Source organism: Microcaecilia unicolor, chromosome 3 (assembly GCF_901765095.1).
Source record: "Microcaecilia unicolor chromosome 3, aMicUni1.1, whole genome shotgun sequence".
NCBI lineage: Eukaryota > Metazoa > Chordata > Amphibia > Gymnophiona > Siphonopidae > Microcaecilia > Microcaecilia unicolor.
The window spans coordinates 222996707-223068795 of record NC_044033.1 but is presented as its reverse complement, the minus strand read 5'-3'; the positions used below and the strand labels follow the sequence as shown (position 1 = coordinate 223068795).

The 72089-nt window shown below is 43.0% G+C and overlaps 1 protein-coding gene across 1 annotated transcript; it reads right to left on the bottom strand.

The window, feature by feature from the left end:
* Positions 1-28472: 28472 nt before the first annotated feature.
* LOC115464400 (vomeronasal type-2 receptor 26-like) lies at positions 28473-48074 on the bottom strand. The gene is made up of 5 exons (XM_030194783.1): positions 47949-48074; positions 45174-45953; positions 39353-39580; positions 34612-34738; positions 28473-29371 (listed from the first exon to the last, which is right to left on the bottom strand). The coding sequence occupies exons 1-5, from the start codon at positions 48072-48074 to the stop codon at positions 28473-28475; spliced, it is 2160 nt and encodes a 719-aa protein (XP_030050643.1).
* Positions 48075-72089: the final 24015 nt, after the last annotated feature.

The following is a 72089-nucleotide window of genomic DNA, read 5'->3' as shown; positions in this document are numbered from 1 at the left end:
CCATAATTTAACAAAATAAAAACATCTGTGATTGAAACAAAGACGTTTGGTCTAGACCTGTTTTCATAACGAATAAGGCAAAAAAAAAGTACCCTATATGACCACTGGAGGAAATCAGGAGTGACCCCCCTAGTAGTCACAGACCCCATCCCACCCCCTCAAAAAATGTGAATAAAAATATGACTTACCAGCCTCTATGACAGCTGCAGATGTTAAAGTCAGGTCTATTAGAGCAGCATGCAGGTCCCTGGAATAGTATAGTTGTCAGTGCAATACATAGTGGGGTGCCCAGGTCCCTATCTCTCTCTACCTGTCACAATTGTGGTGGAAACTGTGACCCCTCCCAATATCACCAAAACCCTACTGTACCCACATATAGGTGCCCCCTTCATCCATAAGGGCTATTGTATTGGTGTACAATGGGGAACAGTGGGCTTTGGGTGAGTTTTGGAGGTGACAAGATAGGGGAGCAAAAGTGAGATGTGTACGTGGGAGCATTTTTATGAGCTGCACAGAAGTTCCCTCTAGGGTGCCCCATTGCTCTCCTGGGATGTCTGGGGGACCAGTCTGCTTAAAATGCTGGCTCCTCCTACATCCCAATGGCACAAATCTCTATATTTTGTACCTATTAGGTTTGGGTTTTTTTTTTTAACGGACCAAAAAAAACCAAAATATCCAAATCACAAAACCTTGTTCAAAACAGGATTAGAAAAGAAAAAATAAATGTTTTTCTTTTTTTTAAATGACCTTCTTTCCTATCCAGATTTTGGATGTTTTGTACGAAACAACCAAAATTGGATTTAGACGTCATATCGAAAATGTAATTTGTAAGTCTATGTGCTCTGTAAATACACCTCTATATATGTGTATATCATCAGGACCAGATGGTATTGGCCAAAGTTCTGAAAGAATTCAAATATATTAGTAGCAATCTATTTATTAAAACAGTTGCAATATCTAATGGCTGGAAGTTAGCCAATATAACCCCAAATTGTAAAAAAAAAAGACTCCAAGGGTGAGTTAGAAAGAGGCCAATCCCTTAGGGAGAGGCCGATCATAACTGAGCTGAGGGCAAGCGAGGGTTAATGCAGGAGGAAGGTTAAGAAGGGGAAGGGAGGGAGGAGGGGGAGGGGAGGCTATGGAGCAAGAAAAAGTTAAGGGGAAGGGGGAGGAGGGGAATAGGGGGATATAAGGGTGGGGGGCACAAGCAAGGTGTGTCATTGCCAGAGAAGAAGGGTTGGTGAGTGGAGCTGAAACATACCTGGCTACAATTTGAGGCAGACTCGCTGTTCTTCTCATAGCAGGCAGTGCTCCATTTTCTTGGCAGAGGTTGTGTGGTGGCTTGGTGTAATTTGTCTATGCAGGTGATTGGAGAGTTGTGGTTTATATTTTTTAAAAAAGCGATACCGGTTCGAGAGCCCGCAGCCTGAGGGGTAGGGGCGATGGCGCGCTGGGATACGATGTCGGGATGTGGGGGTTAGCGCTGCAACTCCGTGTTTGCTTTTTCCTCGGGGGCTGGGTGCTATCGCCACTGTAGGCTATGATGCGAAGCCAGGACGTACAGCGCAATTTTGAGGCCGTCGGGTCAGGTGCATCTGACAGGAGGGTAGCGAGGGATAGGAGCCCGCAGGGGACAGAGGCCTATACGGGATCCGGCATGTGAAGGGCATTCACACCGGGGAGCACACTAGCACGTGCTTGGTAGGGGGACGGGGCATGTGTGGCTGTCCCTCCGTCGGCGTTTTAAACCTTTCGCTGGTGCCGCAACGATGTCATGGGACTTTGGGTCTAAGTGAGTCGACCACTGGGATGGCACGCGGGGTAGCACTGGACATTGAGTTGGTTGCCTAGGGCGCTGTAGCGGGCCGTGGGGCTTCGTGCCAATTTTTCCCGACGAGTGGAAAGCTGTGTGCGCCTTTTTTCATTGCATCGGTGGGTGCGGTGGAGAGTGAGGGGCGGAGCCGATGACGCAGGTATGAATCCGGCACTGATGTTTTGCTGTCGTGGAATTTTCTTTAATGTTAATGGCAGGCTGCAATGCTGTGGTTGGCCTGCAGATGGCATTATTGCCTCACAGATGATTTCTCTGTGAGGCACAGGGAGAATTTTTCTTTGGAGTTAGGATTTGCTGGCATTTGATAGGAGATAGAAGGGTTTCTTCAGGCTACTATTTAATACTACTCCTATTAACAAGTTATAGTGCTACCCTACACGCGCAGTGGTATATAGTAGATGTGTGGTGTGTTTTTATGGGCATTTCATTCGGTGGGGTATTGCTGGGGGGGGGGGGTTTGAATATTGGAACTGCATATTTGCAATTTTTTCACTATTTATGCTGGTACTCATTGTTCTTTCTGTATTGTTTCGCAGGTGTGCCCTCGCGGCGTGGAGCAAAGCAATGTGCCCGGGTTCAATCTGGGGCAGTACCGAAGACTTCGAGGGCTACTTGCAGCTCTAAGCAGCCCCGGGCCACTGGAGGCCGGATGCCACCAGCATTGGAGACGGGCCACCTGGCGTCGGAGATGGGTGCTCTTATGACGGAGCTCCACAAGCAGATTGAGCAGCATGGGTTGGCATCTGTGACTCAGCAACTTCAGACTATGGGAGCGGGGGCTGCGGCCGCTCCTGTATCTGTGGCTCAGCAGGGGCAGCCCGGAAGTGCAGCGCCGTCCGCAGTACCAGCAGCGGTTCCCACGGGGCTAGCCAGTAAGTCCCCTGATCCTACTCCTTCACATGTTATGCAGGGCTCGCCAATGGAGGAAGTGATTAGGAGGGTATTAGCTGAGTATGAGGCGCGGCCCAAGCCCAGTGTACCCCCCCCCCCCCCCGGTTGTTCGGGAGGCTGCTTCCAAAGGCCGGCTGTCCTCGACCTTGGAGGACTCCACCTTAATGGTGGTTCCTCAGGGGGCGACGGCGGTAGCTGCCTCAGTTACTAGGGAAGGTGTAGTTAACCCGCGTAGTGATGTGGTGTGTGAAGTGTTTACATTGTCTAGATGTGTATCTAAGACCATGAAGGAGAAGATTTGGAAGCGGGAATACATTGATATATTTTCCCTCCTTTTACGGAAGACAGAAGATGACAGTAGCACGCCGCAAGACAAGCTGACTATGCTGTTTGCAGGACATAGGAAACCACAGATATTCCGGTCCCTTACGAATTGGGTATCCGTGTTTCATATATTTATGTCAGTTGTGGTGGAGCAGGATCCTTCACTGAGCCCGTTCTTGATACAATATATGGATTCCAATAATGAAAGCTCACCGCCGTTTTGGCGGGTGGGCTTGGCTCAATTATGACATCAGGTTCCGCAAGAGCATAGCCGATGACCCTACTATTTCTTGGCAGCATAGGGTGGTGGACCTATGGCTGGAAGAGATGGTGGCGAATAGGCCTTTTTCTCAAGAGAGAGGGTTTAGTTTTTGGGACACCACGGGACATAGACCAGGGCAGTCCTTTCTACAGTCCGGGCAGCCATTTCTCCAGTCAGGGCAGTCCTTTCCCCAGACAGGGGCTGGGCGGAAGCAGCCCAATTGGCAAGGGGGCAAAGGGGTTTGTAGACGGTTCAATGGGGGTCAGTGTACATGGCACCCCTGTAAATTCCGCCACGCCTGTGCTACCTGTGGCGGTGGACATGCAGCCCAGCAGTGTAGATTGGCAAAAGACAGACGAGGCCAGTCTTTCCCGTCGGCTCAGTTGGCTGACGGAGCTGGCGCCGTCTCCCATTAGGCTTGAAGCGATGTCGCCTTGGCTGGCGCGGTACCCGAATAGGGTGAACGTGGCTGCGATTGTGAGGGGTTTTCAGTGTGGGTATTCCATTCCTTTTAGAGGGCCTTTGCTTCAATCTTTTGTTTGTCCTCGGAACTCCAAATCCATTGACACTTACCATCAGGTTGCGTTGGAAAAAATAGGAAAGGAACTGTGCCTAGGTAGGGTAGTGGGCCCTTTTGCTTCATCTCCTTTTCCTGCAATGATTATTTCCCCCATCGGAATCATTTCAAAGAAGGATCCGGGCAAATTCCAGCTTATTCTTAACAGGGGCGTAGCCAGACAACAGATTTTGGGTGGGCCTAGGCAAGAATTGAGTGGGCACCAAGTGTTCTTCCCCCCCCCCCCCCCAAAAAAAAAAAAAAAAAAATTCTCAGCTGGTGGGAAAATGCTTCTTTCCACCTTGGCAGCAGGCATGCACTGAAAACTGAGCATGCGCAGGTGCCGGTGTCGTGGAGACTAGCATCTTTGTTACCATCAGGGGAAAATCTTCAGCTGGCGGAGCTTGGGATTCCCACCAGTTACCACTAAACATGTGCTACTGTTGGGTGGGCCTGAGCCATAAATGGGTGTGCCCTGGCCCACCCAAGGCTACCTGTAGCTACACCAGTGATTCACAACCTTTCTTACCCTTTGGGAAGGTCGGTGAATGACTTTATTGACCTGGAGGGCTGTTCGATGCAGTACACTTCCTTGGATCAGGCCATCCGGATCATTAGAGATCATGACCCGGGGGCATATCTGGTTAAGGCTGACATTGAGTCGGCCTTTCGATTGCTGCCCATTTGCCCGGATTCTTTTCATCTCTTGGGTTTTAGTTTCGATGCTCTATTTTCTGCGCTTACTTCGAGCAGTTCAGCACATTTGTGCATTGGGTGGTTGAGCAGGTTGCCCCCCAGTGGGGCCCTTGTCCATTACCTGGATGATTTTTTATGTGTTGGATGAGATGCTCGGCATTGTGCACTGATGTTGCTGATTTTTTCAGAGGTGGCGGGACAATTTGGCATTCCATTGGTAGCTGACAAAACTGTGGGTCCTGCCCGGGTGTTGACATTTTTGGGAATTGAGCTGCATGTACAGAGTCAACATTCTAGGCTTCCCGAGGAGAAGATCGTGAAATTGTTGGCGGCTGTCTGGCAAGTGCGGCAGCTTCGCAAGGCCACACTGAAACTATTTCAGGAACTACTGGGGCTTTTATGTTATGCTACTCGGGTTATTCCCATGGGCTGTGTTTTTGCCCGAAAATTGGCAATGGCAACTAAAGGGGTGTTGCAGGCACATTATCATATCCGGGTCACTAGGGAAATTAAGGCTGACCTGGGGGTATGGGAGACTTTCCTGACACGTTTCAATGGCATTTCTTTTTGGCATGATGCCCCTACGACAGCGTCTGCGCTGCATTTGTTTACGGATGCTGGGGGAGGGGAAGGTTTTGGTATATATTTTCGGGGAGCTTGGTGTGCAGCTCGCTGGCCTCAGCTATGGGTGGAGTCAGGTACTATGAAGGACATTACCTTCTTAGAGCTTTTCCCCATTATGGCGACCTTTCACATCTGGGGTAAGGCTTTAGCGAATCAGACTGTAGTATTCCATTCGGACAACATGGCAGTAGTTGAGGCTCTCAACAGACTGTCTGCTCATACTGTACGCACCGTTAACTTGCTTAGGGAAATTGTCTTGCAGTGCTTGTGTTTGAATGTGGTAGTTAGGGCTCAGCATGTGCCGGGCAGAGAAAATGTTTTAGCTGACGCTTTGTCGCGTTTTCAGTTCTCAGATTTCAGAGCTCGCGCTCCGATGGCCGACCCCAGAATGACCTCAGTCCCGGACAGCGTGTGGCGCTTTGGCCCGTAGCGGTGTGGGACCTGCTGCTCCAGTCTCTTTCTGAGTCTACGCGGAGAAGATATCTGGCTGCAATCACCTCTTTCCTCAACACCATGCGGGAACTAGGCATTGGGGAGGTCTTTAGTGTTGATGCCATTGTTCAGTTTGTACTTTTCTCCAGGGCGCAAGGGATTGGTAAAACCCGGGTCACAGTTACATTGGCTAGTATCAGTTTCTTTTCCAAGGCCTTGGGTGTGGGGAATCCGACCTGACAGTTTGTGGCTACTAGACTCTTACGGGGATGGAGCAGGGAAGAGAGCCAGAAGGTAGATTGGAGGCAACCCATTACACGGGGTGAGCTGCTTCTGTTGTTCGGTGCAGCAGCGCACGTATGTAGTAGCCCCTACGAAGTGTGCCTCTTTTGTTCTGCCTTTTCCTTGGCTTTTTATGGGGTGTTGAGAGTAAGTGAGCTGGTAGCTAAGTCAGCGTTGCCCCCCCCCCCCCCTAGTAATGGGTCTGCTGCTGTGGGATGTCACCTTGTACGGATCATCTCTACAGTTAGTAATTCGAAAATCCAAGACGGATCAGATGTCAAGGGGGTTACGTTTCTCTTTGCAACAGCAGGGGGATGATAGTACATGCCTGGGATCATTTCTAGAAAACAGAACCTGAACATAGATGACTGGAGGGCTACTGGTAGTCGCCAGCTCTCCTTTATAGAAAACTAGTATAAGTGGGAATTTACCTATTTGTGCACATACATCAGTGACAGAGCTGGGAGATATGCACTATAAGTTATCCCCCTAATTCTGTAAAAAGTGCTAAAAATCATTCATCCATCCAATTTCGACACACATTTTACTGAAATAGTGATCCAATTAACGCGGATAATTGGCATGCTAACAAGCAATTAGTAGTGCTAATTGGTTTTAATTAAATGTTCATGCCTAAATTTAACATGTGATGCTAAAATGGAGGTATGGAAATAGGAGGGTCATAGATAGTTCTGGGGCGTTCCAAAAATGTACACGTAAAATATATAATAAGGGTTACGTATTCCTAAAGTTGGTGTAAAAGGCCAAGCCTAAAAATAGATATGATTCCCGGCTATAAGCACTAATTCTATTAACCATACCTAACCTTAGATACAGCTTATAGAATACCCATCATATATTGAATCTATCCTTGTGTATAAATATGAGTCCTGCCTGTGACCCACCCAGACTCCACTCATGTGCTACCTTTAAACAATGCAGTATTAAAAATATTCATATAGTTATAGAACAGTGAATAACCAGAATATTGGTATTTATGTATGAACATACGACTGAATATGCCAATATGCTAATCACTTACATGCATATTTATTACCTAAATCTTGGCGCTTTGTTTATAGAATTGTCCAGCATAGGGATAAGTATTATTACTGCCCTGGCTCAGTCCTTCTCTCGCCCCCAGGTTATGTAGATGTCATGAGGCCGATCAGTCAAAAATTCAACACCTACTATCTGTATGCTGCATTGAAATTATACGGACAGAGAATTTATGTGGTTGCCTGCTGTTGGAAATCACATAAATCCTTCTGAAAATTGATCTACAAGTCATTAATTGTAGTCTTTAGTGGAGGAGTAGCCTAGTGGTTAGGGTGGTGGACTTTGGTTCTTAGGAACTGAGTTCAATTCCCAGCACAGGCAGCTCCTTGTGACTCTGGGCAAGTCACTTAACCCTCCATTGCCTGCCGCATTGAGCCTGTCATGAGTGGGAAAGCGCAGGGTACAAATGAAAAAAAAAATATGTAGATCCTTCCATCTCATAACAGGTTCTGAATCGCTTGTTTGCTCTTTCCGAAAATACTAGGACTAGGGGGCGCACAATGAAGCTACAAAGTAGTAAATTTAAAATGAATCGGAGAAAATTTTTCTTCACTCAGTGTGTAATTGAACTCTGGAATTCGTTCCCAGAGATTGTAGTAAAAGCAGTTAGCTTAGTGGCATTTAAAAAAGGTTTGGATGACTTCCTAAAGGAAAATTCCATATATAATTATTAAAATGGACTTGAGGAAAATCCACTGCTTTTTTCTAGGATAAGAAGCATAAAATGCATTCTACTTTTTTGGGATCTTGCCAGTTAGTTGTGACCTGGACTTGCCACGGTTAGAAATAGGAAGCTGGGATTGATGGACCTTCAGTTGTCCCAGTATGGCAATACTTATGCACTTATGAAATGTTACTCTCTATATAGTTCAAAATAGATGTCTTTTACTTTCTCTCTCTTCAGCAAGTAAATACCCCGCTCAATGGCTACATGGATACGATTGCAGGAAGTTATCAATGTGGGCTACCATTAAGATGGGTAGTTTTACTGCTAACTCCTGTTGTTTGAGCAATTGTCCCATTTTATACAACAGAAACAAATAACCTGGCTTAACAGTAAAATAACCTGTCTTAATTTGAGCCCCTATTGATACCATTTACTTAAATTCCACAAAGTAAAAGCAAAAAAGAAAAGTGTTACATGTCTAGTGGTATCAAAATGCATGAATGAAGGTAGAGGTATGAAAAGCCACAAGGAATATGATGAATATAAAAGATGTGAAGAAGAGTATGGGATGATGAATTCAGCCAAATAGGGAGGGATACAGGTGTAGGCAGCTCTATGGGCCAGAGTCAAGAGTTTGAAAAATGACTGGAAAACAGAGATAGCCACAGAGGAGTGGTGAGATGTGAACATACCTATCTGTATGAAAAAGAAGTTAGATGATGGTATTTTGTACTGATTGAATGAGTAACTGTGGGAAGATGACATTCTCAGTGTTATAGTAACCCAGCTGAGATATGATGTGAGCATGCAGGAACATAATCTGAGATTCCTGGTCAAGGTAAGATCTGATTTATCTAAACTGCTGCAATGCTCATGAGCAGATATAAATAACATGAGAGATCTGAGCTTCAAGAGAGGATTAAGAAATAAGTTGAAAAGAAGGGGTAACCCCAAGGGACACCACAGGTGAGAGGGAGGGGTGAACAGAGTAGAATGGGCACAGACCGAGAAGAACGATCACTAAGAAAAGAGTTGAACCATTTTAATATCCTGCCAGAGAGCTCATAATTCACAAGATGGCAGAGAAGAAGCTTGTAATCCATGAGATCAAAAGCCAATGATAAATCTAAAGAGATGAGGCATATAATTTGACCCTTATCAAGGACAGAGTAAATTTCACTCAAGAACCAGTCAGAATTGACTCCATGATATGGTCTGCACAAAAGACAAATAGGCATGGATGGAAAATATTTGTGGCTTCAGCATGGCATAGGAGTTGGTAGAAAACTTCTCAATCAGTTTAGAAGGCCTATAATTTGCTGGAATTGAAAGGTCAAGTGAAGGTTTCTTCAAAAGGGGATTAACCAGGACACTGATGGAACCAAATTAATTTTCATGATTCAAAAGCAAATGAAAGAGGAAATCAAACTGACAATTTTCTGTGTACAGATCTGTACAAGGTACCTAAGAAACAAGGTTAGATGCCACTGAATATCAGCGGATTTCCCATTACAAGAGATGTAAAGGGCCAAGAGCCATTTTATGACTATTTAAATCACTTTGATTACTGACCTCTTAGATTTTTATGGGGTTGACAAAATTTGCTTATATGACATTTTCAAGGTCACTAGTTTTGCACATTTCATACCTTGAGCTTAGTAAAAATTCAAATGAGCAGTTTTTCCTCTGTCTACCTGGACAGTGTGAAGTTGACATTCAGCAGGGTGGTCTCTGGATAAAGATAAGCAAATGACTGACCCATTTGCCTTGATGAAGAGTAGCCTAGTGGTTAATTCAGGTCTCAGAACCTGGGAAACTGGGTTTAATTCCCACTGCAGCTCCTTGTAAATCTGGGCAAGTCACTTAACCCTCTGTTGTCCCAGGTACAAAGTGAGGACCTGTATATAATAGTCAACCATTTTGATAGTAACCAGAGAAAAGCAGTATTTCAAGTCCCATCACCTCTCCCTTTCCACTTGTTTCAATCACACTATCTATATGTAGTCCTAAACGTAAATGGATTTTATCTGTATATATTAGGACAGCTATTTATTATCCTACTACAATAGCTACATTTGTTCTAAAGAGGATGAATATCGCTACTGTCCAGTTGAATTTAAGCTAAGCCATGGGAAGAATTCTGTTGTCATATCCTTTTGTACATATACTCAGAGAAGATATCTTGATATCTGACCAAATTTACCAGTTTGCTAGCCCCAAATTAAAAAAACAAAAAGACTAATGGGGTTAAACCAGACATTAGCTGCTTAAATCATTTTGAATATCTCCTTCTGTGTGTTTTAGGAAAAGGCAATTAATTTTCTGACAGACCCTGATTTATAACTGTAAACCCTCAGATCATGATTAAATTCCTAGCATCCCATTGAATACTGATAGACAAATGTAAAATCCCAATAAGGACTCCCTTATCTAAAGATACTTCATTAAGCTACAAATCAAATTTGCAATTTGAAGTCAGAGTCCATCCTAAACATATGAATGATGAGATGAAAACGGTAATGGAATTCAAACGTGTTTGGGATAAACACATAGGAATCTTGTTTAGAAGGAATGGATCCATGGAATCTTAGCGGAGATTAGGTGGTGACGCGCTGGTAATTGGGAAGCAAAACCAGTGATGGGCAGACTTCTACGGTCTATGCCCTGATCGTGACTGAATAGATAAGGATGGGCTGGAGTGTAAATTTTAAGGGGTTTCAACGTTAGCTTCAGAACTTAGTACAAGTAGTTCTGCTGGGTAGACATCTACAGTCTGTGCCCTGATACAGCAAGGACAAATCAAACTCAGGTATAAAATATGACATACCATGTAAAATGAGTTTATCTTGTTGGGCAGACTGGATGGACCGTACAGATCTTTATCTGCCGTTATTTACTATGTTACTATCCAGCTTATAATTGAAACTTTTCGCTGGTGATCTTCCATCACAAATCGGGAGATCGCCGGCGATTTCGCAAAAGCGGCAAAAAGGGTATAATCGAAAGCTGGCTTTTTAACAGCATCACCGCTTTCCCTTCGCATCGCCGACGAAAGTTCAAGGGGGCGTGTCGCCGGCGAAGCGAAGGCGGGACATGGGCGGGCATGGGCGTGGCTACCAGATGGCTGGCTTTCGCGGATAATGGAAAAATAAAACCCGGCGATAATCAGCATTTCGCCTGGTTTACTTGGTCCTTTTATTTTCAAAACCAAGCCTCAAAAAGATGCCCCAACTGACCAGATGACCACCAGAGGGAATAGGGAATGACCTCCCGGTACTCCCCCAGTGGTCACCAACCCCTCCCACACAAAAAAAAATAAAAACAAACACCTTTTTTGCCAGCCTGTATGCCAGCCTCAAATGTCATACCCAGCACCCTGACAGCAGTATGCAGGGCCCTAGAACAGTGTTTGGTGGGTGCAGTGCACTTCAGGCAGGCGGACCCAGGGCCATCCCCCCCTACCTGTTACACTTGTGGTGGTAAATGTGAGACCTCCAAACCCCTCCAAAACCCACTGTACCCACATGTAGGTGCCCCCCTTCATCCCTAAGTGTGGTGTATAGTTGTGGGGAGTGGGTTTTGGGGAGGATTTGGGGAGCTCAGCACAAAAGGTAAGGGAGCTATGTACCTGGGATCAATTTGTGAAGTCCACTGCAGTGCCCCCTAGGGTGCTCGGTTGGTGTCCTGGCATGTGAGAGGGACCAGTGCACTACAAATGCTGGCTCCTCCCACAACCAAGTGCCTTGGATTTGGCCGGGTTTGAGATCGCCAGCAGTTTTTTCCATTATCGTGAGAAAACACACCCGGCGATCTCAAACCCGGCCAAATCCAAGGCATTTCGCTGGGCCCAACCGTATTATAAAAAAAAAGATGGCCGGCCATCTTTTTCGAAAATACGGTTCCGGCCAGCTGTTGCACCGCCGCCAGAATAGATCGCCGGCGACGTTCGATTATTCCCCTCCATGTCACCATGTAAATTAAGCCACTCTGCTACTTACACATACATATATATCCATGTGGGAAAAGCTGTATAGGACAGTGGTTTTGAGATTATTAAATTGCTTATTGTAACAATTCCCCCAATCATGAAGTCTCCATCCTTGTGGTATCCTGGTTTTATGTGTCCATATTTCATTGGTGTATACTGGCATTCAGTGGTCTTCCATTGGATGTAGCAAGGTATCAAAATCAAGACCAGAGTTGCTGCCATCTTTCAGGTTGAATAGCAGCTTTTCTTATGAAACAAACTCCTGCTTGCCCTTCTCTGCAGTTGTGGTATGAGGGAGGAAGTTTCAGAGGTCTTGGATATTAAGACAAAATATACAGCAAAAAAAATGTTCTACTCAATGTGGAAACTTAAAAGAATCAAACCTTTCTTCCCAAGGGAAGTATTCTGCAGCCTGGTACAATCAATGGTGCTAAGCCATCTAGACTACTGCAATGCCATTTATGCTGGATGTAAAGAACAATCATTAAGAAGCTTCAAACCGCTCAAAATACAGCAGCCAGACTCATATTTGGGAAAGCGAAATACGAAAACGCCAAACCCCTAAGAGAGAAACTACACTGGCTCCCACTAAAAGAATGAATTGCGTTCAAAGTTTGCACCCTGGTCCACAAAATCGTTCACAGGGAAGCCCCGACCCATATGTCAGACCTTATAGACTTGCCTATCAGGAATGCGAAGAGATCAGCAAGCACATTCCTCAATCTCCATTACCCTAACTGGAAAGGACTAAAATATAAATCTATATACGCGACCAGGGAAGGGAGAGAGAATAAATGCTGGACATGGATGGAGGGGAGGGAAGAGTGAGGAAGGAGATGAGGGAAAAGGAAGAGAGGAGAAAATTGCACATGGATGAAGAAAATAGGCAGAAGCTGGATCCACTGGACAGTCAAGTCTACGGAGGACTCAGAGCAAGAAATGAAGAAGAAAGGCGGAAAGTAAAGAAATAAATGGAAAGGAAGCCCTGGAAATGGAGTAAAGAGGACAGATAGCAGCAGAATCAGATACTGGGCCAGTATGATCAGAAAAACAGTCACCAGACAGCAAAGGTAGAAAAAAATCATTTTATTTTCATTATAATGATTGGAACATGCCCACTTTGAGAATCAGGTGCTCAACAATAAAAGTTTATATTTATTTACTTATTTATGGCATTTTATCCCACATTAAACATGAATTAGATTGGAACCTGGGATCATTTAATGTTTTTTTTTTCCTGGAGAGAGTAATGCATTGCCTCCCCCACCCCCCAGGCTCTCTCCCCGGTTATGTCCCAGCCTGGCCCGCCCTCTTCTCCCCCTCCCTTCGCATCCATGCCCCCCCCCTTTGCATCCATGCTGTCGTTTCTCCCCTGCCCTCCCGCTCCCATTGTTCAACTGCCCACCCTCTTCTCTCCCCCCAACATCCCTTTTCTTTTTTTTTTCTTTTTAAATTTACCTCTGTGGCGGTTCCGGCAGCGCAGCGTCAGGGAAGGAGGCGGCGCTCCCGACGTCTAGCCTTCCCTTCGCTGTGTTCCGCCTTCTTCTGACGTCATCCATGATGTCAGAAGAAGGCGGAACACAGCGAAGGGAAGGCTAGAGACGTCGGGAGCGCCGCCTCCTTCCCTGACGCTGCGCTGCCGGAACCGCCACCACGGAGGTAAATTTAAAAAGAAAAAAAAAGAAAAGGGATGTTGCGGGAGGGCAAGCGAGGTGAGCATGGTGCGGCGGCGCCCCCCAGAGGGAAGCGCCCCCCTGCCATGTTTACCTCGCTTACCGGGTTAGCACGGCCCTGATGGTGCTGCTAATTTGCCTTGATCGCTGTCAGTAGCGACACTGCAGCGCAGCAGCGATTAAGGCAGGCTGCCTCGATCTTCCCAGTGATGCCTCCCGCCCTCTTCTGATGCAACTTCCTGTTCCGCGCAGGCGGGAGGCATCACTGGGAAGATCGAGGCAGCCTGCCTTAATCGCTGCAGTGTCGCTACCCTTCAGCGATCAAGCTTTTCTTTCTTCTCGCGCAGGATGCTGGTGTGAAACAGCCAAGGGCAGGAAGCAGCCTTCCACTCCGTTCCTCCTCGTCTGAGAATAAGAAGGTAGATGGGAGGGGGGGGGGGGGGGGGGGGAAGAGAGTGAGAATTGACAGAATGGAAGAAAGTGGGAGATATATTGGAGACCCAAGAGAGAGCAATACTGGAAGGCATTCAGGCCCCAGAGTAGGAGTGCAGGAGGAAGGAAAGACAGAGGAAGGTCAGGGAAACCGATGAGATGCAGGGCATGGAGAAAGCATAGGGAAAAGGACACACAGGGGCAATGCTGGACACAATGAGGTAGGGTAGGGTGGGGAGGGACAAACAGGATGAAATGCAGGAAAGAGCAACACAGAGAGACACAGGGGGAAGATGCTGAATGTAATGGGAGGACAGAGACACATAAGAGGGCAGATAGGACAGGGACACACAGAATGGAGATGCTGGACGGGACCAGTAGGGACACAGATGGAAGATCAATGGTGGACAAGACAGAAGAAATGTCAAACAGACAGGGGATACTGCAAAAACAGGAAAAACAGAAAATAGACACTGGACCAGCCTGACTACAAAAATAAAATGCGCAGACAACAAGGTAGAAAGAAGAATTTTATTCTGAATTTATTAATTGAAATATCAGCTTTTGGAACTGTGCATCTGTGATATTTTGCATGTAAGTTTCAATTTTTCTAGTATTGCTACATGCCGAGTCTGACTTCTTGTGGTAACTTTCCAGTTTTGCCCTCATATCTGTTGTGTCATGTGTTTTTCATGCGTGATCAAGATGCAGTATTCTGCTAGTGTGTAGTATTTGCTGGCCTTTTGTTTTGTTTTTTTGTTTCACTAGGTTGTGTACTGGTGTTTTAGAGCCCGGTGTAATTACAGTTCTGCCTTTCCACGCATAAGGTTGTGCTCCTCCTGTCTTTGGAATTAGTGCTGTTATGGTTTGGTAAGGTTATGAGTGTGTTTTTGCACGTTTGTGTATAGTGTTTTGCAGTGGAGAGATTGTGTGTTGGCCTTACTGAGGTGGCACCAAAACATCAGAAAGGGTTTTAGAGCCTAAATCATGACACACTACCTCTTGAAGGATCTACATATGGTCGTTAACAAAAGGAGCTCATTGTGAACACTTTCCACCCTAAAAGGGTGTTTTGTGGCTCTACATGAGAATTGTGGTATTATGATCCCTTGTTTCATATTGTTGACGGTCTGCATTTTCCATATGGGTGGTATATTGGTGTATTAGGGTATGCCTAGTGTTATGGTACAGTAAGGTTCTGAGTGTGTTTTTGCACAAATTTGTGCATAGTGTTTTACAGTTGAGCGATTGTGGTTAGTATATGCTTTGAGCAACCACTTTATTTTTTTATATATGATACATATCTAATATCTAAATTTAATAAAAGGTATTAATTGTGACTTTTATTTTTATTTTTTTTTTCTATTTGTTGTCAATTGTGGATATAAGCTCCGCCCCTGGCTCCACCCATAACCCTGCCCCCTTTAGCCTCCCCAAACAGTTGGGCCACCGACCGCCTATGATGCATAAGTTGATTTGCATTTGTTAGGTTACGGTCGATTGTAACGCTGAGGAGTTTCAGGCTTTCTGAGATGGGGTGTTTATATTTATGGGGTTGTTCACATTGTTTTGGGATGAGAGGATGAGACAGTGTGTTTTATCTGTATTGAGTTTTGAAATGCATTTGCCCATGAGTCCATGATGTTCAAGCCGAGCTTAATTTTGTTGGCGATTTCTGTCGTATCATGATTGTAAGGAATGTATATTGTGACATCGTCCGCATAGATGAAAGGGTTAAGACCTTGGTCAGATAAGGACTTGACTAGTGGGGGTCATCATTAGGTTGAAGAAGATCGGTTATAGTGGTGATCCTATAGTGGTGATCCTTGAGGTACTCCATAGTCTGCTTTCCACGGTGATGATATGTTTGAATTTGATTTCACTTGATATGTTCTAGTGGTTAGGAAACCCTTGCTCCAACTGAATATATTTCCTCTGATCCCGAAATAGTCTAGGAGTCTTAGTAGTATATTATGGTTTACCATGTCGAATGCACTGGACATGTCGACTTGGAGGAGGAGTATGCTTTTACTTGTTGCTATTTGATTACCGGTGGGATAGATGCTACTGGTTAGTAGTTGGTGATTTTGTTTGTATTTCTCTTGGTGTCTTTTGGTATTGGGGTGAGTAGGATGTTGCCATTTTCCTTGGGGAAGAGACCTTGTTGACGCATGTAGTTTAGGTGGGATGTGAGGTCAGGTATGAAGCGGTCAGGGGTGGATTTTATTAGGTAGCTGGGGCAGGTATCCAATTTACAGTGGGGTGTAGCCATACTGGGTCAGATCAATGGTCCATCTAGCCCAGTATCCTGTTTTCCAAACTGTGGTCAAGCCAGTTGCATGTGAGTTCTTAAATTCTAATTTTTAAAACATTAATGACACCATCAACGCATGGTCATTAATGCAAAAATTAGAAAAAGGCCATTTTTATGACTGTGGTAAAAGTGCAAAAGTACATAAATATTGCCATACTTGGACAGACCATCAAGCCCAGCTCATGTTTCCAACAGTGGCCAAGCAAGGTCACAAATACCTGGCAGAAACCCAAATCATGGCAGCACTCAATACTACAAATCCCAGGGCAAGCAGTTGCGTGTGAGTTCTTAAATCCTAAACACTGCACACTAATGACAACATTAATGCATGATCATTAATGCAAAAATTAGAAATTGGCCATTTTTATGGCTGTGGTAAAAATGTCCTTAGCATGCAGGAAAAATCCATGCAAGAGCATGTTAACGCCACTTTCAGGCTTATTTTCGAAAGAGAAGGGCACCCATCTTTTGACACAAATCGTGAGATGGGCATCCTTCTCTAAGGGTCGCCCAAATTGGCATAATTGAAAGCTGATTTTGGGCATCCCCAACTGCTTCCCGTCGTGGGGATGACCAAAGTTCCCGGGGGCGTATCAGCACGTAGCGAAGGTGGGACTGGGGCGTGCCTAACAGATGGGCATCCTCGAGCGATAATGGGAAAAAGAAGGGTGTCCCTAACGAGAATTTGTCCGACTTTACTTGGTCCATTTTTTCTTACGACCAAGCCTCAAAAGGGTGTCCGAACTAACCAGATGACCACTGGAGGGAATCAGGGATGACCTCCCCTGACTCCCCCAGTAGTGACTAACCCCCTCCCACCCTGAAAAAAACAACTTCAAAACTTTTTTTACCAGCCTCAAATATCATACTCAAGTCCATCGCAGTAGTATGCAGGTCCCTGTGGGGGGGGGGGGGGGGGGGGGAGTTGTGTGTGTGTCAGCGGAGGCATAGCGAAGGCCTGGACGTCCTTCTTTCAAACATTTTGGATGTCCTGAACTGCCCCCCCCCCCCCCCCACCACTGGGACAGCCAAATTTCAAGGGAGTGGAGTGGAGGAGTGGCCTAGTGGTTAGAGCACTGGCCTTACAATCCAGAGGTGGCCAGTCCAAATCCTACTGCTGCTACTTGTGATCTAAAGTCCAAATAAATAAATAAAGGGGGTGTCAGAGGCATAGCAAAGGTATGGATGTCCTTCTCACAGAAACATCCACATTTTGGACGTCCTCAACTGCCCATCACAGGGACAGAGGCATAGCTAAGGTGCCTAACACTGGGACGACCTTCACACATACTCAAAAAAAAAAAAAAAAACCAAGACGTCCCTGACGAGCACATGACTGTTTTCACCTGGACTTGAGTTTTTTAAAGTTGTAGACGGCTATTATACACGCAGCATGTCTGTGTGTATGAAGCCATCTTTGGCATGCGCAGAGCAGCCACGCATAACACTTGGCTGCCCTGCATTGGCTTCCCCTCCTTAGGAAGGAAATCGTGTGCAAATGAGCTAACAGTGAGCAGCTCATTTGCATGCGATTTCCTTCATGCATGCTCGTTCCTTTCCGAATCACTAAGGGATCGGTAAGGGAAGGGCTTTTTCCGTTCAGTTAGTGCATCATTTAGTCCACTGTAGTGCCCCCTAGGGTGCCTGGTTGGTGTCCTGGAATGTCAGGGGGACCAGTGCACTACGAATGCTGGCTCCTCCCATGACCAAATGAGTTGGATTTGGTCATTTTTGATATGGGTGTCCTCGGTTTCCATTATCGCCGAAAACCGGGGACGGCCATCTCTAAGGTTGACCTAAATGTTGAGATTTGGGTGTCCTTGACCGTATTATCGAAAGGAAAGATGGCTGCCCATCTTGTTTCAATAATACGGGTTGCCCTGCCCCTTCGCGGGGACGTCCTGCGAGGACGCCCACAGGAAAACTTGGGCGCCCCATTCGATTATGCCCCTCTTTGTAATGCAGCTTAGTAAAGGGCCCCTTGGTAAGCCAAACGTAGGCACTGAAAAGAAGACTTAAATGCAATTAGCCACACTGCCTCCTCCCAATGGTCTTTTTAATTCAAACTGATGCATCACAGGTTCACCATCCTTCACTCTTTCCTAATGGATTATACAGTAAAAGAAAACAGATTAGTCCCTTTACCTGTGGATAGTGGTACATCCTGAACATATTGGACATCTGTCTTGATTCCTCTGATTGAAGACCTTCAATGATAGCGGCCAATGTGCCAGATGTTTTGCAGCGATAATTAGGAACCCAGATGTCCATACCAGTAAATATATTTATGACAGCCCCAAACGCAAAGAATGAATTGAGGTAAGATTCATAAAGATGAAACCCTAGGGTGATGTTGGGTAAGAGCTCTGAGCTATTGTTAATCTCCTCCACTGCAGAAATAAATGCCAGGTAGTCAAAATAGTTTTCTTCATAATAACTGTAAGGACAACAAAGATCAGACAATTAATCACTCACTGAAAGATGGAAAGAAACCTGTGGAACTATTTTCAAAGCCAGTGGTCAGTGTGTGTTTTTAAAAGCCAGCTGCAGAGTTTGAAAAATAAATATATTAAGTACTGCTATATGGATAGGCAGTGACACTGAATATACAGATTAATCTCAGGCTGTCAGCCATTATCCCTATAGTTTTAGGCCTAAACTTAAATGCACAGACTATCTGTATACAGGATGAATATTACCACTATGGTAGCAATGCTATAAAACAGAACCTGAACATAGATGATTGGAGGGCTACTGGTAGTCACCTGCCCTCCTTTATAGAAAACTAGCATAAGTGGGAATTTACCTATTTGTGCACATACATCAGTGACAGAGCTGGGGTAAATAGAAATGTTAAGTAGTAGTAGTAGTAGTAGTAAATGCCCACACCTAAATTGTGGAGATATGCACTGTAGTTTATGTTATCCCCCTAATTCTGTAAAAAGTGCTAAAAATCATTCATCCATCCAATTTGGACACACATTTTACCGGAATAATGATCCAATTAATGCAGATAATTGGGATGCTAACAAGCAAATAGTGGTGCTAATTGGTTTTAATTAAAATGTTCATGCATAAATTTAGGCACAGTATCCATGCCTAAATTTAACATGTGATGCTAAACTGGAGGTATGGAAATAGAAGGGTCATAGGTGGTTCTGTGGCGTTCCAAAAATGTACACGTAAAATATATAATAAGGGGTATGTATGCCTAATTTAAGTGTGATGATTGGCACCACATTTCAGTTGGTGTAAATGGCCATGCCTAAAAATAGACGTGATTCCTGGCTATAAGCACTAATTCTATTAACCACACCTAACCTTAGACGCAGCTTATAGAATACCCATCATATATTGAATCTATCCCTACGTATAAATGTGAGCCCTGCATGTGACCCACCCAGACTCCACTCATGTGCTACCTTTAAACTGCACTATTAAAGATATTCATATAGTTATAGAACAGTGAATTAACAGAATATTGGCATTTATATATGAGCATACAAGTCAATATGCCAATACACTAATCACTTACATGCATATTTGTTACCTAAATCTTGGCACTTTGTTTATAGAATTGTCCAGCATAGGGATAAATATTATTACTGCCCTGGCTCAGTCCTTCCCTCGCCCCCAGGTTATATAGATGTCATGAGGCTGGTCAGTCAAAAATTCAACACCTACTAACTGTATGTTGTATTGAAATTATACGAAGAGAGTATTTATGTGGTTGCCTGCTGTTGGAAATCACATAAATCCTTCTGAAATTTGATCTACAAGTCATTAATTGTAGTCTTTAGAGAAATATGTAGATACTTCCATCTGATAACAAGTGATAGGTTGTGAATCGCTTGTTTGCTCTTTCCGAAAATACTAGGACTAGGGGGCACACAATGAATCTACAAAGTAGTAAATTTAAAATGAATCAGAGAAAATCTTTCTTCACTGGGTATATCATCATTGGGTGATGATTGTTTGAATCATTGGTATCTGTTGTAAGTAGAGCAAGGCAAATTTTAGGCTACCAGAGGGAAAGAAAAAAAAAAGATAATGATTACATGAAGTGCTGGCAGATAACACCTGAAGAGTCATTCATATGATGCATTTCTTGGTTGACTTATATCCATATAGATATGCTAATCACGCTCTGGTAATGATCAGCTATATTCCAACATAATATACTGACAGTTGTACTCAGTGTTGCCAGGTGGGCGGTTTTACCGCCCAATTGGGCGGTTTTCCGCGACCCGCCACGGGAAATTTTTGCCCGCGGCGGGTTGCGGTTTTTTGGGCTGTTTTTGGCCTTCAGGGCGGTTTTTTCGGCCGCGGGGGGGCGGGGTTAGTGACATTTTTGGGTGGGGTTAATGACGTTTTGGGCGGGGCCGATGACGTGGGAGGCGGGGCCGATGACGTGGGAGGCGGGGCCGATGACGGGGAGGCGGGGCCGGTGACGTGGGAGGCGGGGCCGGTGACGGCGGGGGCGGGGTTGATGACGGCGGGGGCGGGGGTGATGACGCGGGGGTGGGGGTGTCAGGGGCGGGGTTTGTGTTTGGGCGGGTTTTGGGCTGTTTTTTGGGCTCGATTGGGCTGGAAAAAAATTTTCCACCTGGCAACCCTGGTTGTACTGTGCATAAGTACTGGCTTGACTCCTTTTTTAGTCGACATAGAAGCATTCTTTATGGGCTTTTAACTGCAGCTGCTGTTAATGTGTTAGCAGATTAAACTTAGACATCTGAGCAGCTTTGTTTACCTCGTGGGAATATCTTTTCATGTTGTTTCAATTGAGTATTTTAGGGCGCCATAACACCACATTACTAGTGGCGGGAAACGCCATTGTAGTCATAGCCTGATGAACATTATGTTCTGTTGACCACTTCTAATATTGTGTAATGTTAATTTTACAATATAAACTTTTAGTATACACATTTCAAGGGTTAATATATGACAGTCTTCTTTATTAGCAAACAGCAGTGATTCGTCTGGATATTCAGATTTATTGTATATCACATGAATGCTGGCGGGAATCACCATTATAGACAGGAAAAGAAGCGCTCTTAGGGGCTATTAACTGCTGCATTTATTAAAGTAATTTGACGATTTTGCTTTGTAAGCAAATAGTATTCATGTGCTCAGCTAATTATGAACTTCATATGCTGGTGTCACAAACGTTATACAACATGAAAAGATACACAGGAAGGAGTGATAAGTACCTTGTATTATACGTTTGTTCAAAGCTAAAAGAAGTAGGGAAACACTTTATGAAAAAACTGGTTAATATCACCTGTATATGCAATATAAACTTTCATAGATTCTATTTAAATCTACTTATATCCACGCTGAGATAATAGGCTCCTGTGTAGCTCAAGAGTGCTGGCGGGAAACGCCATTACAGACAGCAAAGAAGCACTCATTAGGGGCCATTAACAGCTGCAATGCCAAAATCAATCGGTGACCTGTTCAAGCCACACTGCCTGTCAGCAGATTATATTCAGTAAGAAAAGCACTCTGAGGGCTATCAACTGCTGCAGTTGTCAAAAGAACTTCAACGATCTATACATGTTGTTCTGCCCGGTCAGCAAACATTACTCAAGTGCATAGCTGGTATCCCGATCACCACAACAGAGAACTGACATTTGCAAAAGAAGCCAGCCAACAACACCTGTGTAAGCAATACAAACAATCATAAACTGTATTCACATCTACCTATATCTATGCTGGAATACTAGGTCCCTGTCAGCAATGTTCAGCTGTGATTTATCTCGGCATTCAGTCTCCTGTGCACGGCATGAGTGTTGGCGGGCGGGAAACGCCATTATAAACAACAAAGAAGCACTCATTAGGGGCTATTAACATCTCAAGAGAAGCACTGTGAGGACTATTAACTGCTGCAGCCTACAGTTGTCAAAAGAACTTCAGCGATTTATGCATGTTGTTCTGTTTAGTTAGCAAGCATTATTCAAGTGCACAGCTTTATGTAGTTTGTATGCTGGTAGCCCGATCGCTATAACAGCATGAAAAAAAGACATTAAAAAAAAAAGTTGTGTTGCATATTGTAACATGCCAATAATAGTGGGGAGAACTCTTTAGAACTTCAGAGGAGAGTGTAGATTCAGCGAACGTCGATTGGGCTAGGAGCGATTTCTTCAAGATAAGCTGCCAGGGCATCTGGAGTAGTGAAATCTTTGGTGGTATTATTTATAGTGACTCTCATTTTAGCTGGATATAGCATTCCATATCTGGCATTAATTTGCTTCAACTTGGGTCTGAATGCTAGGAGCTGTTTGCGAGCCTGAACAGTGGTTTTGCAGAGATCGGGTAAAAATCACAGGGGCTCGTATACGAGCACGATGAAAGATTTCAGAAACTTGTGGATAGCGGAGAACTTTTATTATAACTGGTCTTGGATATCTATCTTTTGGACCACGTTGCGCTGGGATCCTATGGGCTCTTTCCAGCTCGAACAGTCTGTTAAATTGAATACCCAAGATATCAGGAATGAATTTCTCCAAAAATTGAATCGGATCAGATCCTTCAAGATTTTCAGGTAAGCCAAGGAGTCTGATGTTATTCCTTCTTGATCTGTTGTTATTTTCTTCAATTTCCTTTTCAAGTGTATTTATCTTTTAATTTGTTTTTGGATTGTTTTCATCTGTTCTTCTGTCGCTCCCACTTTCTGTTCTATTGTTAAAATCTTGGAGTTGAGTAGTGATAGATCCGAACGAATAAGAGAGATATCTTCTTTTATGTCAGTGAAACCATCTTTGGTTTCTGTCAATATGTCTTTTAGTGCATGGATCTCACCCAGTATGGCTGCTGTACTCGGATTATCCATCTTTTCAGTTGAAGCTTTTTGAGGAGAAGGAGGTTCACCTCGTTGTCTTTTTGAGTTTTTCCCTGATGCCATAGGTTCTTATATATGTTAGCTTATTGTTGGTTTAGTTTTGAAAGCTTATTTTCACATTTAAAACGGATTAATTTCAGGAGTCTGAGAGAGAGCTCAGTGATTATGCTGCCATCACGCTGGTGCTCCACAGCGCCCCCTTCACTTAGCTTTTTCAGATATTGTCATCTGTCTTCCTCTTTTTCAGTCTCTTGTAGTTTATGAAGGCTAATCTCTTTTTCCTTACCTTTTCAACTACTACTAATATTGGTACCTTCAAAAGAGATTTACTCCCTAAATGGAAAATGGGAACTCAGAATAAGAATTTTCCCTGGTTGAAGAAATTTTCCCCTTGATATTTAGCCAGTAGCAGACACATCTTTGAAGTGCTAACTGTGGTGGGGATCACTGCTGGAGCTTATGTGAGTTCTAGCTAATATTCAGCCAGGGCCTGTATAAATCAGTTATGCAGACCCCGGCTGAATATTAGCCAAGCCCCACATAACTTTTAATATGCTTTTAATGCCACCATCCCCCTCCTGGCACCCTCCATCCTTCCCACCCTCCCTTCTTGTTCCCAAGCCATTTATAAGCCAAACCGACAGGAAGGACACCTGACCCCAACTCCCCATCCCCCACCCCCAATACTGCCAGTTTACATAGGAATCCCTTAGGCCTACCTGTGCTCCCTGGTGGACCAGTGGTTGTTTAGGGGCAGGAGAGCAGCCCCCTTGTTCTTGTCCCTTGCAGATAGTAACATAGTAAATGATGGCAGATAAAGACCTGTATGGTCCATCCAGTCTGCCCAACAAGATAAACTAATTTTTTTATTTGTATTTATTTATTTATTATTACATTTGTATCTCACATTTTCCCACCTATTTGCAGGCTCAATGTGGCTTACATAATACCGTGAAGGCATTCGCCAAGTCCGGTAGGGAGACAGATACAAGGTGATGTTGTGGTCGAATAAGGTGCGTGTGTTTCAGGCACTATGGGGGTTGAAGAGAGGGAAGGTTATAAAGTGTCCAATACAATCTTTGGTTTTGCTGTGATGCAGAGTTTAGGCATTTATGTTGGGTCGGTAGGGTATGCCTTTTTGAACAGGTTGTTTTTTAGTGATTCCCTGAAATTTAGGTGGTCGTAGATTGTTTTCACGGCTTTTGGCAGTGCGTTCCATAGTTGTGTGCTTATATAGGAGAAGCTGGATGCATAGGTTGCCTTGTATTTGAATCCTTTGCATTTTGGGTAGTGAAGGTTTAGGTATGTTTGTGATGATCCGGTTCTGTTTCTGGTTGGTAGATCTATGAGGTCTGTCATGTATCCTGGGACTTCGCCGAAGATCATTGTGTGGACCAGGGTGCAGATTTTGAAGGTGATACGTTCTTTGATTGGGAGCCAGTGCAGTTTTTCTCGGAGGGGTTTAGCACTTTCGAATCGTGTTTTACAGAATATCAGCCTGGCTGCTGTGTTTTGGGCGGTCTGGAGTTTCTTTTGAGTTGTTCTTTACATCCCGCATAGATTCCGTTACAGTAGTCTGCATGGCTTAGTACCATTGATTGTATTAGATTACAAAATATTTCCCTCAGGAAGAAAGGTTTTATGCGTTTAAGTTTCCACATTGAGTAGAACATTTTCTTTGTTTTGGAGTTTACTTGGCTCTTAAGAGTAAGGTTGCGGTCGATTGTGACACCGAGTATTTTTAGGCTGTCTGAGATAGGGAGGGTGTGGTCTGGGGTGTTTATGGTTGTGAGTTTGTACTTATTGTGTTGTGATGAGAGGATGAGGCACTGAGTTTTTTCAGTATTCAGTTTCAGTTGAAATGAGGTTGTCCATGAGTCCATGGTGTTCAAACCGAGCTTGATTTCATGGGTGATTTCTGTCAGATCGTGTTTGAAAGGAATGTAGATTGTAACATCATCTGCATACATGGTATGTGATACTTTATACTCGAGTTTGATTTGTCCTTGCCATTCTCAGGGCACAGAGCATAGAAGTCTGCCCAGCACTGTTCTTGTACTAAGTTCTGAAGAAGTGGGCTGAGAAAATGGCTGCTGTGACCTCTCATAGCAGCTTGTGGCCTCTCATGGCTGCTGTGACCTCTCATGGCAGTTTGGGGGGGAGGTGCTTGCTTTATACATGGTTCGGGCTGAAGGGAAGGAGAGTGGGAAGGATGGAAAGGGGCTTATAGGGGGATCATGGCAATGAAAATACATTTAAAATGTTAATCAGGTGCCGGCCAATATTTCATGCCAGCACCTGCATCTCTCGGCAGTCTAATTTAAGACAGCTTTTGAGCTGTCCTAAATTAGGTCGCTGAGGGATGCAGGTGCTGGGATTCAATATTAAAGGCATCCTCATAACCAAGGGCTTATCCCTAAGGCCACTCCCCATATTGCTCCTAATCTGCCCATTTTTAGCAGCACTCAAAGGTGTTATTCAGGGGAACATTCCAAAATAAGGGATATATGATAGATTTTGATCTATTATTATTAGCATTGGTATAGTGCTACCAGACGCACGCAGTGCTGAACACCTGACACAAAGAGACAGTCTCTGCTCGAAAGAGCTTACAATCTAAATAATACAGACAGACAAGACAGTTACGGGTGAGGGAAGTAATGGGTGAGAAGGGAGGAAGGGACAAGGGGAGGGCAATTGTGGCTAGGAGCTAAAAGCAGCAGTGAAAAGGTGGGTTTTCAGCTTAGATTTGAAAACAGGTAGAGATGGAGCTAGATGTATAGGTCCAGGAAGTCTATTCCAGGCATAAGGTGCCGCGAGAGAAAAGGAGCAAAGTCTGGAGTTAGCAGTGGAGGAGAAGGAGGATGACAAGAGAGACTTGTGCAGTGAGTGGAGTTCACGGGGAGGAATGTAGGGAGAGATGAGAGCGGAGAGATAATGGGGGGCTGCAGAGTGGATGCATTTAAAGGTCAGTATGAGAAGTTTAAACTGAATGCAGAAGCGGACAGGGAGCCAGTGAAGTGACTTGAGGAGCGGGCTAGTGTGGGTATAATGATTCTGGCGGAAAACAAGTCATGCCGCAGAATTTTGGACAGATTGGAGAGAAGAGAGATGGCTGAGCAGAAGATCAGTGAGAAGTAAATTGCAATACTCCAAGCGAGAGGCGACAAGGGTATGGATAAGGGTTCTGGCAGCGTATTCAGAAAGGAAGGGGGGGATTTTGCTAATATTGTAGATAAAGAAGTGACAGGTTTTGGCGATCTATTGAATATGGGCAGAGAAGGAGAGAGAGGAATCAAAGATGACTCCAAGGTTACGAGCCAAGGAGACAGGGAGGATGTGAGAGCCATTAACAGAGATAGAGAAAGGGGGAAGAGGGGAGGTGGGTTCAGGGGGAAAAATGAGAAGTTCAGTTTTGGTCATGTTGAGCTTTAGATGGCGTTGAGACATCCAAGCAGCAATGTCAGACAAGCAGGCTGAGATTTTGTCCTGGATCGAGGTTGAGATTTCAGGTGTGGAGAGGTAGATCTGAGAGTCATCAGCGTAAAGATGGTACTGGAAGCCATGGGATGAAATCAGGGTACCAAGGGAAGAGGTATAGATGGAGAAGAGGAGGGGTCCAAGAACAGAACCCTGAGGCACACCAACAGAAAGCGGGATGGAAGTTGAAGAGGATCCACCAGAGTGAACACTGAAAGAATGAAGCAAGAGGTAAGAGGAGAACCAGGAAAGAACAGGGCCCTGGAATCCATGCGAGGACAGCATATCCAGTATAGTGTGGTCAACAGTGTCGAAAGCAGCAGATAGGTCAAGAAGGATAAAGATAGAATAGAGACCTCTGGATTTAGCCAGTAGTAGGTCATTAGAGACTTTGGTAAGTGCAGTTTCACTAGAGTGAGAAGGAGGAAAACCAGATTGGAGTGGGTCAAGAATAGGTTGCGAAGAAAGAAAGTCAAGACAACGGCGGTGAACGACACGTTCCAGTAATTTGGAAAGGAAAGGGAGAAGGGAGATGGGGCGATAGTTGGAGAGACAGGTAGCACCAAGTGAGAGGTTTTTTTAAGGAGTGGAGTGACCACAGCATGTTTGAAGGTCATAGGAACAGTTGCAGTGGAGAGTGAAAGAAGTAGGAGAGATAGTGTTAAGTAGATAAGTGGGGATGGGATCAGAGGAACAGGTAGTACATTTAGAGGAGGAAGAAGAAGGGCAGTTTCCTCAATAGACACTTCAGAGAAGAAGGAAAAAGAAGGAGAGGAAGGAGAGTAGGGGTGAGGACTAAGGGAGAGAGAGGTGGGGAGGGTTTGGATGAAAATTCAAGGTTAATCTTACGGATTTTATCGTGGAAGTGCTCAGCTAGGGTCTGAGGAGAAAGAGATGGGGGAATTGGGGGTGGAGGTACCTTGAGAAGAGAGTTCAGTGTGCCAAAGAGAAGTCGAGGGTTTGAACCAAGGAAATTTGTCAATTGGGTGAAGTAATCCTGTTTGGCAAGTGAAAGGGCAGACTGGAAGGAGTTAAGCATGAATTTAAAATGAATGAAGTCAGCAAGGGTGCGGGATTTAAACCAAGAGCGTTCAGTAGAGCGGGCACAGGAACAAAAGTAGTGGATTTTAGAGGTCAGCCAAGGCTGGGGTTTGGTACACCTAGTAGGACGAGGCATGGGAGGGGCAAGAGTGTCCAGTGCAGAGGAGAGAATAGTATCATAGGAGGAAACAGCTTCATTGACAGACTTAGAGTGGCGGTAGAGAAAAGGTTAGAGACATAAGAAGATAGAGTAAGGGGGGTCAATAGCCTGAAGACTTCTATATGTGGGGATTGAGATTGGGTGGGATCGGAGAGGAGGGTGCTTAAGTGTGAAGGTTAATAGGTGATGGTCAGAAAGGGGGAGATCTGAGGAACAGAAGCTGGAGGGAATGCAGTTAGAGGAGAGGATAAGGTCAAGATAGTGACCATTTTGGTGAGTGGGTGCAGAGGACACAACTGAAGATTGAATGAGGACACTAAGGCAAGGAATTGGGAAGCAGAAGAATCAGAGGAATTATCAACGTGAATGTTGAAGTCACCAAGAATGAGGGACGGAGATGAAGGTTCAAGAAAAACGGAGAGCCAGGCATCGAAGTCAGTGAGGAAAGAAGAAAGGGACTTATTGGGGGTCGGTAAATGACTGCAATTCAGAGTGGCAGCGGGTTGAATAAGCGGATGGAATGGACTTCAAGGGATGAGAAGGAGTGAGACTGAGGTAAGAGAAGAGGCTGAAATCTGCAAGAGGGTGAAAGTAGAAACCCGATGCCGGGATATTTCTCTCTCTCTCTTTATATATATATATATATATATATAGATAGATAGATAGATAGATACATAACATTTTTTAGAAAAACCTGAGAATTAATTATTATCCACCCTATTTACTAAGCTGTGCTGCTAATGCCGATACAGCCCATTCACTTTAAATGGGTTGTGTCAGCATTATTGCATGGCAGCTGTTAGTGCTGCTTTGTAAGCAGGTGGGTATATGAATTAAAGATCCAAATCAAAGATAGTTCCACAAATTAGAATTAGCACACTTTTAACTTCCACGGCAATAAAAATAACCATTAATGTCAGTTGTTTTTTGTTAGATATTTCCTGCTATTCATGTCAGGCCTCAAAAGGATAATGCAACATTTGGGCATAAAGATACATCCCAGAAGTCCAGCACTGGAAGCTTGTATGGCAAATATCTCCACTGCTACCATGTATTTTCCTCTTGTGCTCAGATATGTAGGGATAAACGTTATCCAAACACTGCAGAACACCAGCATGCTAAAAGTAATGTACTTGGCCTCATTGAAACTGTCAGGAAGATTTCTTGATAAGAATGCAGTGCTGAAGCTGATAGAAGCCAGAAATCCTAGGAAACCCAGAACACAGTAAAATGCGATCATTGATCCTTCATTACATTCAATTAGTATTGAACCAGTTTCTGATTGCATATTAAGATATGAGAATGGGGGAGCAGTAAACAACCAGATGAGACAGAGGACACATTGAAAAAGAGAGCAAGAAAGTATTATAATATATGAGATTCTGCAACCCATCCATTTCCGGAGCTTGCTTCCAGGCTTGGTTGCATGAAAGGCCATAACCACTGTGATGGTTTTTGCCAGTATGGAAGAGAGTGAGATAGAGAAAGTCATCCCAAAGGTGGTGTTGCGGAGAATGCAGGTCATGGGTTCAGGACGGCCAATGAACATTAAGGAGCTTAGAAAGCAGATCATAATGGAGATGAGGAGGATATAGCTGATGTCTCGGTTATTGGCTCTCACAATAGGTGTGTCTCTGTAATGAATAAAGATTCCCAGAATGATTGCATTGATAAGCGAGAAGAAAATGCTGCTGGTAGTCAAAGCCATCCCTAGAGCTTCTTCATAGGACAGGAAAATTATCAGTTTTGGGATACAGGTGTCTCTCTTATGATTGGACCAATGGTCCTCTCGACATTTCATACAGTTGTCCATATCTGAGGAAGATAAATATTGTCTCAATATCTCATAAACAGCATTGGTTTTCGGATAGTGCATGGACATTAAGTTAACTCTCTATACTTCAGACTACAGCAGATAATATTGCTCTATAATATCCTGATGTTTAGAATAGTGAAGTAGTTTTGATGTACATCAACCAATTACAAATCAGAATCAGTATGTACATAGACAATTTGCCAAGAATAATTTCAATTCATCTCACTAAATAAAAAACACATAGCTGCTATTGTTTCCTCTATATCTTACTCCTTTTCTTTCTTTTGTTTTCATCTATTTGCTAGAAAATGAGCAACATTAACACTGTAAGATTGATATTCAAAATGATTTAACCAGCTATAAAAGGCTTCTGGATGGTTAATTCATTTTTGCAGGGCTGTCTGCTGATATTCAGTGGCATTGACTGGTAAGTGTGTCCAAAAAGGGGGCTGGCCATGGGAGGGTCATGGGAGGATCAGAGGTGTTCCTTTAACTTTTGCCTATTATTATGCAATAAAGGAGATCTGTGCCTAATTTAGAGACAGGGATTTATAGCAAGTTTTTTGGGTGGAAATGGTCATATAGTTGTGAATCTTGGCACGAAGCACTATTCTCTAAATGGCACCTAAATAAGCACTGGACCAGATTCTATATATGACACATTATATCTAGGCGTGTCTTAGATTCAGATGCTGTTTTTTACTTTTAGACTGGGTGGATGTGTATAGATTTATGTGTGGCTTCTACGCTAGTGAAAAGCTGGTGTAAATGCTTGTGCTTAAATCTACATGCAAAGGCCTGAATTCTTTAACAATGCACATACATTTAATTGATGGCACAGATACACCTAAGCTGCTTCCATGACCGCATCCCCATTTTGCCTGTGCAATAATACGCCTAGATAGAAGTACGCATATATTCCCATTAAGTCTAATTAGTGATGATAAGTGGTTGAAGAATTCAATTGAAAACTTGGATCTGCATGGAAAAAGAAGGGATAGTACTGCAAGAGGAAATTCTTTCCTTTACTTGCCATTTCCCACTTTAATAGATATGAGTGATCCTTAGAAAAATTGAAAGGAAGGCCGGGAGGAAAGACTTGCCTTTCAAAGACGTGGGAGTAGTGTTATTGATTGTACCACACCATGTGCTGATGGTGTCAGCACTGATGTGAGTCTTAATCAAGGTTGCCAATGCATTCCAATGATTTGCTTCTGATGTCATGCTTGCATGCTATTGCTAGAGTTATGATTTTTGATGTTAAAAGTTACAGTGATAGGAATGGTGTCTGATCACCAATATTAGAAGTATGGATTTGGCATCGAAGCTCTAGATGCAATAGGGAGCTCAGCATGAGGGTATCAGAACTGCTCCAAAATTGTTCTAGTTACCACTGAGGGTATGAGGACAGCTCCAAAGTTATTTTAGTTGCTACTCTGCACGCCATATATAGAATCCATCAGCACTGATTTTTTTAAGTGCCATTTATCGCTCATGTATTGGTGTGTGTGTGTATGTATATATATATATATATATATATATATATATACTAACTTTATTAAATTAACCCCAAAAAGTATAGACAGGGTAATTTGTCTACTTCTGCCACTTATCACTGCAGTATGATTGGCTAAGGCTAGACAAAACATGAATCCAGATAAATTGGAAATGTTAAATATCAGTAGAAGTGATAGACTACTTTCAGTGGCCTTTCATATTGATAATCATGCTTTGGTACTTGTTGCATGATTTGGCGGTACAACCCAGATCTTCTCTGCAGTTTAGACAACTTACAGAAGCTTCAGTTTTCATGTGTCAGTTACCACCAGGCTGTATTACTGTAATTCTTTGAACCAAGGAATACCATTGAGTCCCTACATCAGTTGCAGCTGTTGCAGACTTCAACCACAAAAACGTTGATGAATAAGAAGGCTAGGGATCATGTGCCTCCTACTTTGAAGGATTTGAATTGGCTTCAAATAAAAAGGAGGAAACAGTTTAAACTTTTAGTTTGGTAAGTAAGGCTTTGAGGGGTTCTTTTATTAAGTCGCTGTAGCATTTTTAGCACACGCTAAATGCTAAAGACACCCATATATTCCTATATCTAGTGCACCCTAAAAATGTTACCGCAGCTTAGTAAAAGACCCCCCCCTGAATGATAGTGGTCAACAGGATCTGCAATCCTCATAGCAGGATCTTCTACTGAACCATCCTTCCTGATGGTTCAGCTGGAATATAAAGGGACTTGAGTTGTGTTGTTGCTGTGCAATTCAAAAATGTCCCCCTGGAGCTGTGCCAGGAACAAAATCATTTGATTTTCCAGAAGGCATTTTGATCCTATCATGTATTCATCTGAGCTGAGTTATTGATGCTTTTGGCTAAGTAGGCCTTTGTTTCTGGGAGTATATTTGCAATAAATGTGAAAAGATGTTGGTAGTGGAATGAGTTAAATTGATGGTTAATTATGGTTTTGGCTGTAAACTGCTATATATATATATAGTTTTGTAAATAGATAAAAGTAAAAGAAAAGAAAACAAGAGTACTGCAGTTGACTTTAAACAGCACAGTTCAATATTACCCTTCTCCACCAACTCCAGGCTCCGCCCATTTTACCTTGCCTCACCCTATGCCTGGAACAATCTTCCTGAACCCCTACGCCAAGCTCCCTCCCTATCCATCTTCAAATCCTTGCTTAAAGCTCACCTCTTCAATGCTGCTTTCGGAACCTAACCTTTCGAACATATAGACTGCCCCAATCTGCCTGACCTATCAGTTTGACTGTACATTTGTCTCTTAGATTGTAAGCTCCTTGAGCAGGGACTGTCCTTCCATGTTAAATTGTACAGTGCTGTGTAACCCTAGTAGCGCCTTAGAAATGTTAAGTAGTAGTAAGTAGCAGTTCAATATTACTGTTTGAGTTCTCTAGCAATAGGGGCTTCTATGACTAAACAACATACAAATCAAAAGACAGTGACTGCCTCTTGCTATTGTTGTCAGGATTACAGAACTGTCAGCATTTATCTACCATTTTATCCTCTGATGCAGGCACTCATTCTCATCCTCTTTGACTTGTTCTAGACGCCAGTTGAGTTCTGGCTTTTTTCTATGCATATCTTATGCTTCTTGAATATTTTTATTGTTTTTTTCTATTGGATGACTGTTGCATACTTTCAAAATTATTTCAATAAAAATTTCTAGCGTTATTTCCATTTTCACCCCACTGGACCTTCATGTTATTATCCTTCTTAAATTTAATTCCCAATGACAAGTTAATAAATAGAAATAAAACAAAACAGAGAAAATAAAATAAAATGCTACCTTTTGTATCGGACTGACAATACATTTTTTATTAGCTTTCGAAGGTAACCCTTCTTCTTCAGATCAGAAATAAGCAAATGTTGACAGATATCAAAAGCATTCCAATACAGTCTCACAGGAAGAGGGAGGGGTGGGTTAGGTGAGAAACAAGGAGATCTGGGAGGGGGGAGAGACAGGGAGAGATGGATGGTTGATAAGAGGGTGACAAAGCAGAATAATTTTATAGTTTATATTGGGATTAAAAAAACTCAGATCTTTGTTAAGTCCTGTCTTGTGGGAATTATTATCTAGGGCAATTTTCCTGAAACTATAAAATAAGAAAGATGCTTATCCCATGAAGAAAAATGGTCTATACAGATTTCTTATTTTCCACAATTTTTTGCATACTACTGAGCTGTGGAGGGGCATTTTCAATATGGCATCCGTGTCTGAATGGAGAAGTTTTGCTAAAAATATTTCAATCCAATGTCTAGCACACAGGCATAAGTGAACAAGGAAAAACATCTAAATTTCTGGTTCGAATATTGCTTTGAGCTAGATGTTTTCACACTCAACACACACACAAAAAAAAAAGTCCCAGGAAAATACAGAGAAAAACAAGCCATAGGGAGGTCTGTCTGGCAGCATTCCTAGTGAACTGACCACACAGATATCCCAGCAGTGCAGAGAGGCAGCCTAGTGGTCAGTGCAGTGGACTTCACATAAAGGGATCCAAGTACAAATCCCACATAGGCCTTTTCATATAGTGAACCTTCCAGGAACAGAGAAAACCTACTGTACTTATTTATTTATGACATTTATATCCCACCTTATCCCAAACAAGTTTGAGTTCAATGTGGTTTACAAGAAACACTATTGGATACAAAACCAAAAATAATGCATAAGAAAGTAATATAGTATCATAAACATACTGGGATAGCTATGGATGTTTAACATTTAGAAAATCTGTTATGAATGAGAAATTGTACGTGAAGCAAAGAGAAAGTTAATGGTAAATAGAGTAATAACCAATTCAGGTAATATTTAATTGTTTGAGATATGGTCGTTCTTTGTGAGGGTTTGTTTGAATAGGAACGATTTGAGGATTTTGCGAAATCAAGTATATTTCTTATTTTGGGTGGTAAGGAGTTCTACCATTTGGTTCCTAGGTAAGTGAAGTCTGCAGAGTGGACAGTTTTGTAGATCACTTTTTTTAAATTTGGGAGGTGTAGTCTGAGATAGTTTCTTGCCTCATATTTAGGGTTTCTTTGAGGTAAGTTTATTAATGGTATCATATAGTCTGGAGTTGTGCCATTTAGGATTTGAAAAATAAAGGTACATAATTTGAAGATGATTCTTGCTTTGATGGGAAGCCAGTGTAATTTGATTAATAAAGGGAAGGCTCTTTCAAAACAAGAGATTTTGTATATGAACCTGGCTGCAGTGTTTTGAGCTGTTTGGAGTTTTTTCAACAGGTACTCCTTACTGCCAGCATATATGGCATTTCAATAATCTAATTGGGATAATGTTAATGATTGTACTAATAGTCTGAATATTTCTGATGAGAAATAGGGTCTGATACTTTTTAGTTTCCAAAGAGACCTGAAAGATTTTGTGATTACTGAGAAAACTTGAGTATCAAATGTTAAATGTTTGTCTATTATTATACCTAGAATTTTCAGATTATTGACAATGGGGAATGAAATGTTGTCAATTGTGAAAATGTTTTGGTCAAATAAGTTGGTAATGCCCCTTGCTATTTAGATGAACTGCAGAATGAAACATCCCAATTCTGAGTTTTGAAAATCATGATTTAAATATTTTGGTGAGAAAAGGGTCCATTCTACCACTTTGTGCCACTTTTGAGAAGTTTTTCTCTTCTGGAAATGAGCACCATAGCAAATAACCCACAGTCACTGACATGTCACATGGTATCACTCACCACTTTGGTTGGAGATTTCTCCCTGTGGACACGGAATACAGTCAAAGCAGCAGATGGGCTCTCCTTTCCTGGTTAATTTCATAAAGCCAGGAGGGCAGCTCTCACTGCATTTGGCTTGAGGAGGTGTCTGAATATTGAAAGAAAATCTGGGTAATTTGACATAACCTTCACCAATGATTGTTAAAATGCAGGTTGCTATATCTGTCCACCTATGGAACAATTCATGCTTTCAAGCATCTGGAATCTGAAATTTAGCTTGAAGTGGAAGTGTCATGTGTATTGATCTTTCTTATTTTACAGGTTACTGTGACAGAGCAGTGTGTAAAATGCTTGTAAAATGTACTGGGTATTTCCTGCAGTGTATTTCTCTATTTTGTCCAGCAGGTGGTGCATGTTTATGTTTCAAAGCTGCTGCAGATCCACGGCTATTCTCTTTGTTTAAGCCTTTTGGAAAGGCAGTCTGCAGTATACTTTCAAAACTTCCTGACTGGACTCTGATTGGCCCAGAAGCTTTTTTCATTTGTATTATACTGTTTTTTCCCCAGTCTCAGCCCAGAAGAAGAGAGAGAGAGAAGGCTCTTTGCTGAAGCCCTGTAAAACAGCTATATTTGATAACTTGTGATCAGCGATATGTCCTGCTCTCCCTAGGTACTTTCTAGTAAGTAAATAGTCTTATAACTGATCCATATTTTCAGTTACCTGTTATTATTTGCTGATTGCAATTTTCTGTCCACTGTTCAATATTCTAATGAGAATAAATACAATTGTTTGTTCACCCTGCTTGCCTGGACTGATAAAGAATCCTGGTGGTTTGTGTGTTAGGTCTGTGAGTGCTTTCTGGGCACTGTGGGACAACTGGAAGTGGGTCTTCAGTAACCTAGAAATCACTGGGGATAACTTGAGAGCGGGAGACTTGCCCAGAAGTGGTTGTGACCCATTGATTAGGAGGAGGGTGGTAGTGTAGAGCACAAGTGACAGGTGCAGGTGGAACTGAGCTGTGCTGGAGATAGACCCTCTAAGTGGCAGTGTTGTAACCCCAGGTGGGTGGCTAGGCATTTTGTGACAGTTATATTTAAAATTAAAGCCCCTTCTTACTAAGCTGTTCATATCCACTCATGCTGCACCCTTCTTCATTTCAATAATTCAGAACAGTCCCAAGTTACAGTTCTGAACTGGTAACTTTCCTTAAAATTTCAGTACTTATAACAGTGACAAGAATTAGGCAGACGCCAACAGCAACTGTCTAGTTTCATGATATTCTCCTCCTCCTCCTCCCCTTCAACTCTCTGTAGGGATGGGCAGCTCAAAACATACTGTGTACGTGTTTTTTAAAATAGTGTACCCTCTTTCCAAAGAATGGGCACAATCTGCAAAGAAGGCGTGGAGGGGCATGATCGAACAGGGTGCCCAAGTTTTCCTGAGGGTGTCCTCGCAGGACTTCCCATGAAGGGGCGGGGAAACCCATATTATCGAAACAAGATGGGCGCCCAAATCTCCACATTTAGGTCAATCTTAGAGATGGTCGTCCCCTATTTTCGGCGATAATGAAACCCAAGGATGCCCACCTCAAAAATGACCAAATCCAAGCCCTTTGGTCATGGGAGGAGCCAGCATTCGTAGTGCACTGGTCCCCCTGACATGCCAAGACACCAACCGGGCACTCAAGGGGGCACTGCAGTGTACTTCAGAAAAAGCTCCCAGGTGCATAGCTCCCTTACCTTGTGTGCTGATCCCCCCAAACCCCACTCCCCACAACTGTACACCACTACCATAGCCCTTAGGGATGAAGGGGGGCACCTAGATGTGGGTACAGTGGGTTTGTGGTGGGTTTTGGAGGGCTCACATTTACCACCACAAGTTTAACAGGTAGGGGGGTATTTGCCTGGGTCTGCCTACCTGAAGTGCACTGCAGTACCCACTAAAACTGCTCCAGGGACCTGCATACTGCTGTCATGGAGCTGGGTATGATATATGAGGCTGGAAAAAATATTAAAAACATTTTTTTATGGTGGGAGGGGTTAGTGACCACTGGGGGAGTAAGGGGAGGTCATCCTCGATTCCCTCCTGTGGTCATCTGGTCATTTAGGGCACATTTTTGAGGCTTGGTGTTCTCCCTTATTCAGTTCATACAATGCAATTATGTAAACTGATATTACGTCATTGGAATGTTTTACAAATTCATCCTATATTTAATGAACAACCCACTTTTGCATATCGTAGGAATAAAAACCTGGGAGAATTGATGTCAGTTACTAAACAGTTTAAAGAAAATGTAACTTTAGAATTAGGGTTTAAACCGTGTCAGAAATGTTGTTATTGTAGCCAGGCATTGGAAAGAGATAGAATTTATAATCAAGTAATGAATAGATCATTTTATTTGAAATGCCTAGGAGATTGTAATACAGAAGGAATAATATATGTAATAGTGTGCCCGTGTAATCTGTGGTATGTTGGTCAAACTAAGAGGAAAATCAGAATGGGGGAACATCTTAGTAATATCAGAAGAGGAAATGTAGAGGCGCCTTTGGTACAGCATTGGCAAGACAAGAATCACACATTAGATGATTTGAGATTTTCTATCTTAATTAAAATAGATTTGGGGATAAGAGGTGGTGATATACGTCAGAGATTGTTAATTACTGAACAAAGAATTATTTTCACCTGGAAAACGTTCTCTCCGTATGGGCTGAACAAAGATGTTGAATGGACAGAAGTAATTTAGTATTTAACAACAGTAATTAAACCCAACAATGAAGTAATAACAGCTGTGTTGGGTGGTTTCCTGTGAAGGTATATAATGAATGAGTAGTAGTTTGATGGATATGAACGTTTGTTTCTCACTGACTAGATGACCACAAGCTGGACCCACCTTATGGGTCTCTTGTCTGAGAGGTTGTGTCAATGAGCATTATGATGAATCCTTTGTAATTGTAAGTATACAAGTTTGATATATATTGTTCAAGATTGTTTAAGCTAGTGGATATGAGATTGATATTGTATTATATTACATTCACAGCCATTGCAATTGTTATACGTATACATAAAGGATGTATTGGAGTGAAATACCGCTGAGGCGATCTGGTGTTAAACAGCTCCTGAGGACACTGTTGGCGAAACACAGCACTGTGTAGAGCTGAAAGAAAGGATTTTTACTGACTATAGAAGGAACTGAAGAGATTAAGATTACTTCAAGTCAAATTAAATAACCATCTTATATTTTGACGTTTGGAAGCATAAGATACAAATGGAATGGACTTTGCATTTCATGGACTCTAAGAGTGGAATAACTCAGGGAGAAATATACTTTTGTATCTATATAAGATTGTTGGTCTATAATCTCATGTGTACTAGATGAATGATAGTGAGATAATAATAAATAATTAATTTGCATTAAAAATATTTCTATTCTTATAAGAAGGTTTTTGTGGTACTAAAGTGGTGGAATAGTTATAGTATAGGTCCCTTATCCAGTTTATTTTCCGTAAAAAAAGAGGACCAAGTAAAGTCGGCCAAGTGTTCGTCAGGGATGCCCTTCTTTTTTCCAATATCGGCCAAGGACGCCCATGTGTTAAGCACACCCCAGTCCAGCCTTCACTATGCTTCCGACAAGCCCCCTGGAACTTTGGTCATCCACACGATGGAAAGCAGTTGAGGGCGCCCAAAATTGGCTTTCGATTATGCCGATTTGGGCGACCCTGAGAGAAGGATACCCATCTTCCGATTTGTGTTGAAAGATGGGCACCCTTCTCTTTCGAAAATGAGCACAGAGTATTTCAGAAAGAATGTACACTCCTGAAAATGTTGTACATGTGCAATGGTTGACATATGCACCGTGTGTCATGCATGTCCATGCTATTGAAAAAAAAAAGCTATGCAATCTTTCTAAGAGATCAACTATCCACTGCAGCTACCATAACACAATGGGCTTCTCTCTTCAGGACTACTAGACTACCAGGGAATTTGTGTGTGAGGAGATGGAGGATGGGAGCGAGGAGAGAGATGGGAGCCATTTGATCACCAGGGCAATTTTTTATTGTTAGTGGAAGGAGGGTTAGGTCAGGTATGGTCAGGTTGGAGCCATTGTTAAGCTGAGGAAGGGGATTGTTTGGTACATGAAGCAGTCCAGAGAATGGTAGTCAGGTTGAATAGAAAGAAAAGGTGATGTTAGACAATGATCTCAAAGAACTATGCTGCCTCAGACCTGGTGAAAAGTTTCCCTTGTCCAGGGAATACCAAATTACCGCATTAACGTATTTTTAAATGTTAATACCTGAAGTGAAACCATTTTAGCATTGCTTGGATATAAGAAATGGGTTAAAACCATGCCAATGCTTTGTGAATCTATCCCCTTTAGTCCAGACCCTCCTTCTATACTACTTTAAACATCCAAAACCTTACCCCTTAGATCCTACAAAGACCAACATATCTGATGCAATTTTCATAGAGTTTGGTCTATCTAGCTAAGTCTTTGCATAGACAAATAAATCAATTGAAAACGGAACTTCTCCTCTGTTACCTACTCTCTTTTTTAACTTTTCTAATATCCGCTTCGAGAATTGTTCTTATTCTCAGCTTTCTCTGAACATAAATATTCATGCCTTTATCAATTCAAAACTATTTGCAAGGTCTAGTGCTCTATTATTTTTGCACCATGTAAAATTGTGATAATACAGTTAAAAACATGCACAATGCAACATTGTCCAGTGTCTTCCCTCATTTTCTAATATTTCTGAAATCTGACCTGGGTGAATGTACTGCCCCATACGATTGCCTTCTCATTGATGATGAAATCCTGCCCTTGGGAAGCAAAAGGATTATAACTTCCAACAATTTCACGATGCTGCTTTCCTTTGGGTAGATAGACCAGATTTATAATATTGTAGTCAGTGTTCAATTCTCTATTCTCATTAAAAAAGATTTCTTCATCTAGATTGTTCTTAAAGTGGACATTCTTTAGATAATGATGAAGCTAAAAATTAGAAATTCAATAGTGAACTTTATTTGTCAAGTTAACTGCCAACGTCAACATATTTATGCTCAACTTTATTTTAATTATTATTATTAATATATATTTCCATACACAGTCTACCAGATTTTAGAGACTGGATGCAGATCTCTAGGTATTGGTTCAAAGAACAGCAACCAAAATGATAAAAGGGATGGAATCTTCTCATATGAGGAAAAGCTACAAAGGTTAAGACTCTTCAGTTTGGAAAAGAGACAGCTGAGGAAAGATATGATTGAGGTCTACAAAATCCTGAGTGGTGTTGCACTAGTAGAAGTGAATTGATTTTTTTACTCTTTTAGCAGAGGAGTGTGGTAGCCGTGTTAGTCCACTCTTAAGGTTATCAATAGAAATCAAACAAAATAAAACATGGAAAAGAAAATAAGATGATACCTTTTTTATTGGACATAACTTAATACATTTCTTGATTAGCTTTCGAAGGTTGCCCTTCTTCATCAGATCGGAAATAAGCAAATGTGCTAGCTGACAGTGTATATAAGTGAGAACATTCAAGCATTGCTATGACAGTCTGACAGGGTGGGAGGATGGGGGTGGGTAGGAAGTATGCATGGGGACATCAAAGCATATCATTGGTATTCTAACAGGGTGGGTGTGGATAGGTGAGGGGAGGGTGATCAACCGAGACATACAGCTTTATGGTTTATAATGGGCTAGGAACCCTAGGTCCTTGTTAAGTCCTTTCTGTTGGGTGTTAAAATATTCAATCATTCTGACTTCAAAGGTCTTACGTTCTTGTATGGTTTTAAAGTTACCTTTGAGGATTCTCACTGTGAAGTCACTGGTGCAGTGTCCTGGTCTTGTAAAATGTTGCCCAACAGGCGTGGGAACTCTGCTGGCACCAGCATTGTTTATATGATGTCTATGTAAATTGAATCTTGTCTTAAGCATCTGGCCTGTTTCTCCAATATAGCATCCTTCATTACATTTTTTACACTGAATGATATATACCACATTGGAAGATGAGCAAGTGAAAGATCCCTTTATGTTGAATATCTTTCCTTTGTGGATGACTTTGGGGTCCTGTGAAATATTTTGGCATAGTTTGCAACTGGATAAATTGCAGGGAAGTGTGCCCTTCTGTTCCTTTTCAGTCTGTGAAGGAAGTTTACTTCTGATTAGCTTGTGTTTTAAATTGGGTGGCTGTCGGAAGGCCAGTACTGGTGGGGATGGGAATATCTCTTTCAGTAATTCATCCTCCTGGAGTATAGGTTGTAGATCTCTTATGATTTTCCTCAGTTTTTCCAGCTCTGGATTGTATGTCACTACCAGGGGGATTCTGTCTGTGGCTTTTTTCTCCTTGTACTGTAGCAGATTCTCCCTGGGTGTTTTGAGGGAGGAGGCAATATTCTTGGAGATTATTTTGGGGTTGTAGCCCTTCTGTTTGAAGGATTCAGTCAGGGTTTTAAGGTGTCTGTCTCTGTCCCCTGGGTCAGAGCAGATACGGTGGTATCTTGTGGCTTGGCTGTAGATGATGGATCTTTTTGTATGTGAAGGATGGAAGCTGGAGTTGTGGAGATAGCTACATCTGTCTGTGGGTTTCTTGTATACAGATGTTTGTATACAGCCATCACTGATTGAGACCGTGGTGTCCAAAAAATTGACTTTTTCTGGGGAGTAGTCAATTTTGAATCTGATTGTAGGATGGTATGTATTGAATGCAGAATAAAATTGTTTCAGAGTTTCTTCACCCTCTGTCCAAATCATAAAAATGTCATCGATGTACCGGTAGTATTTTAGAGGTTTGGTCTGGTATGTATTCAGAAATGTCTCTTCCAGCTCAGCCATAAAAAGGTTGGCATATTGGGGTGCTGTCCTGGTGCCCATCGCAGTGCCCATTATTTGCAGATAGATATCATTGTTAAAGTGGAAGTAGTTGTGAGTTAAGATGAATTTGATTAATTTTGTGATAGTTTCTGGTGAGTATTGATGGTCCAGTGTGGATTTTTTTAGGAGTCTTCCACATGCAGCTATGCCATCCGCATGTGGAATGTTGCTGTATAGTGATTCTACATCCATCGTGACCAGAAGGGTGTCAGGTGGTAGTTGCTTGATATTTTTCAATTTATTCAGAAAGTCTGTGGTGTCTTGTATGAAGCTGTTAGTTTTGTGTACGAGAGGTTTCAGAATTCCCTCTATGAATCCAGATATTTCTTCCGTGAGTGTGCCAATACCTGATATGATTGGTCTGCCAGGGTTTCCCAGTTTGTGGATCTTGGGTAGCATGTAAAATGTGCCTACGGAAGGTTGATTTGGTATGAGTTTCTTCAGGTGAGGTTGCGCTTGTGTAGGAAATGTTTTGATAAGGTCTTTCAGCTGTTTTGTGTAATCCTGTGTGGGGTCCTCAGTTAGTTTCCTGTAGTATTTATTGTCTGAGAGCTGTTTGTGCCCCTCTTCAATGTATTTTTGTATGTCCATAATTACCACTGCGCCTCCTTTGTCTGCGGGTTTGATGATAATGCGTTCGTTAGTTTGTAGGGCTCTTATGGCCGCTCTTTCTGGTGGGGTAAGATTGTACAGAATTCTTTTTTGTTTGTTGGAGAGTTGTGATTTAACCCTATGTCTGAAACTTTCTATGTAGTTATCCAGTTTGTAGTTTTGTCCCTCCTGTGGGGTGAAATAAGTGTTCTTCTGTTTAAGGCTGTATTTTGGATCATTTGATGTCTCTCTATTGTGGAAATGTGCTTTAAGACGCATTTTTCTGAAGAATTCTTCTAGGTCTGAATATAGCTGGATTTTATCTAGGTTATTCGATGGGCAGAATGAGAGCCCTTTGGAAAGCACAGAGATCTCATGTTGTGATAATTGATGGTTCGAGAGGTTTATTATCCCCATTTGGTTTGCATCTGTAAAGGTGTGATCAGTATTCCCTGGTTTGTTTGGGCTCTGATTTTCACATGCCTCAGATGTGTATCCAAGTGTCTCCAAAGTGTCTGGAGCTGTTGGTTCTGCAGAGCTGTAGCTATTCAAGGATAAGCAGTTTCTCTCTCTTTGATTTTGAAGAAGAGAATATAGCTTTATTTCCTTATTGCGGATAGCAATGTATTGTTTTTCTCCCTGGATGTTATGTAGGTCCTCTTTAAGTTGGTTCACAAGGTGTGGATGTAATTCCTCCATGTTCCTCATGGTTACATCCCTTTGGGTTTGTATTATTCTTTTTTTCTTGTAGAGTTGATGTATAAGTTCATTTCTTAATTTCTGACTAGTGCGTTTGCAGAGTTTCTCTGCATAGTCAGAATTGTAAGTAGTAGCCAAAGGATTTTTGATCCTCAGTCCTTTGGGAATGATGTCAAATTCATCTTAACTCACAACTACTTCCACTTTAACAATGATATCTATCTGCAAATAATGGGCACTGCGATGGGCACCAGGACAGCACCCCAATATGCCAACCTTTTTATGGCTGAGCTGGAAGAGACATTTCTGAATACACACCAGACCAAACCTCTAAAATACTACCGGTACATCGATGACATTTTTATGATTTGGACAGAGGGTGAAGAAACTCTGAAACAATTTTATTCTGCATTCAATACATACCATCCTACAATCAGATTCAAAATTGACTACTCCCCAGAAAAAGTCAATTTTTTGGACACCACGGTCTCAATCAGTGATGGCTGTATACAAACATCTGTATACAAGAAACCCACAGACAGATGTAGCTATCTCCACAACTCCAGCTTCCATCCTTCACATACAAAAAGATCCATCATCTACAGCCAAGCCACAAGATACCACCGTATCTGCTCTGACCCAGGGGACAGAGACAGACACCTTAAAACCCTGACTGAATCCTTCAAACAGAAGGGCTACAACCCCAAAATAATCTCCAAGAATATTGCCTCCTCCCTCAAAACACCCAGGGAGAATCTGCTACAGTACAAGGAGAAAAAAGCCACAGACAGAATCCCCCTGGTAGTGACATACAATCCAGAGCTGGAAAAACTGAGGAAAATCATAAGAGATCTACAACCTATACTCCAGGAGGATGAATTACTGAAAGAGATATTCCCATCCCCACCAGTACTGGCCTTCCGACAGCCACCCAATTTAAAACACAAGCTAATCAGAAGTAAACTTCCTTCACAGACTGAAAAGGAACAGAAGGGCACACTTCCCTGCAATTTATCCAGTTGCAAACTATGCCAAAATATTTCACAGGACCCCAAAGTCATCCACAAAGGAAAGATATTCAACATAAAGGGATCTTTCACTTGCTCATCTTCCAATGTGGTATATATCATTCAGTGTAAAAAATGTAATGAAGGATGCTATATTGGAGAAACAGGCCAGATGCTTAAGACAAGATTCAATTTACATAGACATCATATAAACAATGCTGGTGCCAGCAGAGTTCCCACGCCTGTTGGGCAACATTTTACAAGACCAGGACACTGCACCAGTGACTTCACAGTGAGAATCCTCAAAGGTAACTTTAAAACCATACAAGAACGTAAGACCTTTGAAGTCAGAATGATTGAATATTTTAACACCCAACAGAAAGGACTTAACAAGGACCTAGGGTTCCTAGCCCATTATAAACCATAAAGCTGTATGTCTCGGTTGATCACCCTCCCCTCACCTATCCACACCCACCCTGTTAGAATACCAATGATATGCTTTGATGTCCCCATGCATACTTCCTACCCACCCCCATCCTCCCACCCTGTCAGACTGTCATAGCAATGCTTGAATGTTCTCACTTATATACACTGTCAGCTAGCACATTTGCTTATTTCCGATCTGACGAAGAAGGGCAACCTTCGAAAGCTAATCAAGAAATGTATTAAGTTATGTCCAATAAAAAAGGTATCATCTTATTTTCTTTTCCATGTTTTATTTTGTTTGATTTCTATTGATAACTTTACTCTTTTAAAAAGTACAAAGATTAGGGGGACACTCAATGAAGTTACATGGAAATACTTTTAAAACAAATAGGAGGAAATTTTTTTTCACCTGGCAAATAGTTAAGCTCTGGTACTCATTGCCAGTGGATGTGGTCAAATCGGTTAACATATCTGGTTTAAAAAAGGTTTGGAAAAGTTCCTGAAAGAAAAGTTCAGTCTGTTATTGAGACAGACATGGGGAAGTCACTGCTTGCCCCAGGAATGGTAGCATGGAATGTTACTACTATTTGGGCAGTTGGCACTTTTTTGGGACTTGTTCGTGAAAAAAAGGGTCCAAAAAAAGTGACCCAAAATCGCGATAAAAACGCCTTTTTTTCGATTATCAGCTAAAGACGCCCATTTCTCCTTGGCTGATAACCACGCCCCAGTCCTGCCTCCACCACGCCCCCGTCAACTTTATTCATTTCCGCGATGGAGTGCAGTTGGAAACGCCCAAAATCGGCTTTCGATTATACCGATTTGGGCGCCCATGAGACAAACACGATCATCTCCCGATTTGGGTCGATATATAGGCGTTTTTCTCTTTCGATTATAAGCTGGACAGTCTCCTTTTCCTCAAAGTCTTTCCTTTCACATTTTATTTTGTCTCACTTTTTCTTTCTTCTGAACAACACAACAAATGATGTTACCTTCCATGGCAAGTAATCATATAATTTCCACATTTCTGTAGTCCTTGTGGTGTTTCTAGAGCCAGACATGAGCATGTCATGCAGTGCGTGTGCCAAGGCGTATACAGCGTTATATACACTAACGCTCTTCCCAATGTAGTTGGTGTTACAGGGTAGAACATACGACAATTTTACATCAGGACTGCAGGATCTTTTCATGTTTTTTGGACACTGGCTGTCACACAGGCCTGTCCACCACAGCTCAGTGTTATAATCACTTGGAAGCAGGCTAAAGTTCACCTCCTGGATAAATTTTGTAAAGCTTGGTATCTTTTTCTTTACAATTGCAAATGACAAGTTGGTGTTCGTTATATTAAGTTTTTCTTTAGCTTCCAAGGGAAATTTCAGTTCAGTTTTGGTGATCCATATCTTCCCAGGGATAAACACAAGAAGGAGTAGATAGAATATATTTTCTTCATTAGAACAGAGAATGATCACTTTAATTGATGGCATGTCCATTACTCTTTTAGGTATTTTCTCCAATGTCATTAAATTGCTTCCACTGAAGGTTTCTATGAATGCAACGCAGCCACCGTTTTGCTCAATCCCTTCTCTCAGGATTTGAAGCATCCTCAGGCTATTTTCATCATCAGATGCAATGATACCAACCCAGGTCCAACCAAAATGCTTCAATAAGCTGACAATCCCAGCACAAAGGTGCAGTTCACTGGGGACAGTCCGGTAGAAAAAAGGAAACTTAAATGTGTCACTCAATAAAAGACTCTGTGAGGTGAAACTGATCTGTAAAAAAAAAAAGAATTAATTAATTATAATATTTATATATTTAGTAGGATTAATTTTCCGCCCTTTTCAAAGAATTCACAGATTTATTCACAGAATAAATCAAACATGAGCAACAGACAATTACAGCAGTAAAATATTCAAATAACAAAGTATGGCATAGTATACTGCTTACAATGTCAACACAATACGAAATAGAACATTAAAATTGACATCGTAGGATATAAGCAAAGATGGAACATATAGATAGGAAAGAGAATAGTTAATGCATTATCATCTTTGCCACGTTGAGATCACATTTCAAATAATTTCTATAAGTTTTTAAGCTCCTATATTTAGTTGATTTTTCAGAAGAAACATTAGGATTTTATATTTCACTAAAACTAGGTTAAATGTTAGGAACTTAAGGAGTCCTTTTACAAAGCGGCAGTAAGCCCACCATGGGCTTACCCCATGCAAATCTGGAGCTACATCGGCCCAACAGGAGCAGCAGTGATAGCTCCAACCCCAATGCATGCCATTTCCCATGCTGGGGAAAATAGGGCAGTATTTTTTAGCAGCGCTAACACAGAAATAATTGGGCAGTGCCACATGGTATTCGGTTATCGCTGGGCTAGTGCGGGGGCCCTTACAGCCACTTCAGTGGGCGGAAGGAAATGATTCCCCTCGCATGGGCACACAGTAAGAGCAGTCTTAAGACATGGCCATGGCTATATTCAGCCTTTTGTACCTGGGGCCCGCCTCTAGTGCTGGGCCTTTTTTACCGCAGCTTGGTAAAAGAACCTGCAAATTAGGGAGAACTTGTGAGACCGCTTTATGCACTGCCGTCTGACATCAGGCATTGAGGTGGATGCCTGTTCCAGCTTGCACCGGTGTGAGGTCCTGCATCCTGGGTACATCTGGTTTGAGAATCTGAGAGACCGCTTTATCCACTGTCTGTGCATAGTTCTCACTTTTATCAGCCCCAAAATTTTACTGCTATTTTTTGAAGTCCCTCCTTATTGATTAGCGTGGGAATAGCATAAGAACATAAGAATAGCCATACTGGGTCAGATCAATGGTCCATCTAGCCCAGTATCCTGTTTTCCAAACAGTGGCCAAGCCAGTTGCATGTGAGTTCTTAAATCCTAATTTTTTAAATGCTGCACATTAATGACAACAACAACGCATGGTCATTAATGCAAAAATTTGAAAAAGGCCATGTTATGACTGTGGTAAAAGTCCATCAAGCCCATCATCCTGTTTCCAACAGTGGCCAATCCAGATCACAAATACCTGGCAAGATCCCAAAAAAGTACAAAATATTTAATACTGCTTATGCCAGAAATATTGGATTTTCCCCAAGTCCATTTAATAATGGTCTATAGACTTTTCCTTTAGGAAGCCGGCCACACCTTTTCTAAACACCGCAAAGCTGACCGCCTTTACCACATTCTCTGGCAATGAATTCCAGAGTTGAATTACACCTTGTTGGTTTTAAATTTACTACATTGTAGTTTCATCGCATGCCCCCTAGTCCTAGTATTTTTGGAAGGTGTAAACAGACGTTTCACATCTACCCGTTCAACTCCACTCATTATTTTAAAGACCTCTATCATATCTCCCCTCAGCCGCCTTTTCTCCAAGCTGAAGAGCCCTAGCCACTTTAGCTTTTCCTCATGGGGAAGTTGTCCCATCCCCTTTATCATTTTTGTCGCCCTTCTCTGCACCTTTTCTAATTCCACTATATCTTTTTTGAGATGCGGCGAACAGAATTGACCTTAGCACAAAGGAAAAATCCATGCAAGAGCATTCTAATGCCACTTTGTAACACAGCTTAGTAAAGGGCCCCTTGGTAAGCGAAACGTAGGCACTGAAAAGAAGACCTAAATACAATTAGCCACACTGCCTTCTCTCAATGGTCTTTTTAATTCAAACTGATGCATCACAGGTTCACCATCCTTCACTCTTTCCTAATGGATTATACAGTAAAAGAAAACAGATTAGTCCCTTTACCTGTGGATAGTGGTACATCCTGAACATATTGGACATCCATCTTGATTCCTCTGATTGAAGGCCTTCAATGATAGCGGCCAATGTGCCAGATGTTTTGCAGCGATAATTAGGAACCCAGATGTCCATACCGGTAAAAATATTTATGGCAGCCCCAAATGCAAATAATGAATTGAGGTAAGATTCATAAAGATGAAACCCTAGGGTGATGTTGGGTAAGAGCTCTGAGCTATTGTTAATCTCCTCCACTGCAGAAATAAATGCCAGGTAGTGAAAATAGTTTTCTTCATAATAACTGTATGGATAATGAAGATCAGACAATTAATCACTCACTGAAAGATGGAAAGAAAGCTGTGGAACTATTTTCAAAGCCAGTGGTCAATGTGTGTTTTTAAAGTCAGCTGCAGAGTTTGAAAAATAAATATATTAAGTACTGCTATATGGTTAGGCAGTGACACTGAATATACAGATTAATCTCAGGCTGTCAGCCATTATCCTTATAGTTTTATGCCTAAACTTAAATGCACAGACTATCTATATACAGGATGAATATCACCACTATAGAAGCAATTCTATAAAGCAGACCCTGAACATAGATGACTGGAGGGCTACTGGTAGTCGCCTGCCCTCCTTTATAGAAAACTAGTACAAGTGGGAATTTACCTATTTGTGCACATACATCAGTGACAGAGCTGGGGTAAATGCTCACACCTAAATTGTGGAGATATTACTACTACTACTACTTAACACTTCTAAAGCGCTACTAGGGTTACGCAGCGCTGTACAGTTTAACAAAGAAGGACAGTCCCTGCTCAAAGGAGCTTACAATCTAATGGACAAAATGTGCAGTCAATCAAATTGGGCAGTCTAGACTTCCTGAATAGAGGTATAATGGTTAGGTGCCGAAGGCGACATTGAAGAGGTGGGCTTTGAGCAAGGATTTGAAGATGAGATATGCACTGTAGTTTATAAGTTATCCCCCTAATTCTGTAAAAAGTGCTAAAAATCATTCATCCATCCAATTTGGACACACATTATACCGGAATAATGATCCAATTGGCATGCTTACAAGCAATTAGTGCTAATTGGTTTTAATTAAAATGTTCATGCATAAACTTAGGCACAGGATCCATGCCTAAATTTAACATGCAATGTTAAAATGGAGGTATGGAAATAGGAGGGTCATAGGTGGTTCTGGGGTGTTCCAAAAATGTACACTTAAAATATATAATAAGGGGTATGTATGCCTAATTTTAGGTGTGATGATTGGCACCGTATTCCTAAAGTTGGTGTAAATGGCCACGCCTAAAAATAGACGTGATTCCTGGCTATAAGCACTAACTCTAATAACCACACCTTACTTTAGATGCAGCTTACAGAATACCCATCATATATTGAATCTATCTCTATGTATAAATGTGAGCCCTGCCTGTGACCCACCCAGACTCCACTCATGTGCTACCTTTAAACAATGCACTATTGAAAATATTCATATAGTTATAGAACAGGTAATTAGCAGAATATTGGCTTTTATGTATGAACATACAAGTCAATATGCCAATGCGCTAATCACTTACATGCATATTTTTTACCTAAATCTTGGCGCTTTCTTTATAGAATTGTCCAACATAGGGATAAGTATTATTACTGCCCTGGCTCAGTCCTTCTCTTGCCCCCAGGTTATGTAGATATCATGGGGCCAATCATGATTTCTATAAAAAAACACCTACTATCTGTATGCTGTATTGAAATTATAAGGAGAGAGAATTTATGTGGTTGCCTGCTGTTGGAAATCACATAAATCCTTCTGAAAATTGATCTACCAGTCATTAATTGTAGTCTTTAGAGAAAGATGTAGATCCTTCCATCTGATAACAAGTAATAGGTTGTGAATCACTTGTTTGCTCTTTCCGAAAATACTAGGACTAGGGGTCACACAATGAAGCTACAAAGTACTACTACTACTACTACTACTAGTAAATTTAAAATGAATCGGAGAAAAGTTTTCTTCACTCAGTGTATAATTGAACTCTGGAATTCATTGCCAGAGAATTTAGTAAAAGCAGTTAGCTTAGTGGCATTTAAAAAAGGTTTGGATGACTTCCTAAAGGAAAAGTCCATGAACTTGGGGTAAATCCACTGCTTATTTCTAGGATAAGGAGCATAAAATGTACTCTACTGTTTTGGGGATCTTGCCAGGTACTTGTGACCTGGATTGGCCACTGTTAGAAACAGGATGCTGAGCTTGATGGACCTTCAGTCTGTCCCAGTATGGCAATACTTATGTACTTATGAAATGTTACTCTCTATATAGTTGAAAATAGATGTATTTTACTTTCTCTCTCTTCAGCAAGTAAATACCCCACTCAGTGGCTACATGGATACTAATGCAGGAAGTTATCAATGTGGGCTACCCTTAAGATGGGTAATTTTACTGCTAACTCCTGTTCTTTGAGCAATTGTCCCATTTTATACAACAGAAATCAATAACCTGGTTTAACAGTAAAATAACCTGTCTTAATTTGAGCCCCTATTGATACCTTTTACTTAAATTACACAAAGTAAAAGCAAAAAAGAAAAGTGTTACATGTCTAGTGGTATCAAAATGCATGAATGAAGGTAGAGGTATGAAAAGCCACAAGGAATATGATGAATATAAAAGATGTGAAGAAGAGTATGGGATGATGAATTCAGCCAAATAGGGAGGGATACAGGTATAGGCAGCTCTATGGGCCAGAGTCAAGAGTTTGAAAAATGACTGGAATCCAGAGATAGCCACAGAGGAGTGGTGAGATGTGATCATACCTATCTGTATAAACAAGAAGTTAGATTATGGTATTTTGTACTGATTGAAGGAGTAACTGTGGGAAGCTGACATAGAGGGGCATAATTGAAAGATCGTCCAAGTACGAATTAGGACGTTCTTACGAAAACGTCCAAAAATAGGCATGTATAATCGGAAAATAGTATGTGCGTTTTTCGATAATCGATTATCCCTGTAGGAAAACAATCAAATGAGGAGCGCATAAGCGTGACTAAATTGGGCGCCCTAACACGGTCGATTATTGCAGGTGCAAACGACCAACTCACAAAGTGTGTAAAATAATGTACATAGGTGTACCGCAAGTACAGTACATGTTGTTCTGGCCATCCAGGTACGGGAAAATATGAGGAACGCGTATATGCGTCAACAACAGAAAAATCATCCTGCTGCTGCACCCATATTTTCCTCATATGTGCCCATCTGCATGTCCGGACCTGCATGCACTGTACACCTACTGAACATGCAGCTATATGCATATTGTGTATATGTGAAAAGGGTCGGGTAGGGTGCGTCATACTCATCTATATAAGGCACGTTCCGCACACATAACCAGGCATGTGCATGTCAAAGACGTCTATGCTTATGACAGCGTCCACGTGCTGATAGGGCCATATATGGGATGGTCATCCATATATGGAGCTTTGCATGAAACGACGTCCCTCACGCAAGGTCGTCTATATAAGGCACTTGTTTTCCAACATGTGGAAAAATGGCGCAGCGACGTGAGCCGAACTTTGGGCAGGAGGAGAGCCTGCTGCTGGTGCGCCTGTGCTTAAGGCATCGGCACAGGCTTTTTTTACAGCACCACCACCTGCCCCCCAGGCTCCAGGCCATGCGAGCCTGGTCCCGTATTAGGGACAGGCTTGAAAGGTAAGGTTATGGCCCACCCCCCTTCCTGTACCTACACATATAACAGCTCTGTCATCAATGTTACCACCAGTAACTGGAGTGTGCATGCAAGGATAATGAGTAATATAGGAATATGCACAATATCACTAATAAAATGTATTTTATTGAAAGGACGACCATTCCCACATCCCTACATACAAGAATGTATTTCATTATTTATGTATATCTTACCTGTGAACGCCACATTTCCAATCCCTCTTTGCAGCCTCTATGTGGCTTACAACACATCCGAATAGTGGAAACATGATACCAATTAAACGTATACCATACTTTATAACATGGTAATGATAACACATATAAAGTAGTTTTACAAGCATACATTATAATGCATACAAACGGTACTTTCTGGCCTCATGGCCACCTCTATGGCATCATCTGCATAGGAACCAACTCGGTGGCTGCTGTGGGTGCTTGAGCACCCCCAATATAAAAGAAATGCCTTGTATGTATGTATGGAGGGAGGGAGGGAGGGGTAATCTCCATTGGGGGTTGCACCCCCCAAAATGGTAAAAAGGTGGCTCCTATGTATGATTCAGTACCAATGGAGGTGGTTCCCCCCCCCCCCCCCCCCCCAACACTGTTGACCCTCTCTCTCTGCTATTTGAATAACAAATCAATGTGTGCAGAGGACAAAAAGGACCATCCCCTCCTGACCCCTGCTCTACAAACTTAAATCTTACAGACGCTTCGGAGTGCATCGGGACCTGGAATCCCTATGGAGGAGGTTCCGCCATGTGAGGTGGGAGAGGCCCGACCTCATCTGGGCGGTGCGACGGCACCTCAGGGCTCGCCGTTAATATTCAAAAACAGGACACCTGTACTGATTTGTAAATATATTTATTGATTAATGCAAACGTCCTGTACAATATGTGGCTAATAGCCAACTAATAAGTAATAACATATTTATTGGTACCAGATCAAGGATGCAGGTTGCAGGTGCCCTCCCATGACTGTGGCTGCAACTTCCAACAAACATCCCCCCCCCCCCCTAGATGAATGAGATGACATGCCTCACTTTAGTCTCCCCCTTTCTGGGGTGGGTGGATAGTGTGTCCTGGTAGACCTGCCTGAGGCCCTACTTTTACTGGATGTTATGGCCTCCCTCACATAAAAGTAATGTGCTAAACACCCTTCTCACTGCCCCCCCCCCTAAAAACAACAAAAACACATCACCAAACCCTCGTCGCATCTCACAATGCAAACATGCTGGTCCCCAATGAGTGTGATCTGCCAACATGTCCTGTGTGTTGTTTTTCAGTGCAGCTTCCAGGGTTCCCTGTCATGTCATCTGATGCATCTCAGTCCCCCATGGGTATAGGCCACGCCTCCTCACACCTTCCCCCATCCCCTGGCTCAGGTCACCCAGCTCCAACACTATGCAAGCCATGTTGCATGTGCTCATTTCATCCATACTCTGTTTACATACACAGGGCTCCATCACCAGCAGGAGGAGCAGGCAGACGATGAGGGCCACCTGCAGGAGGAGGAGCCAGGCCAGGAGGAGGAGGAAGAAGAGGAGGCAGGCCAGGAGGGGCACCTGGATGAGGAGGAGGAGGAGGAGCAGCCAGGCCAGGAGGCGGCCCACCAGGAGGAGGAGGAAGAGGAGGACTCGGAGGAGGGGGTCCTCATCATTGATGAGGACATTCATGAGGACCCCTCCCCACCTGCAGCTCCGTCTGAGGCATCTCCCTCCCCTCGGCCATCTCCATCCCCTGAGGCACCTCCATCACCTCAGGCAGCGCTATTGCCTGGGCTACCTCCATCCCCTGGGCCATCATCTATGTCCCCTGGGCCACCTCCAGCCCTTGGCCCTGCAACTGTTGTGCGGCTCCTGCAGCACCTTGTAGATGGCCACAACCAGGTGCTGCAGGAGCTAAGACTCATACGGCAGGGTAATGAGCAGCTGCAGGGCCCACTCAGGGTGGTGCTGCTGCTGCTCATTACCCTGCTACAAAGGGCCTTGAGTAGAGGCCTTGGCCACCCGTCCTAGACAGGGGGAAGGGGGGAGAGGGAGGGAGGGAGGGAGGGGAGGGGGTGACAGTGTGTATTTTGGGGGGTTGTTGGGTGGGTGGGAGGGGTGTTTGTATGTTGGGGGGAGGAAATGTTGGAGGGGGGGTTGGGGGGATATGTAGGGGTGTTGGGGAATTTTTGTGGGGGTTTTGGGGGAGTTTTGTGGGGGAGGGGATTTGTAGGGGTGGGTGTGGGGGGAATATGTTGGGGTCTGTACATAAAGATTATTTTTCACATTTTAACTAACAGTGTGTGCGTTGTGCATTACATATAACCACATGGTGCTGTTGATGTGAGAGGAGGCAGCAATATGCATTGCATGAAATGTGAAGTGTGAATTTGAAAGCTGATGCATGTCTGTGATAATGGTGCCCATACAGAAGGCCACCTGTTCATTCCAACCTCCATGGCCCTATGTGCAGGGGGTTGGGGCGCGGAGGCTTGATGGCTATTTACTGTTGAGGGACACAAATGGCCATCCAGCCTCTCTCCCTCCCCTTACCATACAGCCCCACAGCACAGAGTGTTATTAATAATAGATTTGTTGTCTAGCACTTGTGATCTGCCAAGGACACTCTTGCACATAACCCTAGGTAGCACATACATGATGTGTCCTCAGTGTGATCACCAGACACCCTTACCCACAAGCATACCAAATTGGTGGTGGTGGGGGGGGGGGGGGGGTCACCAAGGACCTACAAACAGCTGCCTCATCTTTTCACATTCTATGCATCTGCAATGGTATATAGTGCTGAGGAGAAAAGGGAAAACAATGGGAAAACCATTAGATGGAGGCTTACTGCATCACAGTTGCAATATAATACAAGAGTTACAGAAGGCCACAAATAAATATGGTGTTCAGTCACACCTTTTTTAAGTAGGAGGTCAAGGTGACCTACATTCCAAGTCTTTCCCTGTCCCAGGAGGACTGTAAGTTTGTACCTGAGCCAATGGAAGGTTAAGTGGCTTGCTCTAGATCACAAGGGGCAGGAGTGGGAATTGAACCAGCAACCTTGTGATTACAAGGCTGGTGATCTAACCACTAGGCCACGGCAGCCATCAGGTTGTAGCCACCTGCAGGTACTTTGGGTTGCGACCTGTACACAGAACCCTCTCCCTCACCACCATGTCTTAAGGCCTCAGTGGCAGTACCTGTAGCCACCTTGAGCATTTTTTCCAGGCTACCAATTGTGACAAAATGTTCTTGTTCCCTACCTATGGAGGAATTTAGAAAGGTGTTTCATAATGTGCTAAACACATCCATTGCATATATCATTCCCCCTCCCCCTCCTATGCAGCTTCAGAATGGGTGGGCACTGCATAAATGGGGACTGGGGTTCACCACATAAACAAGGAAGATGTAACCTACCGGGAACCAATACAGCAGCTCCAACAGCTGGCCCACACCACTGAGGACCTGCCAATCCCACAGTACAGTGCACAGGAACCTGGTGAAAAGACAGCCAGCTAAGAGTAGACTCCAGACTACATACAGTGAACGCACACTCCTTGACTATGAGCACAAAGAGAAGAGATGGCAGACAAATGAGAGCTTACCATGAACGTCTGTTTCAAGACTGTGTAGTGCGCCTTCTATCATCTGGAACATTAGCTGCACATCTCTCTCATTGAAATGTCCCTTACCAAGGGGTGCTTGATTTGGGGCGAGTGTAGGAATATCGTCGGCCCCACAGACTGCCTGTTACAAGCAGGCAGAGAGAATGGGAGAAAGTAAGGGAGGAGGCTCACGGGATGTGGAAGAGTGGAAACGGAAGGCGTGTTGGCTGAGGGCCAGCAATAATCCCCCCCCCCCCCAAATACATAGGTGTACCCAAACATACATTGCCAAACACAAACCTTATTATAAGTGAGGGTAAAACCCTGTAAACGATTCTTAAGAACAACCGGCAAGGTCCCAGTGCAGGAAATGGCGGGTTAGATGGCAATCAAGAAAGGGAAAGCAGGTGGGGATGCCCATAATTATCTACCCATAATCGAAATCATGTGCTCCAAATCGCTATCTGAGCTGGGCACGCTTAGGAATTATGTGTATAATTGAAAAAAAAGCGCCCATATCAGACACGCCTATTCCCCCGTGTCAATGGGCGTTCTTGGCGACTATATAAACGCCCACTCCGTATTTTCGAAAACCCCATTGGTACAATGCTGCCACGTCAACCCCCAAACCGGAAGGGTAATTTTACGGATGGCGAGGTAGAGCTACTGGTGCAGGAGATCCAGCAACGCCACCAACATCTGTTTGCTCCCACAGGGCAGAAGCTGGCTGCAATGACCAAACAGAGGGAGTGGGAGGCAGTCCGTGACAGCGTCAATGCAGTCTTCCATTGTGCAAGGGACGTGGAGGACTGCAAGCGCAAGTGGCGCAAGCTCCGGAGGGATGTGAGGCGCAAGGCTGGTGCCCATCCCCCACCACATGATACTGCCAACCTCACCCCCCTGGAGCTGATGGTGCACTCCCTCCTACCCTAGGAGGGCATCCATGGAATTGGGGCCCTTGACACCTCTGCACAGGCTGAGGACTCAGGTAGGTTGACCATTCTTTATGAAGCTGCGCTTATGTGTTCCGCTGCACTAAACTGTGTTATACAAGTTGGGGCCAGGAGGTGGGAGGTGGGGAGTGGGGTGAGCGGGAAGCCGGAGGGAGTTTCAGGCGGGTGTGCTAATATGTAGAATAAACGACCATCTTAATGATGCTGTGCTGACTTTCTTACCTACCCCTACTCACTTGCTCTGTATCATTACTCTCTAGCCCTACCGTACTCATTTACCTTCCCTCTTACTTGTCCTGTGTGTGCATCTTAACTACATTGTAAGCTCTCTTTAAGTAGTGGTGTGTCATAGGAGCACACTCTGTGGCTGCTGTGGGTTTTTCAACACCCCCAATATTGAGCAACTATCATGTAGGTGTCCAGGGTGGAGTTTTGTGCACTCGGCTTCACCTCCAATAATGCATAACAGTTGGCTCCTATGGGTGTATGTAGGATACTACTGTGGCACTACTTTGGGACCCTTCCTTCCCTACTACTCCCTCCTATTTTCCCATCACCAAACTGTGCCTATTTCCTTCTATCACCTCTGTGCTCTACTGAGTGTGGGCCACATGCATGCAACTTAAGGAGCCTGTAATGGGGGTGATAATGCAGTTTAGAGAGTCTAGCAAGTCCGTAGTAACAGAAGACATGCTGAAATGTCCTTCATTTTGACAAATATACAACAAACAGCTTTTCCACAAAGTTGTGAGCGGTGTCCTTCTCTTGGCTAGCCGTCCACCACCTCTACCCAGCTGGCTGTGGGGCTCTCTCTCACATCGCTGTCAATTCCTTTCCTCCTCCTCACCATCTCTTTGCTGGGTCAGCAGTTTGGGGGCCAATGTATATGAATGCTGAAAGACAAAAGTGGGTTATTTTCACCAACATTTGCTCACCCTTGTGCTATACAGGTGATGACTCTGAGGAGGCTGGCCCTAGTGGCCTGCAAGACCAACCAAGGCCTACAGCAGCACCACAGCCTCACCCTCCACTGCCTGCAGCAGCAGTACAGCCTCTACCACCACCACCACCTGCACCAGTACAGCCTCTACCACCACCACCACCTGCAGTAAAGGCTCAACCTCCAGCAGCACCACCAGCAGAGGCGGCACCTCCACCACCGGTTGAGTTTTCTGATGCGGAGGATGCATATAGGGGGCCGGCTCCTCGTCACAGGCCATCCAGCCACTGAGTTGCTGAGGCACAATGTGCGCCTGGAGGAGTACCGCCAGGACAAACTACAGCTGCAGAGGGAAGCACTGCAGGTGCAGCGGCAAGCCCTCCAGTGGCAGCGGGACGCCCACCAAGAGCTGCTCCAGGCGCACCAGGAAGCCCACCGAGAGGTGCTCCAGGCACAGCGGGAAGCCCACCAAGAGGTGCTGCAGCAACTCCAACAGCTGCAGCACACCATTGAAGGGCTGCGCCCTCCGGGCCCACCACCACCTACTCCAGCCGTGCTGCAGCAGCAAGACCTGCCCTCCACATCCTCCTCCAGTGGGCAGCAACCACCAGCCAAGAGGTGGGCGTTGCGATCTGCCGCTTCTGCACCGACTACTGTAGCACCCACCACCAAACCATCTCCCATTCTGGGTCCTGTGGCCAGGCTACACCCAACAAAGTGGCCAGATTTCCACTCCGTAGCCCAAACAGAGGAGGAGGACAGTGGGAGCAGCACAGACAGTGAAGATACTTCCCCTGCAGCACCAGCTGCACAGGAAGTCTGTGGGAGGGGTAGGAGGGGACGGGGGAGGGGGAGGGGACAGGGAAAGTGATGTCATCACATGCTGGAGGGTAAGGGTGGGGGGGGGGGGGTTCAACACCTATGCACTTATGCAGTTATACACAAAAAATGTGCACTTACTTTCACGCAAAACTTGTTTCAATGAGTCTTTGTCTTGCTCTTATGCCAAGCTGGTAAGCATTGAGGTCTGCTTTGTGGGCTGGGGGTGGAGGGGGCTCCTCTTCCTGCTCATCTGGGGCCTCCTCTGGTGGCTGTGCCTCCTCTGGGAGAGGCTGTCCTCTGCGCTGAGCCAAATTGTGCAGCATGCAGCAGGCAACAAACATCTTGGCCACCTTTTCAGGGCTGTAGAGGAGCTCCCCTCCAGACCGGTCCAGACAGCGGAACCGGTTTTTGACCATTCCAAAAGTCTGCTCAATGATCCCCCGGGTGCTCCGATGTCTCCTGTTGTAAGTTTCTTGTGGGCCTGGTTGTGGATGCACCATGGGGGTCATGAGCCACGTCCTCTGCGGGTAGCCCGGTCACCTTTGGAGAAAAGCAGAATGAGATAGATGAGTGTGTATTGCTTGGAGCAGGTACAGGGGGGTGGGGAAGGGAGGATAAGGATAGTGGGTTGTGGAGTGAGGTGGAGGAAGCCAGGGCAGAGGGCTGCCCAGTGGAGGAGGTATAGGTATGGGTCCATCCATGTTGAACTTACCTAGTAGCCATCCACCGGTGAACTCTCCTCGCTCAAATCTGCGGTAGATGCCCGAGTGCTGTAGGATGTATGCATCGTGGGTGGAACCGGGGAACCTGGCACACACGTCTAATATCTCCCCCTGGGCATCACACACAACTTGCATGTTCATGGAATGAAAGGCCTTCCTGTTTCTGTAGGTGGCTTCGTGTGCCCTGGGGGGTCTGAGGGCGATGTGTGTGCAATCAATCACACCTATGACTGAGGGGAATCTAGCAACAGCATAGAAGGCAGCCATGTTGGTGTGCTGGGCCTGGGGGGTGGTGGGGAAAGTGATGTAGTGACAGATGTGTTAGAAAGGCATGCAGGAACTGGGTGAGACAGTGTGAAATAGAAACCTGGGTGAGCCCTGTGTTAGCAGCTAATACAGATTGAAAACTCCCAGTGGCCAGGACAGAGAGAGAGGAAGTGATTTTGAGATGGACAGGGATGGGGTTATTCCTACGGGTCTGGGGCTGAAGGAGGGGTTTCAGCTGCTCACAAAGCTGCACAATGGTGTCCCTATCAATCCTGAACCTTGTAAGACACTGCTGGTCAGTGAGTTGTAGGAAGGTAGTGCGGGGCCTATAGACTCGGGGCTGTGCATACGTCCTGCGGTGTGTGCCCTCTTCCTCTACCATGCCAGACACCAGTGCATTAAGTGCATCCATTTTCCCAGCAGTGCAAGTATTATTAGTAGTAATAATAACACACGCACAACACACAGACCTCTCACTGCCAGCCACCACGCCCTCTTCCACTCACAAAGGCAACACAGAGACAAACGGAGGTCAGGGAATACAATATACACGTGGGAACAGTGATTGGAGAGGGATAGGGGGAGGGAGGGGAAGGGGAAGGTACTGATAGAGCAAGGAGTAGGAGTAGGGAAAGGTCAAACGGTCAGTCACAACAGAGGCAGGCCACACAGACGAACGTACCAGGTACTCAACACACTCAACTTTCTCTCTGCAACCAACAAATCAGCTCTCCCAACACCGATCTCGCCACTTTCCAACTCCACACAAGCGCTATTTGGGTCTAAAGACGTTTCCCCCTTGCTCTGGTCGCTTTTATTTGGGGTCCAACAAATGACGTCCATGCTCCCGCCCAACCAGATCCATTTCGCTATCCATGATACGTTGTACACGACCAGGTCGTATCACCGCCCCTAACACGCCCCCGACACGCCCATTATTTGGGCGTTTCTTTCTGAGCGTACGAGCGACCCGGACGTACTGAAAATTTTGTTTCCATTATACTGATTGAATCGTTTTTGTGAGATAAACGTCTATCTCCCGATTTGGGTCGCAATATAGGCGTTTTTCTTTTTCAATTATAAGCAGGATAGTGTTATAGTAATCCAGCTGAGATTTGATGTGAGCATGCAGGAATATAATCTGAGATTCCTGGTCAAGATAAGACCTGATTTATCTAAACTGCTGCAATGCTCATGAGCAGATATAAATAGCATGAGAGATCTGAGGTTCAAAAGAGAGGATTAACAAATATGTTGAAAAGAAAGGGTGAGCCCAAGGGACACCACAGGTGAGAGGGAGTGGTGGACAGAGTAGAATGGGCACAGACCGAGAAGAATGATCACTAAGAAAAGAATTGAACCACTTTAATATTCTGCTAGAGAGCTCATAATTCACAAGATGGCAGAGAAGAAGCTTGTGATCCATGAGATCAAAAGCCAATTATAAATCTAAAGAGATGAGGCATAAAATTTGACCCTTATCAAGGTCAGAGTAAATCTCACTCAAGAACCAGTCAGAATGGACTCCATGATATGTTCTGCACAAAAGACAAATAGGCGTGGATGGAAAATATTTGTGGCTTCAGCATGGCATAGGAGTTGGTAGAAAACTTCTCAATCAGTTTAGAAGGCCTATAATTTGCTGGAATTGAAAGGTCAAGTGAAGGTTTCTTCAAAAGGGGATTATCCAGGACACTGATGGAACCAAATGAACTTTCATGATTTAAAAGCAAATGAAAGAGGAAATTAAATTGAAACTTTTCTGTGTACAGATCTGTACAAGGTACCTAAAAAGAAGGTTAGATGCCACTGAATATCAACGGATTTCCCATTACAAGAGATGTAAAGGGCCAAGAGCCATTTTATGACCATTTAAATTACTTTGATTACCGACCTCTTAGATTTTTATGGGGTTGACAATATTTGCTTATATGACATTTTCAAGGTCATTAGTTTTGCACATTTCACACCTTGAGCTAAGTAAGAATTCAAATTAGCAGTTTTTCCTCCGTCTACCTGGACAGTGTGAAGTTGACATTCAGCAGGGTGGTCTCTGAATAAAGATAAGCAAATGACTGGTCCACTTGCCTTGATGAGGAGTAGCCTAGTGGTTAGTGCAGGGCTGAGATCCTGGGAAACTGGGTTTAATTCCCACTGCAGCTCCTTGTAAATCTGGGCAAGTCACTTAACCCTCTGTTGTCCCAGGTACAAAGTGAGGACCTGTATATATTAGTAAACCATTTTGATAGTAACCACAGAAATGCAGTATATCAAGTCCCATTACCTTTCCCTTTCCACTTGTTTCAATCACACTATCCATATGCAGTCCTAAACTTAAATGGATTTTATCTGTATACATTAGGACAGCTATTTATTATCCTACTAAAATAGCTGTTCCATCCTTGATTTTATGGTTAAATAAGCTGTGGTATGTTTGTTAAATGGAGAGGTTGTGGGCTATTCAACATCACACATTGGCAAAGTGGGAGGACATTTGGGAGCCTTTTATAACTCACTGTTCGTTTTGAGTTGTTTTTTTTTCCTTGGGGTTTGTTTGGTCTGAGGGGGGGGGGGGTTGTTTTGGGGGATTTATCTGAGACGTACTCTGTTGTTTTATTATGCTATTGTGTATCCTTGGATGCTTGTCTTTCTGTTGTTTCTGTATTTTTAATAAAAACTTCTTTGAAATTAAAAAAAATAGCTAAACTTGTTTTAAAGAGGATGGATATCGCTACTGTCCAGTTGCATTTAAGCTAAGCCATGGGAGGAATTCTCTTGTCATCTCCTTTTGTACATATAACTCAAAGAAGGTATCTTGATATCTGACCTAATTTACCAGTTTGCAATCCCTAAATTAAACCAGACATTAGCTGCTTAAATCATTTTGAATATCTACTTCTGTATGTTTTGGAAAAGGCAATTAATTTTCTGACAGACCCTGATTTATAACTGTAAACCCTCAGATTATGATTAAATTCCTAGCATCCCATTGAATACTGATAGACAAATGTAAAATCACCAAGAAGGATTCCCTTATCTAAAGATCCTTCAATAAGCTACAAATCAAATTTTCAATTGAAGTCAGAGTCCATCCTAAACATATGAATCATGAGATGAAAACAGTAATGGAATTCAAACGTTCGTGGGATAAACACAAAGGAATCCTGTTTAGAAGGAATGGATCCATGGAATGTTAGCGGAGATTAGGTGGTGACACCAGTAATTGGGAAGCAAAACCGGTGCTGGGCAGACTTCTACGGTCTACACCCTGATCATGACTGAATAGATAAGGATGGGATGGAGTGTAAATTTTAAGGGGTTTCAACGTTAGCTTCAGAACTTAGTACAAGTAGTTCTGCTGGGTAGACTTCTAAGGTCTGTGCCCTGAGATAGCAAGGATAAATCAAACTCGGGTATAAAGTATCACATACCATGTAAAATGAGTTTATCTTGTTAGGCAGACTGGATGGACCGTACAGATCTTTATCTACCGTCATTTACTATGTTACTATGTCGCTATCGTAAACTAAGCCACTCTGCTACTTACAGATACGCATATATCCATGTGGGAAAAGCTGTATAGGACAGTGGTTTTGAGATTATTAAATTGCTTATTGTAACAATTCCCCCAATCATGAAGTCTCCATCCTTATGGTATCCTGGTTTTATGTGTCCATATTTCATTGGTGTATACTGGCCCTCAGTGGTCTTCCATTGGATGTAGCAAGGTATCAAAATCAAGACCAGAGTTGCTGCCATCTTTCAGGTTGTATAGCAGCTTTTCTTATGAAACAAACTCCTGCTTGCCCGTCTCTGCAGTTGTGGTATGAGGGAGGAAGTTTCAGAGGTCTTGGATATTAAAATAAAGTGCAGAAAAAGTCATATTATGACCAAGAATTTTCAAACTGCAAACCAGTAAATCAGTGAAAGTCACATATGAGGTTGAGGAAAGACAGCAAAGTCTTATACTGATGTTGCACAGATCTCTGTATTATTAGCTGTGATTCAGCAGGTGGTGAGGGCACTGTTAAATCTTTATACAGTCCAGCTCCTGAAAGATTCAGCCTCAAGGGATGTCTTCTCCAGCTATGTTTGTTTTGCATTAAATATAGGTTGTGTTTTGTGTTTTTTGCTTTCTTAATATAATCTATATAAATTGCACATTCATTAGAAAACAATTATTAATTATATAGAAAGTCTTAGTGAGAAGAAATAATTATAATCAATCATAGTGGTTTTTATAAAGTAGTGTAGTTGTCATGTAAACTTCATGATGGATAAAACAATATACTTGACAACTACAAAGAGAGATTCACACAGAAATAGAAATCACAACTTTCCTGCAAACCAAACCAAACCAACCTTCTGCCAGTCTGGTCTTGGGCCAGACTAAGGAGGCTGTCAGCATGGGCTCGCTATTGACCAGATAAGTGTTAAGGCAGGTTCAGATCTGATCACAGGGGGTCTCTATCTTTTGAATGTCTCATCTCGTGAATAAACTGGTTATATTTTACTTATCTTTATAGTGTCAGGTCCCTTAGTCAGCATCAAATTGGCGGCATGTAGTCTGACATATTAGAACCATTTTACAGCCTCTATTGGCTCATTTTCGAAAAAGAAGGATGCCCATCTTTCGACATAAATCGGAAGATGGACATCCTTCTCCCAGAAACGTCCAAATCGGTGTATTCAAAAGCTGATTTTGGACGTCCCCAACTGCACTCCGTTGCAGGGACGGACAAAATTCAAGGGGGCATGTTGGAGGCATAGCGAAAATGGGACTTTGGCATGCCTAACATTTGAACATCCTTCACCCATAATCGAAAAAACAAGTACATCCCTGACGAGCACTTGGACGTTTTCACTCGGACCTGTTTTTATTACGACGAAGTCACAAAAAGGTGCCCAAAATGACTAGATGACCACCGGAGAGAATCGGGGATGACCTCCTGTTACTCCCCCTTAGTCACTAACCCCCTCCCACCCTCAAAAAACATCTGTAAAAATATGTCGTGCCAGCCTCTATGCCAGCCTCAGATGTCATAGTCGGGTCCATCACAGCAGTATACAGGTCCCTGGAGCAGTTTTAGTGGGTGAGTGCACTTAAGACAAGAGGACCCAGCCCCATCCCCCCTACCTGTTATGTTTCTGGAGGAAACAGCGAGCCCTCCAAAACCCACCAGAAACCAACTGTACCCACATCTAGGTGCCCCCTTCATCTGTAAAGGCCATGGTAGTGGTGTACAGTTGGGGATAGTGGGTTTTGCGGGGGTTGGGGGGGCGCAGCACACAAGGTAAGGGAGCTATGTTCTTGGGAACATTTTATGAAGTCCACTGCAGTGCCCCCTAGGGTGCCCGGTTGGTGTCCTGGCATGTCAGGAGGACCAGTACCCTACAAATGCTGGCTTGCATTTGGTCATTTCTGAGATGGACCCTTTGGTTTCGAAAATCGCTGAAAATCAGAAACGTCCATGTCTAGGGACGTTCAAATCTAGGGAAGGAGAAATTTAAGGATTTGGATGTCCCTGATGTTATTTTCAAAACAAAAGATGGAGGTGTATCTTGTTTCTAAAATACAGGTTTCCCTGCCCCTGGATTGGGACGTTTTGCAAGGACGTCCAAATCAAAACTTGAACATCCCTTTCCAAAATGCCCCTCCGCATGGTGCAAGCAGCCACAGCATTGTAATATTTGATGTCATTGGTATCTGCATAGGTGCATGTTTAGGGGGTCTTTTTCTAAGCGGCGGTATGTCCAACGTGGGTTTACCACTCACTAATCCGGAACAACCGCCGAGCTAACGCAGCAGCTTAGCGGTAGTTCCCACCGCCTGCATGCACTTTCCAGTAAAACCAAAACATTTTTTATTTTTGTAGAGCCGAAGTTTACCTGGGGTTAATCAGGCAGTGCTGTGCACTCATTGGGGGCAGTAAGTGCTGTCCCACAAAATGGCAGCTTAGTAAAAGGGGCCCATAGTGAGGGTTAAGGTGGGTTGCCTTGACATTTGCTGAAATGTGTTCTACCATAGTGAGGGGTGGATAATTACAATTATTTTGGGGAATGAGGAGAGCACTAGTTGTAGTGTCTACCAAAGATATCATGTGGGCACAATTGCAGTAAATCCTGAGATATCCCTGTGCATGCCATTCCAAGTCCTTTCCCTTATTATCTGCATGGTCACCTACCTCCGCCCCCAACCTTTCCAATTGTGTAGGCTTTGCACACTGCAGACACCTAATGGAAGGTTGTGTATGGGACCCCTGAAGGTTGTATACTGCATTCTGCTAGGGAAGGTGGGGAACCTCTCGGGGTTTGGTCATAAGGAACCTGTTTTGTGACAGTGTGGACTATTTAGGATTGCTGTTTCACTGGTGGTGTCTTATGTAGCCAATCTCGGAGGCATGCAGTGTTCTTTGCTCTGTTAACAGTTGTAAGGTGTACTAGATTGTTATTTGCTGTGACGCTGGGCCACTAATGCAGTCCTAAAGGTGTTTTAAGGGATAGGGAGGATTCACATAACAAAGTCCAAAATAGCAAGGTCTGCCATGTTTTGGAATACAATGCAAGCAAATGGACTATCACAGTTCACAATTCAATTTAATTTAAAATAATGCAAATGAAAACAAATTGACCAATATTCAGCCTGCGTGAGGCAGGCCAGCTAAGAACCAGAATCAGCGCTGAGCCTGGGTATTCAATGATGGGTCATTTTCAGTGACCAGCATTGAATATCTGGGGGTTTTTTGCTGACTTAAATTTAACTGGCCAAGTCAATATTCAGCGCTGGGTGGTTAAGATTATAGTGGCCAAAGATAGGCCTGCTATTTAGGTGACCCTATTTGGCTACCAAACTTAGCTGACCAAGTGCTGAATATTCGCTGCTATCCGGTTATATCACGCAATATAGTTGGTTAGCCGCTATGGGCTAGATTCTATATATGGCACCTGAAAACTCTGCACAGAAAATAGTTATGCCTAGGCGCATTCTCTAAAGTACACCTAAATTTTATAGAATAGATTTAAATTTCCACGTTGTATTTAGAATACGCCAAGCGGCTCACCACACTACTAAATTTGGTTACGTCCATTTAGGCCACATTTTACTTGGTGTAAACCTCAATGACTAAATTAGGCGCAGATCGGGTGTATTCTATAATAACATGCATAGATCTTAGAAATGCCCATTCCCCACACATGGCAGTGCCCCCTTTTTAATTATGCAAATTAGAATTTAGGTGCATCATGTTATAGAATACACTTAAGCAAGTTGTGCACATAAATCTCAATTAATGCCAATTACTACTGATAATTGCTTGATAACATGCGATTAACAGCGCTGATTTGCTCAGGAGGTGGTGGGGATGAAAACGGTAATGGAATTCAAACATGCACGGGATAAACACAAAGGAATCCTGTTTAGAAGGAATGGATCCACGGAATCTTAGCAGAGATTGGGTGGCAATGCCGGTGATTGGGAAGCTAAACCAGTGCTTGGTTGACTTCTACGGTCTATGCCCTGATTATAACTGAATAGATATGGATGGGCTGGAATGTAAATTTTAAGGGGCTTCGACGTTAGCTTCAGAACGTTTAGTACAAGAAGAGTGCTAGGCAGACTTCTACAGTCTGTGCCCTGAGAATAGAAAGGACAAATCAAACTTGGGTATACATATAATGTATCACATACCATGTAAAATGAGTCTATCTTGTTGTGCAAACTGGATGGACCGTTCAGGTCTTTATTTGCCTTCATGTACTATGTTACTATTTTACTATGGGGTTCATTTTTAAAGCACTTAGACATAAAAAGTTCCATAGGTTACTATCGAGCTCATTTTTGAAAGAGAAAGACGTCCATCTTTCGACATAAATCAGAACATGGACGTCCATCTCCCAGAGATGTCCAAATCGGTATAATCGAAACCCGATTTTAGACATCTCCAACAATAGTCCATCGCAAGGACGTCAAAATTTCAAGGGGGCGTTTCGGAGGTGTAGTGAAGATGGGACTTGGGCGTGCCTAACACTTGGACGTCTTTGACCCATAATCGAAAAAAGCAAGGACGTCCATGACGAACACTTGGACATTTTCAAACGGACATGTTTTTTTTTACGAATAAGGCACAAAAAGATGCCCAAAATGACCAGATGACCACCGGAGGGAATCGAGGATGACCTCCCGTTACTCCCCCAGTGGTCACTAGCCCCCTCCCACCCTCAAAAAACATCTGTAATAATATTTCATGCCAGCCTCAGATATCATACTCAGGTCCATAACAGCGCGTGAAGGTCACAGGAGCAGTTTTAGTGGGTAATGCAGTGCACTTCAGACAGGCGGACCCAGGCCCATACCCCCCCCCCCCCCACCTGTTACATTTGTGGAGGAAACTGCGAGCTCTCCAAAACCCACCAGAAAACCACTGTACCCACATAAAGGTGCCCTCTTCACCCGTAAGGGTTATGGTAGTGGTAGTGGTGTACAGTTGTGGGTATAGGGTTTTGGGGGGCTCCACACACAAGGTAAGGGAGCTATGTTCCTGGGAGCATTTTGAATAATAATGTATTAGGAACAGAGAAGATTCTTTCAATAGAATCCCAATCGAGGGTCCTTGGTATTATACTAGATTCTAATTTGACTTCTGAGGTCAAAATAATCTTAAGAAGATTTAAGCTGTGTCAATCAAGCAGTATTCGATGATCTCTGACCCAAGACAACTTTGGAATTGTGGCTCAGGCTGTTCCTATCCCCCTTTCAATTATTGTAATTTGTTGTGTAGTGGGATTTAGGTTAAATTTTTATCCAAACTACAGTTGTTGCAGAATACAGCTTCCAGACTGAAGGTATATGGAACGATAAGGGTGACGATAATGCACTTGTTATAGTGCCAGTCTGTAGAACAACCAATGCATTCTTTCTTTGTCTCTAATGGTGAGTGTGTGTACTCTTGGGTATGAGCCCTTACACTAGTTTAGGGTGGCCAACTGGATCCAGATTTGCCCAACAGGGTTGATCCTGTCCTGGGTTTACCCCATTGCAAGCAGAGACTTATAGGATCTCTTACTGAGGTAGAAAATAAAGGTAATCAGTGGAAGTGTTCTTTTGGGTTGTATTTATCTTCCTTTACATATTTCTACAGTTTTAAACAAAAGAATATGGATTTCAGCCTTCAAGATGGACAAAACAATAAACTGGAAAACATTGCACATAGACAAACTGATATTCAAAACAAGCTAACTGGCCGGGAACGGCTGACGACTGGTTAACTCACTTGTCGGTGGCTAACTGGTCATTTTCAGCAGCACTTAATTGCTGATCACCGCTGGAAATGTATGTTTAGCGATCTTAAAGAAGGCTATGTCATGGGCATTCTGGGGTAGTTTTGTGGGTGTGACTGGTTAAAGTAGAATATTCAGAACTTAACTAACTAGGATAAGTGGATAAATAGTACGCAAAAATAGCAGTCCTATCTTTATCTATTAACCCATGACCGGTTAAGTCTGAATATTGTCTTAACTGGTCATTTGCTTGCTGGCATTACAAAAACAGGAAATTCAATGACAAAGCTTACTCAAGACCTGGCATCACAGAAATCCTATGAATTTCAAGTTTTAATTTTTATTTTTAAAATTCTTTATGGTTTAAGTCAGGGCTAACTGAAAGATTTTATGGCAATATATACCACTCACAGAAATTTATGCTCAGTTCATGATTTGAAACTAATTAGACCATCAAGAAATGTCTGTCGATTGGTAGGTACAGAACAATGGACATTATTTGGTATAGAGGCTGAATTATGGAAATCCCTTCCAGGAGAGTTTACATTACATTGCATTATCTAACTTACTCTATAATTTACTCTATCATTTATGAACTTTAATGCAATACCACTTTGTATTTCTCATTTAGGAAATGGTGATCACCATTACGGCATAATGTAAGCCACATTGAGCCTGCAAAAAGGTGGGAAAATGTGGGATACAAGTGCAACAAATAAATAAGTATCAGATTTATTCTCCTCAAAAGACTGTATACTTCTATGTGGATCACAATAACAAGAACCCAAACAATAATCCACGAATTACAATCTACATCATAATGAGAGATATATATTAGCCCACATCATTCTTAAATTTAAAAGTTTGTAGATGTTTTTAAAAATGTAAGTAGTCGCTAAGAGCATGGACTGAAATAGGAAAGGAATTCCAAACTTAGGCAGCTTTATAAGACATGGATGCACATAACTGTTTAATAGACTTAACTGAACCAATTGAAGGTAATTTCAAGGGAAATGGGAGTTGATACACTGCCTTTCTGAGGTTTTTACAACTACATTCAAAGCAGTTCACATATATTCAGGTACTTATTTTGTACCAGGAGCAATGGAGGATTAAGTGACTTGTCCAGAGTCACAACGAGCTGCAGTGGGAATTGAGCTCAGTTCCCCAGGATCGAAGTCCACTGCACTAACCTCCACTCCAACTTGACCTCATACTAGTTGTCTATTTAAAAGAGAGAAGAACCCAATCAAGTGGGATGGAGTACCTCATAAAAGGACTGAAAGACCGTACAGTACAATTTAAAATAAGACCTCGCTACCACAGATAATGAATGACGTTTAAGAAAATATGGAGATATTGGTTCATCACAACATAGTGAAAAAAATTAATCTAATCGCTAAATTTTGAACTGTGAAGTTTTTCAAAACCATACTGTACATCCTATATATACAATGTTGCAATAATCTAACTTGGAAAGAAACAAATATTCTACTACAAGTCTGAAACAGAATAACTCAAAATTTCTTTGTCATACTTTTGTCAACAAAAATAACTCTTTACAACTTTATTTAATGATCTATAACTAAATACGGACAATATACATGTCATTTTATAAGTTAAACACATAAAGGTCTGCTCCCACCTGCCATGATCCGTCGTGGCTGCTCGGAGGGGAGCACTTGGTTTCTACATGGCTTGGGCTAGAGGGAGAGGGAGGCTGGGAGAGGGATCACGGCAATAAAAGCACATTAAAAAATTTAATCGGGTGCTGACCAATATTCAGTGCTGGCACCTTCATCTCTTAGTGGCCTAATATATGACAGCTTTTGAGTTGGCCTAAATTAGGCCACTGAGCAATGAGGGTGATAGAATTGACTATTAAAGGCACCCACATAACACCGGGCTGCCGCCTAATTCCTCCTCCCATACTGTCCTTGACCTGTAACTTGTTTTATTGACAATCAGAGGAAATAATCAGCGGTACTTTCTGGTTTAGTGCCACTGAATTTCGGGTGATATGTGATCCAAGGGGATTTAAGAGGGCAGGAGATTCTCCTACCCATTTAAATTGCTTTGAATATCGGGCTCTTTGAGTAGTAGGGATCTAGGAGTGAATGCAAGACTAAGGGATAGAAAAACATAAGCATTAATTATCATATTAATTAAAGATCTAAATCAAAGACAGTTTCACAAATTTGAATAGAGAGGTATGGTAGCCGTGTTAGTCCACTTTTAAAGGTAATCAATAGAAATAAAACAAAATAAAACATGGAAAAGAAAATAAGATGATACCTTTTTTATTGGATATAACTTAATACAACCTTCGAAAGCTAATCAAGAAATGTATTATGTTATGTCCAATAAAAAAAGGTATCATCTTATTTTCTTTTCCATGTTTTATTTTGTTTTATTTCTATTGATTACAAATTTGAATGAACACAGCTTTATCTTCCATAGAATTTCAAAAAAACATTCATTTCAGTTGTTTTTTGTCAGATATTTCCTGCTATTCATATCAGGCCTCAATAGGATAATGCAGCATTTGGGAATAAAAATGCATCCCAGCAGTCCAGCACTGGAAGCTTGTATGGCAAATATCTCCACTGCTACCATGTATTTTCCTCTTGTGCTCAAATATGTTGGGATAAAAGTCAACCAAACACTGCAGAACACCAACATGCTGAAAGTAATGTACTTGGCCTCATTGAAACTGTCGGGTAGATTTCTTGATAAGAACGCAGTGATGAAGCTGATACCAGCCAGAAATCCCAGGAAACCCAGAACACAGTAAAATGCAATCATTGATCCTTCATTACATTCAATTACTATTGCCCCAGTTTCTGATTGCATGTTATGATATGGGAATGGGGGAGCAGTAAACAACCAGATGAGACAGAGAGTAAATTGAAAAAGAGAGCAGGAAAGTATTATAGTATATGAGATCCTGGAACCCATCCATTTCCGGAGCTTGCTTCCAGGCTTGGTTGCATGAAAGGCCATAACCACAGTGATGGATTTTGCCAGTATGGAAGACAGTGAGATAGAGAAAATCATCCCAAAGGTAGTCTGACGGAGAATGCAGGTCACGGGTTCAGGGCGGCCAATGAAAATCAAAGAGCATAGAAAGCAGATCATAAGGGAGATGAGGAGGATATAGCTGATGTCTCGGTTATTGGCTCTCACAATAGGTGTGTCTCTGTAATGAATGAGGATTCCCAGAATGATTGCACTGATAAGAGAGAAGAAAATGCTGCTGGTAGTCAAAGCCATCCCCAGAGCTTCTTCATCGGACAGGAAAATTATCAATTTTGGGATACAGGTATCTCTCTTGTGATTGGACCAATGGTCTTCTTGACATTTCATACAGTTGTCCATATCTGAGGAAGATAAATATTGTCTCAATATCTCATAAACATCATTGGTTTTGGGATAGTGCATGAACATTAAATTAATTCTCTATACTTCAGGCTACAGCAGATAATGTTGTTCTATAATATCCTGATGTTTAGAATGGTGAAGCAGTTTTGATGCACATCAACCAGTTACAATCGGAATCGGTATGTACAGTAGACAGACACTTTGCTAAGAATAATTTCAATTCATCTCACTAAATAAAAAATACATAGCTGCTATTGTTTCCTCTATATCTTACTCCTTTTTTTCTTCTGTTTTTCATCTATTTTCTAGAAAGTGAGCAACATTAACACTGTAAGATTGATATATAAAATGATTTAATCAGCCGTAAAAGGCTTCTGGATGGTTAATTCATTTGTGCAGGGCTATCTGCTAATATTCAGTGGCACTGGCTAGTTAGTGGCTCCAAAAAGGGGGCACGGCTATAGGAGGGTCATGGGAGGATCA

What these genes read in the sequence shown, in the direction of transcription:
- LOC115464400 (XM_030194783.1), bottom strand. Translation starts at nt 48,074, where the DNA reads ATGGACATCTGGGTTCCTAATTATCGCTGCAAAACATCTGGCACATTG. An exon ending in ATGATTACTTGCCATGGAAG is followed by an intron (nt 39,581 to 45,173) that starts GTAACATCATTT and finishes TCTAATTTTTAG; the next exon opens with CTTCATCATTATCTAAAGAA. An exon ending in AGAAATCTCCAACCAAAGTG is followed by an intron (nt 29,372 to 34,611) that starts GTGAGTGATACC and finishes TATCTTCCTCAG; the next exon opens with ATATGGACAACTGTATGAAA.